The sequence below is a fragment of the Camellia sinensis genome, chromosome 6 (genome assembly GCF_055761805.1).
Source record: "Camellia sinensis isolate YWXY chromosome 6, ASM5576180v1, whole genome shotgun sequence".
Taxonomy (NCBI): Eukaryota; Viridiplantae; Streptophyta; class Magnoliopsida; order Ericales; family Theaceae; genus Camellia; species Camellia sinensis.
Window position 1 is genome coordinate 161,605,067 of NC_138966.1, and position 72,089 is coordinate 161,677,155.

The 72,089-nt window shown below is 40.5% G+C and overlaps 1 long non-coding RNA gene across 1 annotated transcript; it reads left to right on the forward strand.

Moving 5' to 3' along the window:
• Positions 1–25,634: 25,634 nt before the first annotated feature.
• Positions 25,635–28,221, forward strand: LOC145792448 (uncharacterized). The gene is made up of 3 exons (XR_014331848.1): positions 25,635–26,182; positions 26,273–26,417; positions 27,925–28,221. It is a non-coding gene; the product is annotated as an uncharacterized LOC145792448 (long non-coding RNA).
• Positions 28,222–72,089: the final 43,868 nt, after the last annotated feature.

Here is a 72,089-nt window from a genome sequence, read left to right on the forward strand (position 1 = left end):
ATTTTGGGACTGGCACCACTTCCAATGCCCTTCGATGTTCGATTTTTATAGAGTCGCGCCCATTTACTTATCGAGTTATATGTCACATTTCTTTAAGTTTTTGCTTTGTTTATCAAGTCGTACTCGCACTTGGTTAGCTTATCGAGTTTTTGTTTTGCTTATCGAGTTGTACCCGTGCTTGGTTAGATTATCGAGTTTCTTTGTTTTGCTTATCGAGTTGTTAGTCGGTTCACTACCTGATTATTACGAGGCAAACGCTTGATTTTCAAACAAAGTTCAATTTCATTCACATTGTTATGTGATACCATGCGATGCGATGCGTAGAAAGTACAAATGTAACTCTTTTTTGAACGAAATAGCTGTTTCATTTCCATCATGTCTTTTGCAAAAATATACAGTTTTGAAAACCTGCCTGAGGCAGCGCAATGTGCTTAAAACTAACAGTAAAAAAAAGAAAAGGAAAGTAAAGCAAAAGGAGAGCAGGGCAGCAGAGTATCGGGATTGATACCGGTAACCTCCCCTTGCGGACGATGCACATCTCGCGCCCTGGTTCGGGTCAATTATGTGGTTTGGCACCTTCATTACTCAAGACAGTGCAAGGAAGTGCACTTTTTTTTGGAACATTAGCAGACCTTCGAGTTGACCTCAAGCCGTGTTTTCTATGAGCAATGCTCGGTGCATGCGAGGATCATCCCTTCCCGTATCCTTTTTCTATCTTGCGAATTCCACAAATTGCTTCAATTATGTTGTATTGCATTGCTTTGTTCTGACTGTAATTGTCGCGCATGTTACGCGTCCTTTCATACACATTGCATGCGTTGTCGCATTATGCTTTACTTACATGTGTTCAAGTTCCTTTTATACACATTGCATGCATTGTCGCGTTATGCTTTACTTACATGTGTTCAAGTTCCCTTTTATACACATTGCATGTGTTGTCGCATTATGCTTTACTTACATGTGTTCAAGTTCCTTTTATACACATTGCATGCGTTGTCGCGTTATGCTTTACTTACATGTGTTCAAGTTCCTTTTATACACATTGCATGCATTGTCGCGTTATGCTTTACTTACATGTGTTCAAGTTCCCTTTTATGCACATTGCATGCGTTGTCGCATTATGCTTTACTTACATGTGTTCAAGTTCCTTTTATACACATTGCATGCGTTGTCGCGTTATGCTTTACTTACATGTGTTCAAGTTCCTTTTATACACATTGCATGCGTTTTCGCGTTATGCTTTACTTACATGTGTTCAAGTTCCCTTTTATACACATTGCATGCGTTGTCGCGTTATGCTTTATTACATGTGTCCAAGTTCCTTTTTATACACATTGCATGCGTTGTCGCGTTATGCTTTACTTACATGTGTCTACATCTTCACGCATTGTGCACGTTGTCACGTGCTCGTTACTTACATGTGTTTGTGACTTCATAGCATTGTTATGCTTGCCCCGAGTCGCATTTTTATGCTTCTCACTCGATTTGCGTTGTCACGCACTTTCAATTGCATTGTTATGCATACTACTAACGATATTGTACCTGTTAAGTTTTCTTTCTCTTACAGGCACGATATTGTATGTATGGTTCATTTGAAGCTGGAGCGACCAAACAAACCGCACAGGTATTGTATTCTCCGCGTGAAACGTAGTGAGAATTACATAATTCTCTTACATCCTTTCTGCATTATAATGTAGTTGGATTTATGTCAGATTGCTTAAACTGTTGCATTTATTGTATTTATATGCTTCATTACAGCTTTCTTTACATGATCATAAGTTATGCTCGGCTTTGTGCATTGTCTTGCATTTTGCCCTTGCCTCCGGGCGCATATCTTTGTCTGTAGCTTGTATGCTTTGTCTAAGTCTTCGGCCTTGTCAAAAATGGGTCGTCTCTGGGCTTTGACATTCAATCCTGTCATTGTTATGACTTTCGAGTTCTTTCAAAGAGGGGCAACTGTAGACACCCCATTTTTGACCTTCCTCAAGACTTGGACATCACCGTTTGAACGCTCGGTGATCATCCCTGTTCGTGTTCGTTTTGAGTTTCCGGAGGCCTCGGTCGCGCGCCTTGCCTCAGGATCTCTTAACTTGCCTGTTCTGTGCTTGGTTTTGCACCAAGGACTTGTGTTTTGTGCCTCTGAGGGTGGGAAGAGGCTTGTTAGCCATCCCTAAAACCCACCGGCCGTGGCATGATGCCACCGGCCTTGATTTTTTTTCCACCGACCAAATGTTTGGTCGGTCGGTATTCTCTTAGGTGTATCGAATTTTTTGTGTGGTTAGCCGACCATTTATTTGGCTGGTTGTCTCTTTTTTTTTGGCCAGTACCTCCTTTTTGCCTTTTTCAGGCATTGTGCATGCCAGCTTTGCCAGCTGGAATGCACAGACTTGTCCTCCATACACGTGTATGGAGGAGTTGCACCCTTTGCACCTTTTTTTGCTCAAGCTTCTTGGAGAAGCTTGCACCCTTTGCTCAAGCTTCTTGGGGAAGCTTGACCCTTTGCCTTAGCTTCCTCAAGAAGCATAGACCCTTTGCCTTAGCTTCCCTTAGAAGCTTGACCTCCTTGACCCTTTTGCCTTAGCTTCTTTAAGAAGCTCAGGCCTTTGTCTTCCTCTATAAAAGGAGACCTCTCTTCTCCTTTGAAGATGTTCAACAAATCAGAATTATATAGCATATATACACCACACTCTCTCTCTCTCTTCATTTGTGTGTGTTAGAGGGCCTAAAAGGGAGTTTTGTTCTTAGTTTTGCACTAAGACACCTAGTATTACACCATACTTCGGTTTTGGAGGCGTTGAGAGTTTGTTATTGGAGTTTTGAGTTGGTTTTGATCAGAAAAAGGGGACTGGACTTCCTGTTCTTAAAGTGTTCTTCAAGGGTAAACACTATTGTTTTATATTCCCTAATCTTGCACTAGCTTTTAACCCACTTTGCATGCTATTTTTAGCTTTGTGTATAACTGATAAAAACTCTGATTTTTCATGCTTAAGATGTTTCATTAGGGCCTCTTTTGTGTTTGGGGTCGACCTCATCCTCTTAGGCCTTGTTTGGCCCCTTTTGTGCCTTCTTTGGTTGAGCTTCGAATACTTTTGTGCATTAGCCTTCTCACCACTAAAATCCAGAGGATTTTCAGTGGTGAAGAAGAGGTTTTGAAGTCTTTCATAGGGGAGGGACACCCCTCTCCCTTTGTGTCTCATTTGTTCATGTTTTTGGCTCATAAAGGTAGCATGTATGCTTAGTTTTGGTTGGTCTTGTTTCAAAGGTTATTTGGAGTTTATTTAGCATGTTTTACCTCTGTTCTATGTTGGTTTATTGACCCTTTGCATGCATAATATACTTGCCATGTATTCCTCCATTTTGCCTAGAAATGCATCTTGCCTTTAGACCTCCATGCTTGCATGTTCTAGCTTGACTTCATGAAGCTTTTGGCCATATTTCATCGTGCTTAAGGTCTGTTGGGTGTTGATTTGATCATGTTTGCCATGTTTGGTATAGCCTCTTTGCATTTTGGCTTGTGAGCCTTGAGTGTATGAGTCCTTAGCTTGCATTACCTAGCCTATTTTAGTGATTTGGAATCACTTATTATGCCATTTCAGTCCATGTTTTGTGCTTACACGCTTGCATTTGCTACCCTTTCAATACCTTGAAGAGTTGTGGACTTATGCTCCATGTTAGGGCCTTGGTGTATGCCTATGTGTTTGAGGCTTTGGGCTGCCATATCAGTGGGTTTTGGGGGTTATTTTGGCATATTATAACTCTGTTTTTCATCACATAATCCATGCCATGTTTGGTTGGGGTGGGTGTAGAGCAATGCTCCCTTTCATGGCTTTGAATGCCCTTTGTTTTGGACTCATTTCTTGGCATGTGTTGATCATGTTCTATGCATGCTTTAGTCTTGTTTTGGAGTGCCTTAGGACTATTTTAAGCCATCTTGGTCCTTTGGGGTTTGGTTGACATAGCTATGGTTTGGACCCCTTTGTTGGCTTCAAGTTTTGGTCATTATTGCATGCCTTACTTGCATAACATGGTTGATTTGGCATCATCCTCTATGCATTTTCAGAGTTTAACATGTTGGTCTAATGTCCATGTTTATCATCTTTCGAGTGTTCATGAAAGTTACCTTTTGTGCCTTAGCTTTAGGCCCATTGGTGTGCATGTTTGCATGAGCATTTGTCCATCATTTGCATCATTTTTGGCCACTGTTTATGGCAAGGCTGAGGTCTGCCCTTTGCGGTCTAAGTCCACCATTGCATGTTTTGACATGTTGCATTACTTTGGTTTCATGCTTGCATTGTGTCATCTTTGCACGTTTGCATGTTGTTTAGCTAGTTACATTCCATATCCTAGCTTGCATGATAGGTTACATTGCATTGTATCTTGCATGCTTGGCACATAGCACTTGGCATGTTTGTTACCTTGGCCTCATATTGCATACTTGAGACATGTTGCATACTTGAGTCACATTGCATACATGCATTACATTTTGCTTGGTTTGGGTTGTCAAACCAAGCACGAGGAATGAGGGGCGTTCGTACTCAAAGTGACGTAACGCGCCTCAATCTTCGGTCGCCGATGTCCTTGATCTCAACATGATAGGGAGGGTAGCACTCATGTGTTTTGTTGCATTCATTCACATTGAAATGCATACTTGACTTCTTGGACCATCACGCATTGAAATGCGCAATTGGTGGTCCGAGGGTCGAGTACCAAACTCCCTTGTGCCCATAGCATGATAGGAAGAGCGCCCATGCACACATTGCTTTGAAAATTTCATACCATGCACTGTCTGTCCTCTGCTGCTGTCATAACAGGGCTCTGCAGGAACAAATGGCCGACCGGCCACTTTTGGTGCCGACCGACCATCAGTGTCCAACCGGTGGTTCAATATTTGGTCGATAAGCCTATTCCCATGGCCGGTGGATTTGAATTGTGGCCGGTGATATTCCACAACACTTAGGGAGTGATTCAGAAGGATTCTGGAAACTTTCATAAATGTCAGAGGAGCAAGGCAGTGTAAACAGAGGCAACAGTGGCAAGGTACTGGGTTTCCAAGCGAGGCGAACCGAGCATGCATCATCCCATCATTCCGAGGCGGGGCTGTGACAACTTTCCTTCTGTATTTAATTTGTTAATTAATTAGAAGCTTTGTAATATTTAATTAGCTAGAGTGGTTAATTATTTGTTTAATTTGTATTATTCTTTTGGTCCCTCCGGGCGAGGGCAATTCTGTAATAAGTGTGCGTGAGTGTGTGTATGTCTTCCACCTCCACGTCTTTCTCCCTTTTATTTACTAGCTTATGATGGTTAGATTAGGGCACGTTTTATTTAGTATACTTATGCTTCGCATGTTTGCATCATTCATCTGTATTGCATGTGCCGGGCTCGGCGCATCATACTAACTGCATTTGTATTTCAATTCTAAGTTGAATACGTGTTAGCTGTAGCATCATCATATGCCATCTAAGTATAGCCGAGCCTATTGTAGTTGCATCTTACATGTGTTGCATTAGCCATCTTAACATGAACTAGGATCATGCATTTGATTATTAACTGGTTTCTGTTTTGGCTTGGAGTACTAGGTAAGCATTTACATTTTAGCATCCTTGCATGTGTGTGAGTGTTGCCATGATAGTATGCTTACCATGAGGCTACGTGCTTATGTGATATATCTGCCTAAATGCCTGTGGGTGAAGGTCAGATTATCTAAATTGGAATAATACATTGACCATGAGTTTTAAGCCTACTAGATAGTGGCAAAATCATGTTTTCTAAGCCCACCCGAGGGTGGCAAAATTTGTATTTTTAGCCTACTTGCGAGTTGCAAACCGCTTTAAAAAACAAACATGAAATGTTTTGTTCCAATTCAGGCGATCGAGTCCATACTTGTATGCTGTGCGCATCACATAGTAATTCTAGGCTAATAACCGGAATAAGAGCTCATATTGTTTTCAAAACTCGATATCATGGTTAGTAGAGGCCGATCTTTGATCGGGCGAGCGAGAGTGCTCACGAAGTGACCTTCCCCAATCGTACCCAAGTTCCCGAGCCGAGACAACTTTGGTGATGACGGACACGTGGCCTTAGGCAACGTGTCAGGGTTTCCTAAATTCCCCAAAATAAAACATTTTGATGGCGACTCTGTATCTGGCAAAGCAGTCCATGTTTGGCACTTCTTTACAAAAAATCTGTTTTCAAAAACGATTTACCGGATTTGGACTCTTTGGTTCAGATTTAGAACCGTGACAATTTGAGTCCTGAACTGTAGTGAGCCCAAAACGAATGAAACGGGATTCCCTCCCGGGGCGTTCGGGGGACGTCTACAATGATATACTGTTTAATTGACTGTTTTCAATACTGAAAGGACATTCATTCTTAACCTCTTTACGCATATGCTATTCACTGGGCTTTAGTTCACTGCTCATATATATATGTAGGTGTTCAAGCACCGGACCGTTGCTAGGGGCATCAGACATGCTCTTGTCTTGTCAGCCAAACCATTATGCCTCACTGCGAGGTTCCAAGTGTGATCAAGCTTAGGCTGCTTTTGGGGTGTCTTAGTTTCACCCAACTGTCACTATTCTGTAATACTGTATAGACTGAATGTTTTTGAACTATACTATTTACATAGGGATTAAGTCCCTGTCCTGAAAGATTGTAAATATTGTGCATACTGTTTGGTATTGGCTGTATACTTGTATGAAAAGTCTTTTGCATACAGACTGTCACAGCTCATTGGACAACTTTAATTACTGTATTGGTTTCCACCAGCCCCTGTACTCTGTATTACTGTTCTACTGTTAAGCAGGCCTTCGGTAATCTCGGATTACTGGCCGATTACGGTGCTAAACCCATAGGGGCGGGTTTGGGTCGTGACACATACTCATTAACTTCTTGATCTTATTCTTTACACATCCTTGAGATAAACTGTTGCAGGGGTTTCCACACAAGTGATCAAAGTTCTCTATGGACCACTAACAGTGTTTCTTGTACTTTTTTAGAGGAATTGACCTATACTAGTATATCATGGGTGATGCTGAGTCTCTTAACCATCTACCATCATTTTTCACTTCCACGGTTTCTCCCTCAGTTCATTGAAGTCCAGGCATTAGGAAAAGGCTACCTCGGAGGCACCAACCAGGCTATCTTTTTTGATTTCATTCAGCACTGGTTTGGTCTCCATACTCCTGAGCGTGCATGCCACCAGTGAGTGCCCACAAGAAAGAGAAGTTGAAAAAAAAAAAAAAAACTCATTGATTGAGGGGGAGCCTCCGTATTTACTCAACAAATACCCCGTGATTCCTAGTGGTTTGACTTTTCTCTGTGATGTTTAATTACTCTTGTCGGAGGTCTAGCCATCCGATCACTACCGGGATTAACTCTAGCTCTGTGGCCTCTCAAGGATCACACACACACATTTTATATGTGAGCTCTCATGTTTGTTTGTGAGTTATGCATTCTCATGATGTTTATGATCATTGATTAAATATTATCTGACTTGCTCATGATTTTGTGGTTCATAGTTCTTTAAATAAACAAGTGTACAGGCTTCATGGTGTGTGGATCATTTCATCCAAGTGTTACAGTCTTCCAATTATACTCTCCTTTGTTTTACAATTCACCATTCTCTGATTGAGTTGCTTTTGTTTTTATTTTCATTTTAAAAAAAAAATTATTTTGGAGCTTAATGGTGTTTTGTCCCCGCTCTAGCGGAATATATCACGCTCGAGCGTACATTTCTGTCTTTCAGCATTTCGTGCAGGGTTTTGCAGTTCTGCGAGGGTGTTTTTGGCACTCAAGCATCCTTTTTCGAGCTCGAGTGTATCCGCGCGTGCTTTGGCTCCCGCTCGAGCGTTCAACCTCACGCTCGAGCGGACTGGTTTGGTTTAAAACTCACTCCCTCGACTCTTCAGTTCATTTTTCCCCCAAATTTCATTCTCTCTCCTAGGGCTCCTTGGTGATTCCGTGCATTGTCTTCCTTGGTCTTTTCTTTGGTAATTCCTGTTCTTTTTGCACACCTAAGGTATGTTTCCCTTCGATTTCTCCTCTTTTACTCTGTTCTTTTTATTCTTTTTAGTTGTAGTTTTTTTTTTCTTCTCGTATTTCATCCTTCACTCTTGTTCGTCTTATTTGGGTCTTGTTTTTTTTTAAAAAAAAAAATCTAGTTATGCAATGTTGGGCTTTGTCATATTAGATTGTGACTCTACTTTTGGCGTACTGAGATGGATTAAGATCTATTACTGTCGTTTGTTTCACTAATTTCCATTGAGTCTATTTTTATTTTATTTTTTTGATATGGTTGCCTTGTTCACCATGACTCATCTCTGATGCATTTTGTTCTTGTGGGATTACTATGCATTGACCATATTGCTTTATAACATTATATGCCTGACTCATGTTGATATATTTGATTGTGCTACTAATGTTTTGCTTTTCCTCTTTTGGTTTAATTTTTGTCTTGGGGTGGGGGTGTTGTAATTTTTTTTCTTTTGTTTATTACTTGGTTTAGTCATGTCTTCTTTCAAGAGAAGGAAGTCCACTGCCTCTCTACCCTCCTTTAATTCCAAACGGTTTCCCTCGGCTGAGAAAGCCAAATTGTTTCGAGAGTCCTATCCGTCCCGAGCTGTTCATCTCGAACGAAATGTTCAACCTAACACCTTTGAGACTATCCATATCCGTCCTCTTTTTGATCCCTTGGGTGGGGATTATGTCCTCTCTTTCTCAGGTCCTTAAAACCTCAGTTGGGTTTGAGAATTTTACTGTAACATGGAGAGTCTTGATGACATTGGTCTGTCATTCAAGACTTGGGTCCGGTCCAAGTCAATCACAGTCACCACTGATCTCATTAGAGAGCTCTTAGGGACTAGTAAAGTCATCCCTATCTTCTATCATTTTCCTATGCGACCCACTTGCGATTTCAATGCGGTGGCCACTGCTCTGTGTGGTACCTCTCGTCCTTGGCTCTCTGGGGCACTGATCACACAAAATGAGCTTCTACCTCATTTTCGGTTACTCAATTTAATCGTGTGTGCCAACATTATAGTGACTACTCATAGCTCAGAATTCAATCAAAAACAAGGGTTTGTTCTACAGTGTATAGCTCTCAATCGCTCAATTGACCTTGTTACTTTGATTATTCAGAAGATGGTTGCTGCGTTTGAACGTAACAACCTTGATCTGCCTAATGGACGCCTCATTAACAGGCTTCTCGCCAAATTTGAGGTTTCCTCGCATAATGAGGATGAATTTGCTTCACCATCCCGGTCTTTCACCAAGAAAACTGCCTCCCAGAGTCAGTCACATGTTCGAGGGGTTTCTACTAGGGTGGGTCGTTCCAGTACAAGCGCAGGTGATGCTGTTATGGCAGAGGAGGCTGAGTTCGATGCGGCTGCTGCCGGTGATGCTGTTGGTGAGGAGGAGCAGCCACCTCCAATCCATACTATCCGTGGCCAGCTCCATCATTTTGAGCAGTCTGTTGGTTCCCGTTTTGATCGACTCGAGGGGCGGATGGATATTTGCCCGGTTCACGGATCTGGACACTACTGCCGATACTCGGCTCATTGCGTTGGAGGCCTCCAGGTGCATTGAGGAGTCCGTTGCACAATCTTCTACGCTTTTGTCTCAGATCCTGTCTTCTCTCCAGATGTAGTCCTCACCCCAGTCTCAGCCGCCCGCCCAGTGATCATTACTGTTCAAACATGCTATTGGCTAGTTCTTTTCTTGCACAGATCTCTTTTCTTGGACTATTGATTACCTTGTTTTTTGTTCTCTCCCAGACAAAAAGGGGGAGTGGGTATATTGTTAGACAGTATATTGTATATTGTTTTTTTTTTTTGGCTTTTATACTTGGTGCATGCATATTGGATATTGCTTGTGGATTTAGGAAGATATTTTATATTTGGTTATTTATATAGTTCCACAGTTTTGGTTGGTTTGTGTGGTTGTTTTTTTCAGGTGGATTGTTCAAAGAAATTGTTCAAGAATTGCATGGTCTTTGGTGGTTGTTTTTGTTTTTGTTTTTTTTTTTTTTTTTGTGGTGGTTTCTTAGGAAAATTGTTTAGAATGGTTTTGTCCGATATTTGACAAAGGGGGAGATTGTTAGGACCCTTGTTGTCAAAATCCATGGAAAAACTTAGTTTGTAATCAAATTGTAATTTTCCAGTTTTGTTCTTCCCGCTCGAGCGGGGAAAGGGCCGTTCAAGCAGAGCTTACACTCTCACAGTATTTTGCGTGCCTGCAAAAATACTGAGTGATGTGATTTTACGCTCGAGCGTGGAATCTTCCGCTCGAGCGTGAACCCTGGTTTGGATCACGTGATATAGAGTCCCCGCTCGAGCGTCCATTCCCACGCTCGAGCGGACCGCACGATCTCTGCTTCTATAAATTCGCTTGTTGGTCCAACTTTAGGGTTACTTTTCCTAGATCTTCTTTAAGGGTCTTAGGGTTTCTTCTGAGGTTTTCTTCTGAAGGTTTTTGTGGGTTTTTCCTTGATGATTTGAGTGAGTATTAAACTCATGTATTGATAAGCACATATCAAGGAGGTTGATTGGTTATATTCAAGAGTATTCTTCTTCGATAGATTCCGGAGATTCAAACGTGGAGTTTCAAAGGAGTTTGACACTGTGCGTAGTTGTTGATTCGACAAATGAAGTTGTGGATTCAACTTCCGGTTAATCAATTCCGGGACGAAGGCTTGGTGAAAGATTTATAGAAGGTTTGAAGACAAATTGGATGCTTTTGGTAATTTGTTTGTTATCTTTGTAATCTTTCTTTCTTCAGTAGTGGATTGATTAGTGGCATTTCGCCCGTGATTTTTTTTATCACAATTGAAGGTGTTTCAATTGTGGTTTTTCCACGTAAAAATCGTTTGTGTCGATTTATTGTTTATTTCGAAAACAACAATCTAAATCACTTTCGTAAGTACTTGATGATTTAGATTGTGTGTTTTGAATAATGGAGAGTTGGAATATTTAAATCTTGATCAAATCACGAATCACTTAGGATTTTCAATTTTCATTCAAAAGATTTGAGTTGTATAGTTTTGGTGAGAAAACCTAGAAATTGGGGATTTTTAAAAGAGATTGAAAATCCATGAATGATATTGTTATATTTATATTGTGTGTCAAAATAAATGGATGTTTGGAAATTTTTTTTATTTTTATTTATATAAATGATGAATTTCAGGGAATATGAGAATTGTTGTTCATTTTGAAAATTATTGTTCAAAACGTTGAAATAGTCTTGAAATGACTAATTGTTGAGGATACTTGAGAAGATGGAATTGTGTTATTCCTTGGATGATGAATTGGGATAAAAGTATTTATATTCATATTGTGAAATTGGCATATCAATTCATTTGATTACATTAAACTTTGAAAGTTGATTTGAAAACTTGCATTGAGAAAAGAATGTTGAGAAACAAGTTTTTATGGAATGGTTTTGGGGTAAATACGTTGGTAATCTTGATAGGTGGTGTAGATAATATTGAATAAGTTGGTCTAAGAGTCCAGCATGAAAGACCGAAAACTCACGCGGATAGGTGTCGAGCCTTTCAGTTAATACCGGTAAAAATGACAATTTGGTAGTACTCGTATAGTCTACTTGTAGACACCAACCTAGGGATTACCAGAGTTGTATTTACCGCCCCTTGAATTAAATTGTTAAGTTTTGAACAATGGACATTTCATGGCATCATTGAGCATGATGGTTTTCAAAAGATGAAGATATGATTTATTTGCAAAAAGACATAGCATGGCATGTGCATTCATCTCTTGAGACTTGTATAAAATGTATATACTTTGTTAAGGATTTCCTACTGGGCTTTATGCTCACCCTACAGGATTTTTGTGCAGGAAAAGATGTGGTGGTTCCGCCTAACTAAAGGCGAGGAAATATGTGTTGAGAGTACAAGGCTCTCATTTTGTTGTAACTCTGTTTATAAGCCAAGGGCTGTATTTGTGTGGATTTCAATAACCATTTTGTGTAACCAGGCTTAAGCCTTGGAAACTTGTAAACCCTTGGGGTTATCTATTTGTTTATGTTATTTTGATTTGAAGTGAATGTATTATCACCTGAAGACTATTTGTATCATGCAATGCAAGTGTGGGGATTTATTTTTAGTTTTACTTTAAAGAACCATGGTTATCGTATTATTATTTGGGTATAAAAATTAGGGCGTTACAACTTGGTCTCAGAGCTGCCGGGTTTGAATACTTGGAGCTCGTGGGAAGTGGTTGTTTAACCACAATGGGTTCATTTAGCATGCTTAGGAAGTGTTATGCATTTTGTGACTATGTGATAACATGCTTATGTGACTAAATGGGTATAAGATTGGACTTTGGGGATGTTGTTTACGCCTGTTAAATTCCTTGAGGTCTTATAAGAATGGTGCTTGATCAATACTCATTCTACTAAGAATTCTTGGTTTTTCGTGGGACGAATCTCATCATAAGAGTATAATCCGTATGTGTTTACATGACTAAGTGCTTATGTGGGGTGAAATTTAATTGTTATATGGTAGAGGAATATATAGAATTATTGTGATCAAATGTGTAAGGCAAGTTGCGGGCACGTGTGGGTTAGTGTGCTAAATTAATTATATTGTCATTTATAGGATGTCAGGAAGAGGTCAAACCCATGGTGGTAGAGGTGGGAGGCGTGGTAGGGCTCGCCAAGGTCTACATAAGGTACCGGTCCATGAGGTTCCAGTGCAAGAGGAAGAGTCTGGCCAAGCTAATGTGGCCGAACAAGTGGGGCAAGCCGCAATCCTGGGACAAGCAGGTCAAACTGCAATGGGGGCCCTAGCTCGAGAAATGGTAGGGGCTTTAAGAGAGTCTATGAACTTGTTGAGGGTGGAGAATCAAGCTCGAGAGAACACCGCAGAGCCATGGGCGAGTTTCCTTACTAGAGAGTTCTTGCGGGCCAAACCGGATGAGTTCCATTGTGGCCCCAAGCCCAAGAAAGCGAATGAGTGTCTCAAACAAACTGTGAAGACATTTGAGATGCTTCACATCGAAGATAGTGAACTAAGAGTGACTCTAGCGAGTTACTACCTTAAGGAAGACGCGGGTCAATGGTGGAAATATGCCAAGGGTAGAGTGGAGCCGACATGGGAAGCCTTTGTAATTACTTTCCAAGATAAGTACATACCTCCCACTTCGAGGGAGAGATTGAGGCAAGAGTTTAAAGACCTCAAACAACTTGACATGCCCGTGGCCGAGTTTATGGCGGTCTTCTTTAGTTTGTCCAGACTTGCACCAGAGTTAGTGGCAATGGAAGAGCGCCATTGGATTGAATTTGAAAAGAAATTGAAAACAAAAATTATGTTCAAGCTCGTCGAAAATATGATTCGGGAATATGACCATCTTGTGGAGACGGTGACACACGTCGAAATTTCCATACAAGCCGAGGAGGAGAGGCTTCAGAGTTTGAGGTCTAGGGGCCAAGAGTCTCAAGGAGACTATAGGCAGAACAAGAAGAGCAGGAACACCTATCCATCCCAGTCCCAACCACAACAGTCTAGATCCACTTTTCCTTTGCCTAGTACGGGTCCGGGAAAAAGTGCATAGAGTAGCTTCTTGTGTTTTAAGTGTGGCCAACCGGGTCACAAAGTCTTCTCATGCCCACAGAAGGGAGAAGGGTAGTTCATGTTACCACCACCTAACTGATCTCAAAGTCAGTCTCAGTCTCAGAATAAAGGTCAAGGGTTTAATTGTTATCAGTGTGGTCAGCCGGGGCATATGAAGAAAACTTGCCCACAGTTGGGAGGCACATCTGGCGCAACAGGGTTAGGCAGACTCAGAGCCACCAGCAGGCTCAATCAGTCCAAGCTTCGCTAGTTAATCTAGGAGCTGCATCGGCTTAGTCAGTACAACAGGCCTATGCTCTGAGAGGGGAGCAAGATAATCAGGGGCCACATGAACTCGTGTATGCTGTTACCGTGCCAAAGCAGTTGCCAGAATCCTCAGTTGTGAGAGGTATTTTTGTTGTGTGTAATTCTTTGGCTAATGTATTGATAGACACGGGTGCGTCTCGTTCATTTATATCTACTGCATTTGCTTCTGTATGGGGTTGAAGGTAGCACTGTTAGTGCGTCCACTCAAAGTAGAGTCACCTGTTGGGGGTACAGTTGATTTAGACCAGGGTTGTCGTGATTGTGAAATAGAAGTTGCCAGGCGTCGACTTCCGTTTGTCTTTGTGTTGCTAGATATGTCAAGTTTTGATGTCATTTTAGGCATGGACTGGTTGTGTTCTTATCAAGCTGTGATTGATTGTTATCATCAGAGAGTTACGGTGTGCTCTTCGGGTGGTGATTGTTTCTATTTTCTGGGGAATCGAGTTGATAGAGCCTTGTCGCCAGTTGTTGACCCTCGTAGTAGGAGCAAGATTAGTGGCCTTCTTGCAACTCTCTTGGAGAGTGAAAGTGACGGGGCTCGTGTTGAGTTACCAAGGGTAGTTTGTGAATACTCGGATGTCTTTCTAGAAGATCTTACTAGTTCACCACTTCACCAGGAGATCGAGTTCTCCATTGAATTAGTGCCTGGCACGACACTAATTTTCATGTCACCGTATAGATTTACACCCGCCGAATTGCATGAGTTGAAGATTCAACTCCAAGAACTTTTAGACAAGGGCTTCATTCGCCCTAGTACATCACCTTAGGAGCACTGGCTCTCTTTGCGAAGAAGAAGGATGGGTTATTGCGGTTGTGTATTGATTACCGCAAGTTGAATAGAGTTACAGTTAAGAACAAGTATCCTCTACCCAGAATAGATGATTTGTTTGAACAACTTAGAGGGTCTCGTTGCTTCTCAAAAATAGATTTGAGTTCGGGGTACGATCAGTTGAGAGTCTGAGAGGAGGACATTAAGAAGACGACCTTTCGTGCTCATTATGGCCACTATGAATTCCTTGTAATGCCTTTTGGGTTGACCAATGCACTGGCTTCCTTTATGGATTTGATGAACAGAATTTTTTGGGAATACTTGGACCGTTTGTGGTTGTCTTTGTGGATGACATCTTGATTTATTCAACCTCTAAAGAGGATCATGAGACTCACTTGCGAGTTAGTGTTGGGTTTACTTACTGAGCACCAATTGTATGCCAAATTTGAAAAATGCGAGTTTTGGTTAACAGAGGTGAAGTTTTTGGGGCATGTAGTGTCTAGAGAGGGAGTGATTGTGGACTTCTCAAAGATAGATGTCGAACAGGATTGGGAACAACCTAAGAATATTTTTGAAATCCGAAGTTTCTTGGGATTAGCGGGGTATTATCGACGTTTTGTAAGGGACTTCTCTAGACTAGCTGCACCTTTGACTAGGTTGACTAGAAAGGGTATCAAATTTGTGTGGAGTGAGGCTTGTGAAAAGTCATTCCAAGAGCTTAAGACTAGATTGACTACCGCACTAGTTTTGATAGTTCCGAAAAGGGGTTTGAATTACACTGTCTATTGTGATGCGTCCAGCGATGGACTTGGTTGTGTCTTGATGCAAAAGGGAAATGTTGTGGCCTACGGTTCACGACAATTGAAAACTCATGAGAAAAATTACCCCGCCCATGATCTAGAATTAGTAGTGGTGATTTTTGCTTTGAAAAATTGAAGGCATTACTTGTACAGTGAGAAGTTTGAAGTCTTCTCCGATCATAAGAGTTTAAAGTATTTGTTTTCTCAAAAAGACTTGAATTTACGACAACGGAGGTGGATGGAATTTATGAAGGATTATGACTTTGAGTTACACTATCATCCAGGGAAGGCCAATTTGGTGGCCGATGCTTTGAATCAAAAATCTGTGAGTACTTTGGCAAGTGTGGCCATTCGGGAATGGGATATGCTAGATGTTATTGGCAAGTTTAATTTGCACTTGGGTGAGTCCGGAGAGAGTGCTACCTTGTTTACTTTGAATGCTTAACCTACTTTGGTTAGTAAGGTCATAGAGGCACAATGAGGAGACCGTGATGTGGAATCAATTCGTGTTAAGATTTCAAATGGGAAGGAAGAGAAAGGTTTGAACGTTCACTCAGATCTGTGCATACGTTACCTAGATCATTTGTGTGTACCAGAATCTTGTAAAGAGGAAGTACTTTGGGAGTTCCATCATTCACGCCATGCGGTACACCCGGGTGGCACTAAAATGTATCATGATCTTAGTCGTCAGTTTTGGTGGAGGGGTATGAAACAGGATATCACTTTATTTGTATCGAAGTGCTTTACTTATTAACAAGTGAAGGCTGAACACCAAAGACCAGCGGGTTTGTTACAACCATTACCGATAGCTGAGTGGAAATGGAAGCGTGTTACCATGGATTTTGTAGTTGGGCTCCCTAGAACACAACAAGGCAATGACGTCGCTTGGGTGATTATTGATAGGTTGACTAAGTCTACCCATTTCATTTCGATGTGCACCAGCGACTCAGTTGAACGTTTGGCAGAGTTGTACATTAGAGAGATAGTTCAACTTCATGGAGTCCTTGTGACTATTTGTGTCGGATAGGGATCCTCATTTTATTGTCCGGTTATGGCAAAGCCTTTAAGAGGCGTTAGGAACTAAGTAGAATCTTAGCATCGCTTATCATCCTCAAACCGATGGACAGTCGGAACGTACCATTCAGATTTTGGAGGACATGCTTAGAGCTTGTGTCCTTGATTTTAAGGGGCCTTGGGAAAGGCACTTACCATTGATTGAGTTTTCTTACAACAATAGTTACCAAGCCAGTATTGGGATAGCACCATTTGAGGCATTGTATGGCCAACCTTGTAGATCACCGATTTGTTGGGCTAAAGTGGGTGATGCATCGTTACTCGGCCCAAAAATTGTTAAAGAGACAACCGAGAAAGTTGTTCTCATTCGGAAGGGGTTAGCTACGGCCCAAAGTCGACAAAAGAGTTATGCCAATAAGAGGAGACGACCTTTATCTTTTGAAGTTGGTGACCATGTGTTTCTAAAAATCTCACTAAGGCGGGGTTTCATGAGATTTGGTAAGAGTGGCAAATTATCTCTAAGGTTCATTGGCCCTTTTGAGATCTTAGAGCGAATTGGAGAAGCGGCATACTGGTTAGCTTTACCGCCACAACTTGCGAAAGTTCACAATGTATTTCATGTTGCTATGCTTAGGAAGTATGAACCCGACCCCTCTCATGTGCTTGATTGGGTTGACTTGGAGGTAGATGAGGATGTCTCTTATGAAGAATGACCGGTTCAAATATTAGATACTCGGGAGTAAGTGCTACGGGGCATAACTATACCGTTGGTAAAGCTGTTGTGGAGACACCATGGGGTTGAAGAAGCGATGTGGGAACGAGAGGCGGAAGTCCACTCCAAATATCCGGATTTGTTTGAAAATGCTTAAGTTGCTTTTCTTTGTAATATTCCCTAGTGTTGAGGGAAACGTATTTAAAGTTGTTAACCACATGTTGATATGTGCGTTGTTGTTTTAAGCATAAGGTTGTTGAGAGTTGCCATTACTTTTTGGGAAATTTCATGTTTATGCGTATTTGGGAGGTTGTTGTTAATGAGATAACCATGTTGGAAATGGTGGAATTTGGTTGAGAGTTACTATTGTGATTTGAAAATGAAATAGCGTGGTTTTGATCGCTAGAAACCCCTTTGTTTGGGTAGTTTGATTTGAAATTTCGGGGACGAAATTCTTTAAGGGGGGAAGGTTGTAGCGATCCCAGCTTTGACCCATCTCTTTGTGGTGTTCCGAGCTCGGGTTGGTATGGTTTTGAACGGTGTTATGTATCTTAGTTCCCTGTATTCCCCTTATTTTGGTTATCAGGTTGTAGCAGTGTGTTTGGAGCAGGTAATGTCTCATGTTTGTATCGGGTTGTAGCGTATCTTTCATGTTTTGCCACTTCACTAACTATGTCAGGGATCGAGCTGCCCGATCAGCTCGCAGGGGTCCAGGAGGCAGCGCCCCTTGGCAGCTCTGAGAGCAGCGCTGTAGACCACCCCGAACTCGCTCCGCGCGCCCCCCTTTCGGAGAGGGTGCGAATTGTAGTTTTTAGCTACTACAGTTCAGACTCCTATCACGGTTCTGAATCTAATCTCACAAAGTGCAATGTAAGACTGATAAATCACGAAAGAGTCCAAATTCGGCAAATCGTTTTGGAAAATCGATTTTAATCAAAAAGCGCAAAACATGGACTACTTTGCCAGATTTCTGAGTCGCCACCTAAATATTTTATTTTGTGAAATTTAGGAAACCCTGACTCGTGCCTAAGGCCACGTGTCCGTCATCACCAAAGTTGCCTCGGATCGAGAACTTGGGTACGAGAGGGGAAGGTCCTAAAATGAGCACCCCCGCTCGCCCGATCAAAGATCGGCCTCTACTAACATGATATGTTGTTTTATGAACACATGTGCTCTTGTTCAGATTATTAGCTAACTTACTATGTGATGCGCACAACACACAAGTATAGCCTAGATTGCCTAACTTGGAACAAAATATCTCATGTTTGTTTTTGAAAATGGCTTGGAATTGCTACCCTCAAGTAGGCTAAAGCGCGGATTTTCCACCCTCAAGTGGGCTTAAAACAAGATGATTTGCCACAACCAAGTGGGCTTAAAACTCGCATTTGATGAATTGTTCCAATTCAAGTAATAAAGCCTTCATCCACAGGCATTCGGGCAGTTTATCAACTAAGCAAATACCCTCATGGCAAGCATGCTAACATGGCAACATACACATCTCATGCAGTATGCTAAAGCGTAAACACTCACAGTGTACTCCAAGCCAAAACAGAAAAGTAGTTAGAAATCAATGCATGATCCTAGCTATGTTAAGATGCCTAATGCAACACATGCAAAATGCAACTAAGTAGGCTCGGCTATCTAAGATGGCATATGAATGCAACTTGACAACATGCTTTGAAACACTTATTCAAGTAAGTGTATTGAAATACAATGCAGTTTGTATGATGCGCCGAGCCCGGTGCATGCAAGACAAATGAATGATGCACGCATGCAAGCATAAGGATGCTAATTGAAATATGCCCTAAACTAACCATCAAAAGCTGATAAGTAAAAGGGAGAAAGAAATGGGGGTTGGAAGACAAGCACACACACACACGCACCCTTACTACAACGTTTGTCCTCTTGCGGGAGGGTCCGAAAAAAATGAAAGCTAACTAGCTACGCTAATTAAGCTAACTATTACAAACCAACTAATTAACTAACTATTCTAGCTAATTAATTATTACAAACCGAATTGAATAACTAGCTAATTTAAGCTAATTAGAATATTACAAAGCACTAAGCTAAATTAATTACAACACTGGTAATTAACTACAACTAGCTAACAAAAGCGATAAATGGTCTCACGGGCGAGGGAGATATGCATGCTCAGTTGCGTCCTCCCGGAAATCCACCGTCTTGCCTTAAGACGCCTCTGTTTGCACTCTTTTGAATCATTGAAAATTACACTGATTTCCATATTGCTTCTTTCTGATCTCAAGCACACCTTGAGGGCTGAAATTCCTCCTGTTGCTGCAACAGAGCACAGACAGAGGCAAGACAGTGTATTTGCAAGAAAATGTATGCACTTCCACACTCCTTATCATATCTCAAGCTCAAAGGAGTATGGCACTTGACTCTCGGGTCAACAACCAAGCATTTTCAATGCATGGTGGCCAAAGGATCAAGCTTGCGCAAAACTCAATGAATGCACACATAAGACTCGAAAGGCCTCCACCCTATCACGCACAATCAAGAGGGACGGCGACCAAGAAATGAGGCACGTTTCATCACTTTGAGTATGAACCACCCCTCGTTTCTCATGTTTGGATTAACGTCCGATCCAAACACAATGCAATGCAACACACATGCAAACAACATGCTTATCTATCAATGCTAGAGTGCCATGCACAAGGCTCTATCATGTAAGAAATGCGTGCATGGCATGTTTAGAAGCTAAGGCATCGAGACAAGCAAAGAGCATAGCACTATAGGCATACAATACTATGCGTAAATGACCAAACCAACCTCGGACAGAGGTTAAACACGGCAAAACAGTGGATGAAATATACTAAGATCAAGGCATATAACACAAGGAAAGTATGCACGTTTTATGGCTCGCCAACAAGGCATGAAGACACGACTCTCAAACACATTAAAGGAGTGGAAAATGTGAGAGTATGGCAATGACATATGCTCTAAAATTACATGCCAAGTGATGTCATATCATGCAAATAGCTTAATATATAGCATGCCAAGAGATTTGAAATACAAAGCTAGTCAAGGGATTTACACTACAACCATACTAAGCAATGCTCAAATGGCCTAAAGCACTCAAAACATACCTAAGGCAGGTCAAGATGCTGGCAAAAACATGCTAGACTTGCAACATAGATGGCAAGACAGATAGGCTTCCAAATTAGCTCACAAACAAGGCATAAGGGCACAACTCTTAAACACAATGAAAGAGTGATAAACATGAGAGTATGGAAGAAGTTTATGCTCTGAAATTGCATACCAAATGATGCCATGCCATGTAAAAGGCTCAAATCTGACATGCTAGGGATCCCAAAGTGCAAGGCAAGCAAAGCCAAATACACTATAGCTATGCAAAGCCAAACATGCATGACCAAAACCACTTAAATTAGACCTCAAACATGTTAAATAAAAGTAAAAAATGTGCTAGAGTATAGCATACGCATTCTAGATCAATAGGCTAAAACAACAAATATGCTAGACTAGTGAACCAAAATTGCACAACAAGTGCAAGGGGCATGCAAGAGGCAACCAAACCAACACAAATCAGAGTTATGACATGCCAAAAATGGCGAAAAACATGCTTGAACTAGGCAAATTCAATGCACAAAGACATGCTACTTTGCAAGGCTACAAGTAGGATTACACTACAAGTACAAGAAGCATGCAAGAGGTGACCAAGACAACCCAAAACAGAGTTATGGCAGGTCTGAAAAGTCACAAAAAAGAGCTAAACAAAGCCTCTGAGAAGTAGAAACACATGCTCTTTTGGAGGGCCATCAACACATGCAAACAAGAGAAGAGGAGGGGGGAACACCCCCACCCATTTGGGACCTCAAAACCACTTTTCCACCACTAAAATTCCTCTGAGTTTCAGTGGTGAGAAGGCCAAAAAGAGATGGTCTCAAAGGCCTTAAAAGATGGCACAAAACAAGGCAAAACAAGCTACCAAAGGGGGTAATCCACCCCTAACTCAAACAAAGCCCTAAACAACCATTTTAAACACTTTAAAACAAGACTTTTTTCAGTTGAAAACTAAGCCTAAAATAGCATGCAAATGTGGCTAAATAAGCAATGAAAACAAAGCTTTAAAGAGGGAATAGGACTCACCCTTGAAGAACAACAAGAACAGCAACTTCTTAAGCCAAAAACCAGCTTTTTGAAGCTCCCTTAAGACCCTCCAGCACCTCAGCAACAAAGTAGGAGTGTTTGGCTAAGAGGTTGTGTGCAAAAGTGTGAAGAAAATGCAATTCTAAGCACTATAAGGCACAACAATATAGAAAGAGAGAAATCTAGAGAGAGAGTAGATATTTTTGGCCTCTCAAAATTCTGAACCCTCTCTAAGGAGGAAGCACTTCCCCTTATATAGAGATGCAAGCAAAAGCTTGCTCAAATCCCTCCCTACACGTGTAGGGAGGATGCATCCTATGCCTAACAGCTGGCACCAAAAATATCTGCAGAAAGTGTAGAAAGGCCGCCGACCAATTAAAGTGGTCGACCGACCACCCCACCTAGTCGACCGACCACCCAAAGTGGTCGACAGGGTCAAAAGCTGGTCGACAGAGGGGGAAATGTGGTCTACACAAAGAGAAGAGGGTGGTGGCAAGTTGCCGACCACTTAAGGTGGTCGACCGACCACCCACCCTAGTTGACCGACCACCACAAGTGGTCTACAGGGGAGAAAACTGGCTAACAGAGGAGAAAAGTGGTCTACACCTCTACTTCTCACTCCAGGCAAAAGGAGGCACCAAGGTTTGGCTTAAAACAAGCACAAAATCAAGAGAGTTCAGAGACTCAGGGGCAAGGTGCGCAGCCGAAAACCTCAGGGACTCCAAACAAGTGCGAACATGCGCAATCATCGAGCACTCAAACGATGACGTCTGAGTCTTAAGGTCAGTCAAAAATGGGGTGTCTACAAACGCCCTGGCAGGGTCGAGAGGCAGCGCCCCCGAAGCAAAAATGCAAAATGCATTTGAAGTTGCTTGTCCACTCGAGCGGCCGTTTATGCGCTCGAGCAAAGAATGTTTGGTTCTAGAAGTTTGACCTGCTGCAAAAGTACTAGGAAGGTGTATTTGACACTCGAGCAGGGCTTTCCATGCTCAAGCAGACCATGTTATTTCAGTTTGCGAACCTGATATTTCAAATCATTTTTTAGTCCTCTCTCTCTCTAAAACTCTCCAGAATTCCAGATATGGAGCTTCTCTCTTTAGAAGTCATTTTCTCTCTTTAATTTCTCTAAATCCATTGGGATTTAGACCTAAGTTCTTCATCAAAGTTGGTTATCATCTCGAGGGCTTTCTTGTGTGTGGTGGAGATCGAGTTTAGGCATCGTTGATTTTGAGGTTTCATCGCAATTCTTCTTCAATACTTGAGGTAGGGATTTTCTTAGAGTTATATATATATTTGCAAGATCTAGATGATTTTCGAAATCATCCTTCGATAGCTTTGAAAGTTGATTGTTGATTCAAGAAGTTGAATGATTTTGAAAGTGGGTTTGTCTCTTGTTCTTTTAAAATGATCTTAAGGGTTTTGATCTTCGTTGATTGAAGTAAAGATGATTTTGGAAAGTTTTCTCTCAAAAGATTTGAGTTATATAGTTTTGGTGAGAAAACCTAGAAATTGGGAATTTTTAAAAGAGATTGAAAATCCATGAATGTTATTGTTATATTTATTTTGTGTGTCAAAATAAATGGATGTTTGGAAAATTTCTTATTTATATTTATATAAATGATGAATTCAGGGAATATAAGAATTGTTATTCATTTTGGAAATTATTGTTCAAAATGTTAAAATAGTCTTGAAATGACTAATTGTTGAGGATACTTGAGAAGAGAGAATTGTGTTATTCCTTGGATGATGAATTGGAATAAAAGTATTTATATTCATCTTGTGAAATTGACATATCAATTCATTTGATTACATTAAACTTTGAAAGTTGATTTGAAAACTTGCATTGAGAAAAGAATGTTGAGAAACAAGTTTTCATGGAATGGTTTTGGGGTAAATACGTTGGTAAGTCTTGATAGGTGGTGTAGATGATACTGAATAAGTTGGCCTGAGAGTCCGGGGTGAAAGACCAAAAACCTGCGCGGATAGGTGTCGAGCCTTCCGGTTAATACCGGTAAAAATGACAATTTGGTAGTATTCGTATAGTCTACTTGCAGACACCGACCTATGGATTACCAGAGTTGTATTTACCGCCCCTTGAATTAAATTGTTAAGTTTTGAACAATGGACATTTCATGGCATCATTGAGCGTGATGGTTTTTAAAAGATGAAGATATGATTTATTTGCAAAAAGACATAGCATGGCATGTGCATTCATCTCTTGAGACTTGTATAAAATGTATATACTTTGTTAAGGATTTCCTACTGGGCTTTATGCTGACCCTACGGGATTTTTGTGCCGGAAAAGATGTGATGATTCCGTCTAACTAAAGGTGAGGAAATATGTGTTGAGAGTACAAGGCTCTCATTTTGTTGTAACTCTGTTTATAAGCCAAGGGCTGTATTTGTGTGGATTTCAATAACCATTTTGTGTAACCAGGCCTAAGCCTTGGAAACTTGTAAACCCTTGGGGATATCTATTTGTTCATGTTATTTTGATTTGAAGTGGATGTATTATCCCCTGAAGACTATTTGTATCATGTATTGCAAGTGTGGGGATTTATTTTCAATTTTACTTTAAAGAACCATGGTTATCGTATTATCATATGGGTATAAAAATTGGGGCGTTACATTTTCACTCATCTCTTTTCTCTCTCTCTTTTTATGTCTCTCTCTATTTATCTCTATCGTTCGTCTCTTTTCGCTCTCTCTCTCTCTCTCTCTCTCTCTCTCTCTCGCTCTCTCTCTCTCTCTTCTTCTCTCGCTGATCATGTCTTATTTTTCTCTCTTTTTTATTTCTCTCTCTTTTTCTATTTCAGTTTATATTTAAAAAAAAATTAAAAGCTGTTATAAAAACTTGTTTGATAATTTTTTTTTTTTGATTTATAAATGGTTGTATCAGTTTGTAAATTTGAGGAAAAAACGTAAACTCAAAAAATGAGTTTACGTTGGTTTTTAAACAGAAATTTAGGAATTTGATTAACAATTTTTTTCCAATTAATTTTTTTTCAAATACTTTTTTTCAATTAATTTTTTTAATTATAATGTGCATGATCACATTATCATAAATAATAAAAAAATAAATATAAATATTTTAGACCTGAACAAACATATTTTTTAGTTTATGTTTTTAAAATTTTTCAAACATTTTGTTCAAACTAAATGCATTTATAGTTTATATTTTTTAAAAAATAAACAAAAACTAGTTTATAAAATTTTTATAAATATAAACAAAAAACGTAAATGTTACCAAATGCTGTCTTAAAATTTTATTTGTGACAGTAAAATTTGACGTCACAAAAAAAAAAACCCAAATCTAATTCGAGCTCGTTTTTCACCCCTCAACCAAAAATACCCAATCTCAAATCCCTAATCTTTTGAACCAACCCATCTCTTCTTTCGAATCTCTCTCTCTCTATCTCTCTCTCTCTCTCTCTCTCTCTCTCGCGAGCGCGCGCAATTGTGAGCAGCGACAAACGACGACGTCGAGCGACGGCAACAACAATGTGAGACAGCATCAATTAGTGTCAGATAACGGCGTAGAGCGATGGCAGTGATAGCGTGAGACGGCATCGAGCAGCGTGCGACAGCGGCGAGCGAGCGACGATGGTGCGGCGTGTCTCTCTTCAACTCTCTCAGTCATCATCATGATGATTATCTTATCACTATTAAGTTGATTGTTTTTCACTATTCAATAACCAATGGAGATTTATTATAGAAAATTACAAAATTCACATCATCATCATGATTATCTTATCACTATTAGGTTGATTATTTTTATTTTACACTAAACAGTTCACCTACAAGGAACTGCCCAGCCTAATAAAGTGAAGATCTAATTTGCAAATTTAGTGACGACTTCTAACTTGTACAGATTGGAATGGTAAGAAAGAGTGTTAATAAGTATAGACCAGTTTTACTGATGGCCTGTTGATGTGCATAACCCATTTGTATTTGGGTAAACATTAAAATTCTCTGTTAACCGAGGATGTTCATTCAGAAGCCAGTGCACCATCTTTTATTTCTATTTTTTGGGGGTGGATTAGTTACCTTAGTCGGTTGGCTGAAACAATGGATGAAATTAGTACTTCTGTTATTATTGTCACTACTATAATGTCTATCGTGTTTGTGTCGCTCAATTTGTCATTTTGCTACATATGTTAAGCAATATTGGCCATAACAGCAAAAGAAATATCGACATCCACACACCACACAAGTTGTAGCCTAGGAACAAGAACAAGGTCCTCTGCATTGGAAACAAAGACAAACAACTTTTTTGGCGTTGTCTTTTTGTTGGTAAAGTACAAGAATTGACATGGTCTATAGAATATAAAAAAAGTAATCAAAAATTTCAAGCATTCTTGAATAGCAAGTAGCTCTCTCTCTTCTTTCTTTTAATTTTAAATTTTTTTTAATGCTTATCAAAAAAAAATTGTAAAATTTGAGAATTCTTCTCTAATTGTTTTTTTTTTTTTTTGTTGGGTGTTTATAAGGGGTTGACGCACTGCCTATTTGTAAATACCTGAACCACCCTGAAACTAAGATGTTAAATAGACTTGTTGAGAGCCACAAAAAAAGCATCAGAAGAGTTGGGCGGTTTGGACCAGGTCTATCTGGCCTTGAACTGTTGCACACCTGTGCTTGTAATGAATAACGATCTTTTTATATAACCAATGAAGCAATTATGGTGGTAATATCTAATATGTGTTGCTTAAGTTGTGACTCAATTTTCTAAAATATCGACACCGGCATTATTTTCATGATGATCATGTTAGAAGTGGGTATAACTATCATTTAAATGCCTTTTTCCTTAACTGGACAACTATTTTAACTAGTTTGATGCAACTATGTTCACATGTATATCTCTTATTGTAAGTAATTTCCTAATTCTGACATTCTGTTACCCCAAAGCATTTTTTCAGATATGGTTTGGTTAGTAGTGCTGATGATTCTTCTGTTAGGTTGAGCAGTCGTGAGATGTTCAATAAATGGCAAGCTCAAAGATGGTGGGCTGAGAACTATGACAAGGTTATGGAATTATACAATGTTCAGAGGTTCGATCACCAGGCAGTACCGTTGCAAACTCCATCAAGGTCCGTGGATGAGGTGAGTTCTCATCCACTAAGATCTAGTAATATTTTGGAAATAATGATATCGTGTATAGATGGTGTGGATTCATCCTGTTGAAGAAGTGATTTCAACGATGGTTGAGGAATGAATTGCACATTCATATTTTTGGTGAATGGCTTGTTATAATTTCTAAAATCCTATGAAATAAGATTGCTCCTCCCCATTGTTATATATGAAATACATCCAATTGTTTGTTCAGAAGATATAACCGAAAAAAATTTCATTACATGTGAACGATCATTGATAATTTATTGTAAATTTATATCATGTTCTACTATCAATTTTCTTTTCTTCCTTTCAATGGCTTCATTCACAGATGCATTTGTGTTCTGCAATATTCTTGAAAGCATAATGCAATCATTTCATTTAAGATGATTGTAACGATATATTTGTATTTTACTATTTGGTGTTGACACACTCGAATCGGGTTCCCGGTTTGGGAGTTAGGGTCGGATTTTGATCTAGGCAAACTAGTTCCTTAAGAAACTTAGAATTCGAGGTGTTGACGTCCTAAAATCACCATATGGCGTTGGATTAGCACGAAACTTGGCACACACGACCACCTTGGCACGACAGACTTGTGGGAGAAGATGGGGACTCGAATCAGGTTCCCGATTTGGGAGTTAGAGCAGGATTTCGGTCTAGGCAAACTAGTTCCTTAAGAAACTTAGAATTCGAGGGGTTGGTATCCCAAAATCACCAAATGACATTGGATTAGCATGAAACTTGGCACACATGACCGCCTAGACATGAGAGACTTGTGGGAGAAGATAGCACTCGAATCGGGTTCCCGCTTTGGGAGTTAGAGCCGGATTTCGGTCCAGGTAAACTAGTTCTTTAAGAAACTTAGAATTCGAGGTGTTGACGCCCTAAAATCACCAAACGACATCGGATTAGCACGGAAATTGGCACACGACCGCCTAGGCATGAGAGACTTGTGGAAGAAGACGAGACTCGAATTTGGTTTCCGGTTCGGTAGTAAGAGCCGGATTTCGGTCTAGGCAAACTAATTCCTTAAGAAACTTAGAATTCGAGGTGTTGACGCCCCAAAATCACCAAACGATGTCAGATTAGCACGAAACTTGGCACACACGACCACCTTGGCACGACAGACTTGTGGGAGAAGACGGGACTCGAATCGGGTTCCCGGTTTGGGAGTTTGAGCCGAATTTCGGTCTAGACAAACTAGTTCCTTAAGAAACTTAGAATTCGAGATGTTGATGCCCCAAAATCACCAAACGGCATTGAATTAGCACGGAACTTGACACACATGACCGCCTTGGCACGAGAGACTTGTGGGAGAAAACGGGACTCGAATCGAGTTCCGGTTTGGGAGTTAGAGCCGGATTTCGGTCTAGGCAAAATTATTTACTTAATTATCCCTGTAATTGTATAGTTGTTAAATTTTTATGTTTTTTTTTTGTAATTAACATATTAACACATAATTATATTGTCATTAATTATTTTTGTTTTTTGTTTTTAGATATTTCCTGAGTAGGAGTTTGCTTCTTGTGGAATGCATGCCTGTGAAGAATACGACTAACTTTTATTTTTGTTACCCACGGAGAATGATGAGGAAGGCTTTTGTTTTTGGTTTATGTTATTTTGAATTGTGAACAACATTATGTATTTAAACATTATATATGTATTATGAAACATTATGTAGTGGGGTAATTTTGTTGATGTGTAGTTATGAATGCAAAAATATTTTTATTATGGAGAAATTATTATTTCTATACAAAAATTTTTATATTATTATGAAATTATTGGTTTTTTTTTTCAATTTTTTTCTTTTAATACAATTAATTTAAATATTTTTGATTTTTTTTCCTCAATGACACCACACTGTCGCAAAAAACATTAGAACTAAAATGTATTTTTTTGGCGACATAAGCAATGTCGTCACAAAAGAAATTGGGGACAGAGGTTATGCTGTCGCAACAAAAAAACATTTCGTGATAGTATTTTTTGCCGTCTCAAATAAAACTTTTAGTGACGGTACAATATTGCCGTCGCAAAATGTCTCAATTTTTTACATATTATAGGCAATAGTAAAATGCCGTCGCAAAAGGTAACATTTTCCGTCACTAAAACATTTTAGCAACGCCCTCTGTTGTGACCCCCCCCCCCCTTTGCCATCGCTAAAAGTCATTTGCCGTTGCTAAAAGTTTGTTGAGACGACATTAAATGCCGTCGCAAAAAAAATTGAAATTTTTGTAGTGTGTCAATTTAGTCAAGATTCGAATAGTAATTGATCGGTTGATCGGTCGCCATTTTTATGTAATTTTGTTGTTGTATTGTCATTATCTCACACATTATCACTAACAAAAATGCATGACACTCCAATTACGTTTCTCGTCTCTCTCTCTCTCTCTCTCTCTCTCTCTCGTCAATGTTAATGTTACCTGAAATGTTGTTGCTATGACAATCTCATCTACTCTCACTCACTACAACATTATTTTAGTTTAGTGACATTTGAAAGTGCCACAAAACTATTCTTCTAATGACATTTTTTTTAGTCTTGTGGCATGTTAAACAAGTGCCATTTATACCCGTACCACGATAAATACTAGTGGCACCTCAGTGACACTTGCAAGTGTCATTACACCATCATTGCTAAAACCTTTCAATGACACTTTGGTGTCATGATAGACACTATTTGTGACACTATCGAGCGCCATTAAAAACAAATTTAGTGGCACTTCAGTGACACTTGTAAGTGCCATTACACCATCAGGGCTAAAGACTTTCAGTGACATTTTAACATCATGGTAGATACTATTCATGACGCTATCAAGTGCCATTAAAGAAGACTTACAATTTAAAAAATGCCACTATATGGATTTTTAATGATGCTTGTTATGCCACAATTGATATTTTTAACTTCATAAATGCCACTAAATCCAATTCATTTGTGCCATTAAATGGATATAAGTGCCATTGGAGTTTATTCTAGTGACACTTTGCAAAGCTACTACCACTACTACAAAATGCCACCTATATGTTCTTTTCATTGACACTTTTAAAAGCCGCAACTAAGCATGCGTGAATACCTGTAAAAAATGAATCAATTTTATAAACAATTGAATATTAATTGTTATATCCTATATTAATTTGACATCCATTCATCTTGTAATATTTTCGTAATAATAAACAAATATTACCACCATAAGATCATCACATTAAAAAAAAAAAAAAATTCAAACCATAATCATTTTTTTATCCAAAAATATAAATTTATTTATATTGCAATAAAAATCAAAAAATATTCTACCACACTAACAAAGTTAAAGCAAAAAAGATTTTAAAGAAAATTATTCCAACCATAAGTTCTGAAAAGCCATAGTGATATCCATCTTCCAGAGAGACATTATCAAAACAAATTCAGTTCTCAAATTCTCAACCTCACTTGTATAAATATTCCCGGCTAGCATTTATAACTTGCAAAATCTGCGTCCAAAAAATAAACATATATAGGTAATTGAAACTATATTAAGTTAATATAAATTTGTTAATGAAATTAGTATTTACGAAACAAATATACCACAAATGGAGCAGGCCATGCAACATGAGTTCCAATAGCTTGTCCAATTGTTTTGACAAGTCCATATGATCAGATCAAGCTCTCATTAGGTTTGACTGACACTTGAACATGTACCTCCTAATAGTCAGGTCCAAGTTCTTTCCCTTCTACTTCTTTAGATGGGTCTGTGCTTTTAAGTACTCCGATTGCAACTGTTTCTGTTAGCCTAATGATACTTTTAAGAACAACTATATCTCCAACCTGTAAATCAAAATTTAACTACTTAAGTAATTATATATTTACAATTAATAAGTATACTTAAAAAATAAACTAGTACAAAGTGTCAGACTGAAGATGATCATAACGGAAAGTGACATGCATTTCTCTAGTAGATAAGCAAGCCACATGATTTAATCACTTAATTGGTTCACCACACTACAATAAATTATATTAAAGTAACAATCGTAAGTCTTTAGACCATATCAAACAATAGCTTAAAAAATCAATAACAACCAAAGGTACCAATCAACAACAATTAAAACCATGCCCATTATCAATATTAGGATCCCTTAAACTCAACAATGTAAATCAAATGTAATTGTGAAAAATGACAATCAACTAATTACTTTCAAGCAAGATTTTGAGGGAATCAGAAAGAGCCCATGCAGTAATAAATGATTGAGAGATGTCTTGTTGAAGCTTCACAAGAAAATTAAAAAATAAAATAAAATAAAGCACAAGCTTCGTCATGTCATGGTTTTTACTATGTAGCACATTTTGTCCAGATTTAAAAAATGGAATTTAGGTCCACAATATTCATTCCTTGGTTAATTGTAAGACAAGTTTTGCATGACATTCTAAAATAAAGCTAGAAGTAATGTGATATATATGATTAGCTCTTAGTGGGTACTTGAGTAAGAGAGGCATCTTGTATCAATGACAAGGACCATACTTGATGTCGAGTTGCCATGTCGAGAGGACTAAAAGTTATTGTGACCTAACCAAATTGAACTAATTAATTTTACAAACACACACGCATAGATATATGTATGTATATATATATGCGTGTGTAGGAAAATATTAATAAAAGCACATTTAATTCTTGTTAGTATACAAGTATACTGGTATGAGTATAAGATGTGACACTCATGTGTCCACCAAATACAAACGAAAGCACATTTAATTCTTGTTACGGGACAAGACAAGTAGTTCCACCCGCACCGAGACGAAAGAGTAGTTTCCCGAGATACAGTGGCATTTAGTTTCTTTCCCGTACACAACTAAATATAAACTGAGTATATAAAAAAATAATGAAAATAAAAAATAAATATGGTGGGTCAGTCCTGCATAAAAAAATTAGTAAAACCCACCATTCTGCGATAAATAAAGTTAATATAATTTAATTTAATCATAAGTAAATTACTGAAGAAGTACAAAAATGCACAGAATCAAATTTCCTAAAAGGCATCGAGAACGAATTATTAGAAACTGAACAGGTTGAGAGAAAAATTTGATAGAAGAACCTAGACGAAATTTGACCGAAAAATCTGAAGCTAAAAACAAAAAGAAACTACCCTAAGATAATTTTTTTCGAAAAAGTTCAAAACACGAAAAGTGTTCAAAATAATGTTTTACTTCAATTTTTGCGTAATCAATAAAATGAGCTCGTTTTGTGGGTTAAAACAACATCTAAAATTTGCATTGCTAACATGAATAAAAACTATTGTAACCAAGATCATCCGATTATAAGTTCTAATCGATCTTTTTAGTAAAAAGTTAAAATACAAAAGTTGTCTAGAATTATGTATACATGTCTCTGCCCAAATTTCATAATTTATTGAGGTTGTTTACTATTTTTTGAGATGTACAAAACAGAGCAATTCAAACTATACCAATAAGTTCATATGCAATTCTTTGTACCTTAACTCCACCACTTCGACCCTTCACTACTGGCCTACACCGCTTCGAAGCCAAACTTGCACGGGGATATCATCCCGAGTTTGACTCACACTCCCCGGACAGTTAGCATATACATATTCGCGTAAATCAAAAACTCGACTACTCTTGAGAACGAGGCAATAATATATATATATATATATATACACACAAGCCCTCATCTACTCATGAGAACAAACATAACAATGCCGAGCCTAAGGCATTCAAATAAATCTCATAATCCTTACTTTTTTTTATACACTTTTTCTCACCAGCACTCCAATAAAACAACAATTCATAGAGTCATGATGAAGTTTTCAGAATTTATCTATGGGTTCCTAATCTATTTTAATTTCATATATCTATGAATGTGATTACAACCATAAAATAAATACATATAAATATCCTAAACCTTGCATACACAACTAACCAAAATAGTTGAAATCAATCCATCATCTACATGCAAGTTCAATATCAAACCAACATCAAATAAATAAAAACAAGAAAATAAACATAAATCAAGGAAAGTAGGTTTTGCACTTACAATTATTTTTTTGAAGATTAAAAAATATTTAAAGAATTAATGAAGCCACCAAAATAAAACCCTAACCCTCTCTTGTTTCCTCTCCTCTTTCTCGGAACTCCCACATCTCTCTTTCTCTCTCGGCTCTGTCTCTCTGCTTTCTCTCCCGCCACACACAGGCACAACCCTCTTTTTTTTGTTTTCTTTTTCTTTTTTTTTTCTTTCTTTTCTTTGCCTCACCTAATAACAATTATATTATATTTTATTCTATAAATACAACATATATAAATATGTTATATAAGATCGATATATATGTAACACCTTTTTATATATATTAAAAAACATATAAATATATATATATATATATAAATATTCAGATTAATTATATATAATTAAATATCACATTAAATTAATTAAATACTACCTTAAATTCTCATGTACCCATGCAATTAATAAAGCCAAAAAAAAAGTAATAATAATAATAATAATAATAATAACAATAATAATAAATAATGACTTAATAAAAATTAGGGTCGCTACAAGTAGTATACCAAAAATTTATTTATTTATTTATAAATAAATTTGTTCACATTTTAAATAAATAATTAAATATTATTTTTGATCTTTATATTTTTAATTAAATCAATTTTAATTTTTAATTTTATCAATTTTAATTTTTAATTTTGTGTCAATTTGGTCCAATTAATAATACCGTTAGTATTTTTGACGAAAAATGATCACTGAATTTGTTCAGATTAACTCACCAAGTTGATCAAATTTATTATTTTGCCTCTAAAAGAATGACATATGTCACTTATATGCATATTTGTCATTAGAAAATGCTAACAATTAGGGCAAATTACACTATTAGTCTCTCTATTTTGGCAATATTGTGTTATTTAAGTTTTTTTAATTTCAATTGAATTGATTTTAACATTGAATTTTTGATTGTCTCAAATTGGTCCAATTGATAGCATGTTATATTGAGTTCATTTTATTTTTATATTTATTTTGGGCATTTTAAAAAAATTTGGAAGTATATTGACATTTTTTGTTTTTTTTTTTCAAAAAATGACATTAGATAGCTTGAAATTTTTTTGGTTTATTGACACTTCTCAAAATACTATAAAATGTTTGTTTATGACACTTTTCACTTAATGCCATAAAAAGTAACTTTCATCTATCTAGTTTAGTGACATTTTAAAAAAATGCCATTGCTACTAAAGTTTAGTGGCATCTTTTGATAAATGTCATTAAAATAATTTCTTGTGTCATTCTTTTATAAGATGCCATAAAGTTGATGCTATTTGTTAGGTTTTTATTCTTGACAATCCCGTTTGACAAAACTCCTTTAAGTTGTATTTGTTTTCGTACTTTTTATTTCAGTGAGGCTATGAGTTTTTTGATGCGAATCCAACCCGAATTGTGCCTTGCAGAGAAGTTTGTGATGTTAATACTTTCAAGATTGCCACTTCGCTGATTATGACGGGAATCGAGCTGCCCGGTCAGCTCGTGGCGGTCCAGGGGGCAGCGCCCCTTGGCGGGTCCGGGGCAGGGCCACGGCGGGGTCTAGGGGCAGCGCCCCCGAAGCAAAATGCAAAAATGTATTCCAAGTTGCCTATCCACTCGAGCGGACATTTCCCCCACTTGAGCAGAGAATGCTGACTTCCAGAAGTTTAGTTTGTGCTCGAGCGTAGGTTCGCTCGAGCATCCAATCCGACACTCGAGCGGAAATCGCGGGACAGTTTTCTATAAATATGTGTTTCAGTCCAAATCTAGGATAACTTCTCCAGATCTTCTTCTTGGGTTCTAGGGTTTATATCTGGGGATATTTTGCTAGTTTTCTTTGATGTTTTTTTTTTTTGAGTATTCAACTTATGGTTTAAAGAGTATACATCAAAGGATTATTTGTTTGTTCTACACAAAAGAAAGAGTTGTTCTTCGGTGGATTGTGAAGAATTCGAGCCTGAAACTTTGGTGGATTCCGGAGAGGCTCATTGTCAAGACAATTCCGATGTGAAGACGGGGTTAGAAGAGACACGTAGAGGTTGGTTCAATTTGGGCGTGGATTCGCTAGGTAATTGAGAGTATACATGTATAATTCCTTTATATCTTCTTAGTGGATTGTTTTGTGGCTGTTGCCCGTGATTTTTTTATTACAATTGGAGGTGTCCAATTGTGGTTTTTTCACGTAAAATCGTTGTGTCGATTTGTCTTGATTGTTTGATTGGGATTGTTGTTTACTGCTTAAAATTGATACATAATCACAAATCAACATCTAGGGGATTTCTAGATTTTTCACTATTAAATCACATTTTTGTTGTAGTGAAGTGGCACTTTTTTTTTTTACTGAAATGCCACTAGAGCCTTGTATGTTTGTGGCTCTGTGACATTTTTCTAAAATATGCCACCAAATATTCTTTTTGTGACATTTTTTAAAAACATGCCACTAGTATATTGTCACTAAAATGTGTCTTTCTTTCCTTGTTATTATTAGTGAATTAGACAACAATGTTATTGTTACCAACTTCAATTAATTATGCCTTTTGATCCACTGAAATACAACCATCATCATCGACTTAGACCACTATAATTGCATTATTGCTGCTACTAATGTCATGTTGTCTTTATGTCCAAATGATGACGTCGGCTATAAATCACTTTGACACATTTATAACTCTAGCACATACCAGTATTAGTCCTTGCCTATTATTTCATAGGTGGTCACTACCTTTTTACCGTCACTCATTTTTAAAAATAATAAATTATATTTTCATTCTTAGATATATATTGTTTGCCATTGTACCCACCTTAGTCATTATATTGTTTGTCTTTTCTTATTTTTTGTCCAATTTGCAAACTGTAACGCCCTAAAAATAAACCCATAATTCATACATTCATGATACAAGAAACGGACAATATATTCCATAAATCAGAGTGTTTACTACAAAGTATAATGTAAGTTTAATCAGATGGTGAGAACAAGAAGTGATGAGATAGAACAGTCCTCTACTGCCAGAATAGATAAAATGGAAAGGTTGATTCAGGAAATGACAGAAGCTTTGAGACAGCAACAGGGGTGAAACCAACAGTGGCAGCAACCACACCCGCCACCTCCACCTCGGGCACCACTCGTGCCAGATAATCAGAATGATGATCGGATAATAGCTCTCACCAAAGAATTCAAGAAGATGAAACCACCACAGTTCCATGGTGGATTAGATCCGTTAAAAGCCGAGGCATGGGTTCTCGGCATTGAGAAATTGTTTGAAGTGTTCCCTTGCTCGGAGACCCAGAAAGTGCTTCTAGCCACTTTTATGCTAGAAGACGAGGCAAGAAGATGGTGGATGTTAATGCGAGAAAATCACAAGGATGTTGATTGGGTGAAATTTTTGGAAATTTTCTATGACAAGTATTTTCCGCAGTGTGTTCGGGACAAGAAAGTAGCAGAGTTCATGGAACTTGGCAAGACAATATGACGGTAGCTGAGTATGAGGCCAAATTCACTGAATTGGCCAGGTTTGCACCTCATGTGATTGATACCAATTACAAGAAAGCGAGGCATTTTGAAGGTGGGCTTCGAAGTGACATTTTAGAGAGAGTGAATGTCTTTGAAGCTGGAATCCTACATTGGGGTGCTAGACAGGGCTATCATATCAGAAGCTAACATAGCTAGACAGACTAAGTTTGCAACAGAATGGAAAGGCAACAAAAGGCAAGGCTTCTTTTCAAAGAAGAAATTTCTGAAAAAGCAAAACACGGGCTCCTCAAATACGTCGAATTCTTTCCGAGACACAGCTCCTATGTGCAACATTTGTAGCAAAAGGCACCGTGGAGTTTGTTACCGTGCATCAGGAGCTTGTTTCAAATGTGGGAAACAAGGGCATATGGCCCGAGATTGTAATCAGAATGGTGGAAAGATAGCTGCTAGTTCCACTGCATCGATCCCAAAGCCGGGAAATACTTTGAGATCTGCTACCACTGGGGATACCGTGAGACAGAGGAGAGTTTTTGCGCTTGTTCCGGGCGATACACGGAATGCCAATGCAGTTGTCTCATGTATTATTTCTATATGTAATCAGGATGCTTTTGTATTAATTGACTCCGGATCCACACACTCTTTTACGACATATGCATTTGCATCTAGACTGAATAGACCCTTAGAATTACTGCCATATCTGCTATGTGTGTCTGCTCCATCTGGGGAATCTGTATTATGTGAATCTATATACTGGTTTTGTGATATGCATGTTGAGGATGCTATCCTATATGTAGATTTGTTACCCTTGAACTTTAGGCATTTCGATGTAATTTTGGGCATGGATTGGTTGACCAAATATTGTGCCACTATTGATTGTGTAACAAAACGGGTTGTGTTTAAACCACCAGAGCAGAAAGAGATTGTGTTTGTGGGTAATGGGGTAGTGCCTCCACCTTATTTGATATCTGCAATGAAAGCATGTAAGCTGATCAGGAAAGGGTGCCAGTGTTATTTGTGCTATGTGTTGTCTGAACAACCTGTGAATATTGAACTGAATGATATACCTATTGTTAGAGAATTTCCAGATGAGTTCCCAAATAAATTACCAGGGGAATTTGTAGATAGGGAAATAGAGTTCACTATTGAAACTGTGCCAGGCACCCAGCCCATTTCTAAAACTCCCTACAGAATGGCTACTGCCGAAATGAAAGAATTGAAAGAACAGTTGCAAGACCTGCTTGACAAGGGGTTTATTCGACCCAGCACTTCGCCTTGGGGTACACCAATGTTGTTTGTGAAAAAGAAGGATGGAACTTTGCGTTTGTGCATCGATTATCGGGAATTGAACAGGGTAACAATAAAGAACAAATATCCCCTACCCCGTATTGATGACTTATTTGACTAGTTGCAAGCATCACAGGTGTTTTCTAAGATTGATTTGAGATCCGGGTATCACTAGCTGAAAGTTAAGGCAGAGGATGTTGAGAAAATCGCATTCAAAACGAGGTATGGACATTTTGAGTTTCTTGTTATGCCATTTGGAGTGACTAATGCTCCGACAGCATTTATGGATTTAATGAACCAAATTTTTAAAACCTACCTTGACGAATTCATTGTGGTTTTTATTGATGATATTTTGATATATTCTAAAGACAGACTTGAACATGAACATCATTTGAGAACTGTCCTACAAATACTTCGGGAAAGGAAATTATTTGCTAAACTAAATAAATGTGAGTTTTGGTTGGATGAAGTTGTTTTCTTAGGGCACGTGATCAACAAGGAAGGAATTTCAGTGGACCCATAGAAAATAGAGGCAATTGTGAATTGGCCTACACCGACAAATGTGACAGAAGTTCACAGTTTCATGGGCTTAGCTGGTTATTACAGAAGGTTTGTGAAAGACTTTTCAAAATTAGCTGTGCCTCTTACCCAATTGACACAAAAAGGGCAACCGTTTGAATGGAACGACGAAAGAGAAGTTGCCTTTCATGAACTAATAACAAGATTGACCACTGCACCAATTTTGACACTACCTTCAGGTACGGAGAATTTTGTAATTTTCAGTGATGCGTCTTATAAAGGTTTGGGTTGTGTGTTAATGCAAAACGTAAATGTTATTGCTTGCGCCTCCCGACAGTTGAGGCCTCATGAGAAGAATTATCCAACACATGACCTAGAATTGACCGCGGTTGTTTTTGCTTTGAAAATCTGGCGGCATTATCTGTATGGGGCAAAGTGTGAAGTCTACACGGATCACAAAAGTTTGAAATACTTTTTCACACAGAAAGAGTTGAATATGCGGCAGAGGAGATGGCTAGAATTGATAAAGGATTATGATTTAGAGATTCAGTATCACCCCGGGAAAGCTAACACAGTTATTGATGCCTTGAGCAGAAAATTGACGGGGAGTATGGCTTGTTTGCTTATTGAACAGAAAGAAATCTTGCAAGATTTTGAAAATTTTGAAATTGAAGTGGTAATGTGTGAACAAGGCGGACTGATAGCCGCTATTACAGCCGAGCCGGCGATCATTGATGAAATCAAGCGGAAACAGAAAGAGGATGAATTCCTTAAGAAAGTGATTGATGGATTTGAGACAAGTCCAAAGGCAGAGTTCAGTATTGAAAATGAAGTGTTGAAATTTTGAAACCGAATGTGTATCCCAGATATTCCAGAACTAAAGAAGAGGGTTTTAGATGAAGCCCACAGATCCGTATTTGCTATGCATCCGGGTAATAATAAAATGTATCGGGATTTGAAACAAACCTATTGGTGGCCTAAAATGAAGAAAGAGATTGTAGAATATGTGTCCAGGTGTCTTCAATGTCAGCAAGTCAAAGCTGAACATCAGAAACCAGGCGGTCTACTTCAACCTCTCCATATTCCTGAATGGAAGTGGAAGCATGTGACTATGGATTTTGTTGTTGGTCTACCTCGGACTTCTCGAGGTATGGATTCTATTTGTGTTGTAGTTGATAGACTGACTAAATCTACACATTTTTTGCCTGTCAAAACTACATTTAATTCTTATAGATTGGCTACCATTTATGTTGATGAGATTGTCCGTCTACACGGAGTTTCGGTATCCATTGTGTCGGACAGAGATCCGAAGTTTGTATCCAGATTGTGGATGAGTTTGCAGGAAGCTATGGGGACAGAACTAAGATTCAGTACTACATTCCACCAACACACTGATGCGCAATCAGAACGAACAATACAAACTTTGGAAGATATGCTTTGGATGTGTGCTTTAGACTTTTAGGGGAGTTGGGAAGACTATTCGCCACTTACAGAGTTTGCAAACAATAACAGCTTCCACTCCAGCATCGGTATGGCACCATACGAGGCTTTGTATGGTAGAAGGTGTAGATCACCTATTTGTTGGACAGAAGTCGGGGATAGAGCTTTACTTGGGCCTGAAATTGTGCAAGACACTTCTGAGAAATTCAAGATTATTCGGCAAAGGCTCAAAATAGCTCAGGACCGACAAAAGAATTATGCAGATGTTCGGAGAAGACCTCTTGAGTATGAGGTTGGTGACCATGTGTTCATCCATGTATCTCCGACGAAGGGCCAAGTCAGGTTTGGAAAAAAGGGCAAGTTGTCGCCCTGTTACATTGGGCCGTTTCAGATTCTGGAAAGGCTTGGCCCAGTTGCCTATAGAGTTGCTTTGCCACCGGGATTCGAACAAATCCATAACGTGTTTCATGTGTCGATGTTGAGGGGTTACCTCCGAGACCCGTTTCATGTGATTGATTATCACCGGGTAGCTATTGATGAAAATATAGAATACGCCAAATGGCCGGAACGAATTGTTGATCGGCAAGTGAAATAATTGAGAAGCAAGTCCATCCCAATGGTGAAAGTGGAGTGGAAAGAACACTATGGGACGGATGCCACGTGGAAAAAAGAGGAGGAAATGCGACTACGCTATCCACATTTGTTTCCCGACGAAGGTAAAATAAGTTTGGAGGACCAAACTTCCTAAAAGGGGGAAGACTGTGATATTCCTGTTCCGTAATACGTTAATTGGTCCTTAACATGAGTATGATTATGTGTTTAATATGATTTTGTGTGCCATTATGTGAAAATATGTGATTTTGAATTTCTATATGTTCACCGTAAGAATATCTGTTTGATTATCTGCTTTGGAAATTAAATTGAAGGCCTTATCGGCCACAGAACCCGAAATTGATTGCGCCATTGTGATTAGCATAATTTTTAGAGCCTACGGTGAAATTTAATTGGAAATTGATTCGGATCAGATTAAATTGATTAAATTAGTAAATTGGTGCTCAATTATTTTTAATATTGAGAATTTTGATCAAAAGAGCTTTTAGTGGGCCACTTTCACTCAAACTCCCTCTTTAGTTTATTTTGGCTGATTTTTGACTCTAAGAGTGGAGAGAGGGTCTGCTAGAGAGGGTGAGAGAAGAAGACTTGTGTTTGGCTCAAGTTTGTGAAGAATTGGAGGATTAAACTCAAAATTTTGCTATAGATTGGGAGAATTAAACTCCTAGGGTCGAGCTCCAGGGCAAACCAACGAACCGATCATTGTGAGCAATATCTTAACAGAGATATTTGAAATATGTTGTTGTCCAATTGCTTACTTCTGTGTAAGTTTTATAAGTTCATTGATTCGATTGGTAGACAATGTTTGTTATATCAAATGAGTGGGCCAGAGGCCAGTCTGTTCTGAATAATAGAATGAATGGACCAGAGGCCGTTTTGACATGAACGAATGAGCTGGAGGCCATTTTGACATGAAAGAATGGGTCGAAGGCCGTTTTGACATGAATAAATGGGCCAGAGGCCGTTTCAACATAAACGAATGAATGGGCCAAAGGCCAGTTTGTCATCTAAATGGGCCAAGGGCCGTTTTGAAACAAATGAAAGTTTGAATGAGCCAAAGGCCAGTTTGTCATCTGAATGGGCCAAAGGTCGTTTTGATACAAATGAAAGTTTAAATGGGCCAAAGGCCAGTTTGTTCGGAACTGCAGTCACTTGACCTAAATTGTGTAAATATATGTTAAATAGGAATATGAATTGGGCCCAAGGTCGTTTGAAGCATGTTGTTCTACATATCGTTTGTATAACTTCTGCATTTGATATTATTCACCGGGCTTTCGCTCATGCTCATTCATGTGTTTGTAGGTGAGCCAAGAGAAGTCCAAACCCGGCCCCAGTGAAGTCTATGTGGAACAACAAACGTTTTTGGAGAGTTAGCCCTTGTGTCTCACGCATGAGACCCGTCTTCACTCTTTTGTTATGTATTTATATTCCGTCACGTTGGCGAAGACTTTGCATCCATTGTATATAGTTTTGATGGGTTGACTTAGACTATTATGATCCTGTATGTACAGAACCTGGTGTGGTACATATTTTGTTGTGAGTTATTAATATGCATATGTATGGTTTGTTATGATGTGCCATGTAAGCACAGCTCTATAGACAAAGTTTAAAATTGCTTCCGTTTGGCTCCCATTAACTCTGTTAAAATACGTTTGGTTTGGTTTGAGGCCGTAGGTAATCCCATGATTGCTGGCCGGTTATGCCCTTAACCCACAAGGGCGGATTTGGGTCATGACAGAGTGGTATCAGAGCACGAGTTAATAACTCACACTTGTCCAAATGAGCAATAAGCGTCTAGAAAAGATCTAGGATGCATTCATGTGATAAGTCTGAATTTAAAAGCATTAAGAATATGCTTAAATGTTTTGATATGAACAACTATGTGTTATAAGTTTGTGATTTGCTTGCTTTGCAAATTATTTGAATATGTATGCTCTTTAATATATGCATAGCTGCGAATCTTTTGTACAAAGTATAATGTAAGTTTAATCAGATGGTGAGAACAAGAAGTGATGAGATAGAAGAGTCCTCTGCTGCCATAATAGATAGAATGAAAAGGTTGATTCAGGCAATGGCAGAAGCTTTGAGACAGCAATAGGAGTGGCAACAACAGTGGCAGCAACCACACCCGCCACCTCCACCTCCGCCACCTCCACCTCCGGCACCACCCGTGCCAGATAATCAGAATGATGATCGGATAATAGCTCTCACCAAAGAATTCAAGAAGATGAAACCACCATAGTTCCATGGTGGATTAGATCTGTTGAAAGCCGAGGCATGGGTTCTCGGCATTGAGAAATTGTTTGAAGTGTTCCCTTGCTCGGAGACCCAGAAAGTGCTTCTAGTCACTTTTATGCTAGAAGACGAGGCAAGAAGATGGTGGATGTTAATGCGAGAAAATCACAAGGATGTTGATTGGGTGAAATTTTTGGAAATTTTCTATGACAAGTACTTTCGCAGTGTGTTCGGGACAGGAAAGTAGCAGAGTTCATGGAACTTAGGCAAGACAGTATGACTGTAGCCGAGTATGAGGCCAAATTCACTGAATTAGCCAGGTTTGCACCTCATGTGATTGATACCGATTACAAGAAAGCGAGGCATTTTGAAGGTGGGCTTCGAAGTGACATTTTTGAGAGAGTGATTGTCTTTGAAGCTGGAATCCTACATTGGGGTGCTAGACAGGGCTATCATATCAGAAGCTAACATAGCTAGACAGACTAAGTCTACAATAGAATGGAAAGGCAACAAAAGGCAAGGCTTCTTTTCAAAGAAGAAATTTCTGAAAAAGCAAAACACGGGCTCCTCAAATACTTGCATTCTCAAGGCATAATTCATAATACCTCCATAATATTTCCATAAACCAAGCCTATACAATGTTTTACAACTTGAGACATATACAATGCTCTTAAGGTTTATCCATACAACAACATAATTATCATATGCTCAAGCATTCCCAAATAGATCCGAATATTTCTCTCGGACCTCCAATTCACGTTTCCAAGTGCCTTCCTCAACCCCGTGTTATTTCCACAGAACTTTTACCAAGGGAATGGTCTTGCCTCGCAAGACTTGATCCCTCCTATCCAAGACCCGCATCGGTCTCTCCTCATACGAGGCATCCTCATCAACCTCTAAGTCGGTCCAATCCAATACATGAGACGGATCCAGCTCGTACTTCCGAAGCATACTAACATGAAACACATCATGCACTCCGGACAACTGCAGTGGCAAAGCTAAACGGTAGGCAACCTCCTCAATCCTCGCAAGGATCTCAAAGGGACCAATAAACCGAGGGGACAACTTCCCACTCTTACCAAACCTCATCAAACCCCGCCTAGGTGATATTTTTAAGAAGACATGATCACCCACCTCAAATACTAAAGGCCTCCTCCTACGGTCAGCATAACACTTTTGGCGACTCTGGGCTGTAACAAGCCTCCTACGGATAAGCTCAACTTTCTCCATCGTTTCCCTCACCAACTCCGGGCCCAACAAAGGTGCATCACCCACCTCGGCCTAACAAACCGAAGACCTAAAAGGTCGGCCATACAAGGCCTCAAACGGTGCCATACCGATACTTGACTGAAAACTATTGTTGTAGGCAAACTCCACGAAGGGCAAGTGCCTCTCCCACGACCCACTAAAGTCAAGGACACAACCTCAAAGCATATCCTCAAGGATCTGAATAGTATGCTTGGACTGCACGTCAGTCTGAGGATGATAAGCCATGCTAAAGGTCAACCTAGTGCCCAAGGTACTCTGTAAACTCTGCCACAACCTCGCAGTAAAACGTGGATCTCTATCTGAGATGATCGACACTAGGACCCCGTGCAACCTCACTATGTCCCGAATATACAAGTCGGCAAGATAATCTACCGAATCTCTCACGCACATAGGAATGAAGTGCGCCGACTTAGTCAACCGGTCTACAACCACCCAAATGGCATCACTACCCCGCTGAGTCCTCGGAAGACCTACAACGAAGTCCATAGTGACATGCTCCCACTTCCACTCGGCAATAGGCAAGGGTTATAACGAACTCGCTAGCCTCTGATGCTCGGCCTTCACTTGCTGACAAGTAAAGCACTTCGACACAAAAACTATCACATCTCTCTTCATACTTCACCACCAAAACTGGCGACCCAAATCACGATACATCTTAGTGCCTCCTGGATGCACCGCAAGGCGTGAATGGTGAAACTCTCGGAGTACCTCCTCTCGGCAGGACTCTGGCACAAACAAATGGTCTCGGTATCTCACACTCAGGTCGGGATACACAGTCAAACCCTTCTCAACCTTCCCACTGGAGATCTTCTCCCGGAGGGATTCTACCTCAAGGTCACCTCTCTGTGCATCTAATACTCAACTCACAAGTGTAGGTTGCGCAACAATAGAAAACAAGGCCGCAGCCTCAACGGATTCGTCCAGAAGCAAATCAAACTCGCCAAGTGTACCCAACATCTCTCACTCCCAGATGGCTATACAAGCTACATCACTAATGGATTTCTTGCTAAGGGCATCGGCCACAACATTGGCCTTCCCCGGATGATAATACAGCTCGAAGTCGTAATCCTCAATAAATTTCATCCACCTCATCTACCTCAAATTCAAGTCCTTCTATGTAAACAGATACTTCAGACTCTTATGATCTGAGAACACCTTGAATCTCTCACCATAAAGGTAGTGCCTCCAAATCTTCAAGGCAAAAATCATAGCTGCTAACTCTAGGTCATGTGTAGGGTAATTCCTCTCGTGTATTTTCAACTGCCGCGAGCCATAGGCTACCACTTTCCCCTCTTACATCAACACACAACCCAAACCCTCTCGTGAAGCATCACAATAAACCGCATAACCCAAGCCTCTCTCCGGAATAATCAAAACTGGAGCGGTGGTAAGTCTAACTTTCAGCTCTTGGAACGACTTTTCACAAGTCTCATCCATACATATTTGACCCCTTTCCGCCTGAATCTAGTCAAAGGCGAAGCTAGCCTGGAAAAATCTTTCACAAACTGGCGGTAATACCCAGCTAATCCCAGAAAACTGCAGATCTCAAAAACACTCTTAGGCTGTGCCCAATCTTGCACTGCCTCTATCTTGGATGTATCAACAGACACCCCTTCCCCGAAGACTACATGGCCTAAGAATTTCACCTCTCTTAGCCAGAACTCACACTTTCCAAACTTAGCATATAGCTGATGGGCTCTAAGCAACTCAAACACCACTCTCAAGTGTTTCTCGTGCTCCTCCTCAAAAGGTGAATAAATCAAAATGTCGTCTACGAAAATAACTACAAAACGATCTAAGAATTCCCGGAATATCTGGTTCATCAAGTCCATAAACACTGTCGGTGCATTGGTGAGCCCAAAAGGCATCACCAGAAACTCATAGTGGCCATACCGCGTACGGAATGCCGTCTTCGGGATATCCTCCTCCCTGATCCTCAACTGACGGTAAACCGATCTCAAGTCTATCTTAGAGAAACAACGGGACCCTTTTCACTAGTCAAACAAATCATCAATACGAGGCATAGGGTACTTATTCTTAACCGTAGCCCGATTCAATTTCTGGTAGTCGATACAAAGTCTCAAAGCCCCATCTTTCTTCTTAGCAAAGAGGGCTGGTGCTGATAACAGAGGCTCGCTCGAGCGAAAAAGTGGTCGCTCGAGCGACCAGACACAAAGAACCCTCGCTCGAGCATAGAAAGCCTCGCTCGAGCCAACAATACGAAGCTCTAGGTCTGCAACCCAGAAGCACGCTCGAGCGACAGAATGCTCGCTCGAGCGAAGGAACCCAAAACATAGACCTTGCTCGCTCGACGCAGACGTAAGCTCGAGCAAAGAAACCCTGGCTCGAGCCACCAGACAAAACACCCAACTCTCACTCGAGCGAAGGAATCCTGGCTCGAGCAAAGGATCTAAAACAAGGAGCTCGCTCGAGCGACAAAAGCCTCGCTCGAGCGACAAAAGCCTCGCTCGAGCGACAAAAGCCTCGCTCGAGCGAAGAACCAAAATTCTGGGCAGCAACCATTTGCTCCCAGTCACACCCAACCTGTAACAATCCTACCCAAAACATCCTATAACTCAAATACAAAGTATTGAAGGATGGAAATAAGATATATACAACAACCCACACCACGGAACCTATGCCCGGGATGCAATAATAAATGGAGGGAAAATCGGGGTCACTATAAAACTTCCGAGGGTAACTTTAGAATTTTAAAAATTAACTTTCCTACTTTAATCACTTAGAAAACTTTGTTTTCCCACTTCAAAATAGATAGGTCGTGGCAAGCGGTAAATGGAAGTGTTCTACAATGAAGGATTGCATGTTGAAGTGGTCTATAGCGGAGGATTTCGTACAAATAAAGGTCAACTTGACCCATGCAGCATTTTCCGTCACAAAAGTATAACATTTGTTACAATTTGAACCAAAGTAAAAAGAATATAATAGTTTTGAGACTAAAGTGAGAGCATTCAAAGGTAAGCAAGGTGAAGGTGTAATTTACCATTTTACAAAATGTAAGCCATGCCCTAATCTGTAAAGAAATTGTTGATGTAATTAATATCATAATAATTAATATTTATTATTAGAAAATATGCTAACATAATTTAATTAGAAGATTTAATAATTTTAATAAAGGCAAAACAGGAAATATTATTTTGCCTCTCATACTATCACTGAAAATTAATTTAACCTCTGTTATTTTAATAATATTAATTTTACACTTAGTTTATTTGATTTTGGATTAATTTTATCCCCGCAGATAGCTTCTGTTTATAATCCAACAAAAGGTCACTACAACAAATTGCACTTTTGGTGACCACTTTTAGCGACTAAACGATTTTTAGTCACCAAAAGTACAATTTTTGGCGACTAAAAATTAATTTTGTCGGCGTTGATTCAAGATATACCTACTATAATATTTTAGTTGATAAATATTACTTATTGGCGACTAAATTTAAATTTAGTTAGCAAAAATTCCACTTTTAGCGACTAAAAAGGATATTAGTCGTCGTTAGTCCACATTTTAGGCTACAAAAAAAATTTAATCAGCAATATTGTTTTTTCCCGACTAAAATTAAAATTAGTCATGAAATAGGACTTTTGGCGACTAAGATTTTCATCGTTGTTGACTTACATTTGGCTACAAAAGGATTTAGTCGGCATATATATTCCTTTGCCAACAAATAGAGAAATTAGTTGCTAAAGCTTGAATTTTCAACGAGCGCCAATTCCTTTATTTCCGCATGCGCCCTTCTCTTTGTTAGACAACACAACTTCACACTTTTGTATCACACACACACACACACACCGTCCTTTACCAAACCTCACAAAACTCATCCCCTTCACTGTAGCCTACCGTACAGAGGACATTGCGACAACCATTGCCACCGATGCAAATCACCACCGTCATAGTTACACATCACAGGTTCTCTGTCTGTCTGTCTCTCTCTCTCTCTCTCCCTCTCTCTCTCTCTCTCTCTCTCTCTCTCTGTGTGTGTGTGTGTCTCGCTCTCGTTCTCGTTCTCGGTCTGTTTGTGCATCTCTCTCTCTCTCTCTCACTCGAGCTCTCTCACACAGTCTCTCTGTCTCTCTCCCTTTCTTTGTTTCCCCCTCTTCTGACATTGTTGCTTTAGGGTTTATTCAAATTTTAATGTATGTGGCTGTAATTTATTAAAAATTTCAAAGATGATGTTTACCATATGTGTGTTTATATGATGCTTTGTACATGTATTGTAGGCGTCTCTGTCTCTCTCTCTGTTTGTCTGTCTCTCGCTCGAGCTCTCTCACTCATACTCTCTCTCTCTCTCTCTCTCTCTCTCATATTTTCTTTGTTTCTCCTTTTCTGACATTGTTGCTTTAGGGTTTATTCAAAATTTAATGTATGTGGCTGTAATTTATTAAAAATTTCAAAGATGATGTTTAATATATGTGTGTGTGTGTATGTAATGCTCTATCTACATATGCAGGTGAATCAATCGCTAGAATTATTGTCACTCAACAACAACTAGATCATTCAAGCTACACTACATAAGGTACCAAGTTTGTATCCTGAAATTTTTTATAAGTAGGTATATTTTGTTTTAATATTATTTATTATCTCTTTATAAAATGCTTGTTGTTGCCCCGAGTGTGATCATTGGATATAAAATGCTTGTTGTTGCTCTGTTGCGTAACATTGTATAGTATGATTGGTGTTTACCCAGTTGCTAAAATATGAACTCGGCTCGATCTTATAATAATTACAAACTTTTTAACATTTCCTAGAATTATAACATTAGTGGATTCTGCAGACATCAGAACTATACAACCAAAAGATTTGATGTAGCTCGGTTTCTATGGATACTATTCAAATTATAGAAATTCTTAGTCTTGAATTGTAGATTTTCTTCTCAATGTCATGTTCCTAATTTTGCCTTGCGTTAATTTGATTGTTGCATAGTAGATTATTTTTTTATTTATTTTGTATTATGGGCTAGTCTTAATCTTCTTCCTAGAGTAATTTTATTAAGCATTCTAAATTCCTTTTCTCATTGTTCATTTTTTTAACTAACTATTAGTTTTTGTCTTGGTTTTTGTGTTCTTTTATCATGAAGACCATATTGCGTCTATTATGGGCAACTTAATTGCATTTACTGTTGGTTTTAATTCTATTGACTTTTGTTTTTCTTAACTTGCATTTTTAGGGGTGGTTTTAATTATTTGTAGTATTTAGTAAAACATAAAGAAGAGAATAATTGTGTCAACCATTCTCAGTTTTGGGTTTTCTTTGGTAAACCTGCAACAGATTCGTAGTCCATCACCTCCACAACGGAACTTCATATTACAGTCTTAACAATCACACTCTTATTTTTGCTTGGTTGACTAGTGACATGGGTAGGCCCATAAAGGCTACAGCCCACTATGAACAACCCAGGCCCACCACTTAAGGCCCAATACATAATCCAATAAAAGAAGCCCAGCACTGCTGAAGCCCCACATAGCAATAAGAACCAATGGCATCAAGACACATGGCAAGAGAAGGGCAAGCCACAACAGCAGACAAAGATCTACAAAGTTATTGCTACGCCACATCGCCATTAATGAGGCCCCTTACAGCATTTATTGCGATAACCCCTCTCCGTCGGGACAACACGCCCTCACCCTAAACAAGGTAAGCTACAGCATAGACTTTCGACCAATGTGACAGGTCAGAAAGGATAACAAAATGATTACCAGAGGATATAAGCAGACGTTAAAGACAAGAAGAAGGTTAAGCTTTCTATCTCTAATCTCGCTCTATACTCCACTCCTCTTTCTAACTTGCTCATCGGAGGGTTCGTTGGGGGACTCCCCGTTCCCCGTTGAACTCGTGCGCAGGTCTTCCGGTGGGCTTGGTCATTCGGACATAGGTGTGAGGAGCGTGGATCAGTCCGACCCGTTCTACCATCACAAACTGTATCATCAGTTGGCGCCGTCTGTGGGAACATTTCTTACTCTGTGCGCCAGTTGTGCTCATTGTCGCTGGAGGCCCTTTCCCAATAACCCCTTCCTGTTACCTACGAAGGTGAATGGTCACGACTAGATCCATGGCTTCCCACCCCAATGTTCCCGACCACCAAGCTGACCCTCCTAATCCAAACAACCCGCCACAATACTTTACCGAGCTCACCAACAGCATTAACCGCCTTGCCGAGCAGAACCAAGCTCTAATTAATGCCCTGCTCCAAAGAGACCTTCCCATGCCCCCTCCACTACCTCCAGATATTCCACCCAACTGAGAACGAGCCCCGAGCCATACTATCCAGTTGCCTTATCCACCTAACTTGGAAGGCTTGCAACCTCCTCTCCCAAATATAAATCCACCACCCCGACCCCCACATCCATCGGTCCAGGCACCAACCCCTGAAGGAGAGGCCAGTAGCGTCCAGCCCCCGCTCCCCTCTGGTGGTGACAACATTCCTCTCTGGGACGCAGAACTCCGAGCCATGAAGATCTAACTCCAAGGGGTCATGCAGAACATCTAGTATAAACCCTCTCACACAGCCAACTCGCCATTCGTTGCCTCCATCCGGGACAAACCTCTACCCCCCAAGTTCAAAATGCCCACCATCGACTCTTTTGACTGTACGACAGACCCAGTCGACCACTTGGAGACCTACAGGACCCTCATGATCCTCCATGCTTCCCCTGATGAAATCATGTGCCGGGCTTTCCCCGTGACACTCAAGGGGTCAGCTCGACTTTGGTTTAGTCAACTGCTAGCAGACTCTGTCTCCACTTTCTAGGACCTCAGTGACTCTTTCCTCAGCCATTTCATTGGAGCCCCGCGCCAGCGGCGTCCGGCAACCCAACTCCTCAACATCCGTCAGACCGAGGGGGAGTCGTTATGCAGTTTCGTTACCCACTTCAACACCGAAGCCCTGCAAGTAGCAGAAAACGATGACAAGGTCATCCTTACGGCTTTCATGGCCGGTCTGCGGTCGTCTGACGTCCTTTTCCCCCTCTCTAAAAACCCTCCGACCTCTATGGCAACCCTACTCTCCAAAGCCCAAAAATACATGAATGTTGAAGATTCCCTAGCCGCCCGGCAAGATCTTATAACCAAAAACCCGACCCCCAAAGAAAAAAAAAAGATTCAGAAGCCAGAAATATCCAGTACAATAACCAAACATCTCAGCACACTGACCGACCCCCTAGAACCGAACGGTCGGCCCTAGCTCGACCGCCTGGCCGGTTCGAGCGGTGCACCCCCCTAAATTCCCCCATGGAACAAGTCCTCCATCAGATCCAGCGGGACTACCCCCTTAAATGGCCCCAACCATCACGGGCTCCTTCCAATCGAAAAGACCAGTCCAAATATTGCCGTTTTTACCAAGATCACGACCATAATACCGAGGAGTGTGTTAACCTCAAAGATCAGGTCAAGGGCCTGATTCGTCAAGGATGCCTCAGTCGATTCACGGATACTCGCCCTCAGCAGAGGCAGCAGACTGAAACCATCAGAAACAACCACTGGGCAACCCTCCCCGACAGCCAGCATGGCCTAACGACGGTCATGATTGCCCTTCACAGCAACCCCGGGCACAAGGTAACCCCACCCCACCTGTTGGAGAAATCAGAGTTATCTCCGGCGGGGTTGCTTGTGGAGGACCATCCTGGTCGACTCAGCAGGCAGAACTCAGAAAAATAAGGCAGGGCTCAGACAAAGAAGTTGCCACGTTGGACCAACCCTTCAAACACCCTAGGCAGTCGACCGAGCCTATCACCTTTACGGATGCCGACTGCACAGGCATCCGTTATCCTCATGACGACCCTCTCGTCATTTTTGCCCTCCTCTCCAATTACAAGGTCAAACGCGTTCTCGTCGACAATGGCAGTTCTTCAGACATCATCTTCCTCAATTGCTTCCGCCAGCTCAAGATTGGGAAAGAAAGTCTGTATCCTCTCCAAACCCCTTTGGTCGGTTTCACTAGCAACCGAGTGACCTCCATCGGCTCTATCGTTCTCCCTATCACAATTGGCGAGTACCCGCAGCAGACCACAAAGTTGCTCACCTTCCTTGTTGTTGACTACCTCTCTGCCTACAACATCATCCTTGGCCGCACTGCCCTAAATGCTTTCCAAGCTATCACATCCACTTACCACCTTGCCATCAAGTTCCCCACCGATCTTGGGGTCGGAACAGCGAGGGGAAAGTAGACCGTGGCTAGAGAATGTTATGTCACCTCACTTAAAGAAGTCAAGCTGAAGGAGGCTATGATCATTGAAGGACTCGATGTCAGAGATGAAGACGAGCTGGTCAAAGGGGAACCAGTGGAGGAGCTCATCGAAGTCCTCGTCGACCCCACCAACTCAGCCAAAACTGCCAAGATCGGCAGCCAACTATCCCCCCAAGCCAAGGTTGACGTCACTGCCCTCCTGGTTGAACACAATGACGTGTTTGCCTGGACTCACTCCGATATGCCGGGTATTGATCCCTCCTTCATCAGCCACCGTCTCAGTGTGAGCCCCATTTCTGACTTATCCGCCAGAAGCAGCGCCTTTTTCACCCGGAACGCAATAACCTTATTGCTTCTGAAGTAGACAAACTTCTTAAGGCACAGTTTATCACTAATGTGGACTACCCCAGATGGCTGTCAAATGTGGTTCTGGTTCGTAAAACAATGGTAAATGGCGACTCTGTGTCGACTACTCCGACCTCAACCGAGCTTGCCCCAAGGACAGCTACCCTCTCCCTCGCATAGATCTGCTGGTCGACACCACGGCCGGTCATTAAATGCTCAGTTTCATGGATGCCTTCTCTAGATACAACCAAATCTTGATGCACCCATCTGACCAGGAGCACACCTCCTTCATCACCGACCGAGGCACCTACCATTACCGTGTGATGCCATTTGGGTTGAAGAATGTCGGGGCCACTTACCAACGGTTGGTCAATGCCGTCTTCCATCATCAGATAGGCCGGAACATGGAAGTATGTGTCGATGACATGCTGGTCAAGAGCAAGCTCTCCACCGATCATCTGGCCGACCTGTGAGAAACCTTCGCCACCCTACGAAAGTACCAGATGAAGCTCAATCCGAAACAATGTGCCTTCGACATAGGATTTGTGAAGTTTTTGGGATTCATGGTCAGTCAGCGGGGCATTGAGGGTAACCCCGAAAAGATCAAGACCTTAATCGAAATGCAGTCACCCAGAACGGTCAAGGAGGTTCAAAGGCTTACTGGCCGAGTGGCCGCCCTCAACCGTTTCATTTCTGAAGTAACAGATAAGTGCCTCCCCTTCTTCAAAGTCCTTCGACAAACTTTTGAATGGACTGCAGAATCTGAAGAGGCCTTTCAACAGTTGAAACAGTGCATGGCTAACCCCCTCTACTTTCTTAAGCCATCACAGGCAAACCCCCCTTCCTCTATCTAGCCGTGTCACACACTGCAGTCAGTGCAGCACTCATCAGAGAAGATGGCTCTGTCCAGCAACCGGTCTACTACATCAGTCGGGCTCTTCGGGGGGCAGAACAAAACTAACCATTGTTAGAAAAAATGTCCTTGGCCTTGGTCACCGCCTCCAGAAGACTTCGCCCTTATTTCCAAGCCCATTCCATAGTGGTCCTCACTGACCAACTGTTGAAAAAGATAATGCAACAACCATAGCTTTCCGGCAGGCTTATGCAATGGTCGGTCGAACTCAGTTAGTTTGATATCTCTTACTAGCCTCGGACAACAATTAAGGGACAGGCTGTTGACGACTTCATCCTGGAATTCACTAACCTCACCCCAACAACAACTCCTCCACCCCCATCAACCCCTACCGAGCCAGAAGACCCCCACTCTTGGATCCTCAACGTCGACGGATCATCCCGCAAAGAAGGCAGTATGGCTAGTCTCATCCTCACCGCCCCTAACGGTGGTTATTTCAAATGTGCTCTCTGCTTCCTGTTCGATGCAAGCAATAATGAGGCCGAATATGAGGCATTGATAGCAGGTCTCCACCTAGCCAGAGACATCGGTGTCAGCCACATCCGGGTGTTCAGCGATTCCCAGCTTATCGTCGGGTAAATCACGAGGGAATTCGACGCCAAGGAGGACACCATGCGGGCATATAGGGATATTGCTCGCCCCCTTGCTCGCCTCTTCAATACCTTCCACATCAAGCACATCCCTTGGGCTGAAAACTCCAAGGCAAATGAGATGGCCCAATTGGCTACTACAGACCAGTCAGACCTCAACCACGGGGTCCGCCTCGAATACCAGACCAATCCGGCCATCTCCCCCAACCTGCAGGAAGTCCACTTCCTACAAGATGAACCGATCCCATGAGTGGCAGACATCTTTCTGTATCTGACAACGGGGAAACTTCCAGACGACAAACAGGAGGCCGTCAAAGTCAGGGCCCGGTCGTCTAATTACACCCTTGTTAGCGGCCTCTTGTACAAGCGTGGCTTTTCACGCCCGTATCTGCGATGCCTCAATCCCGCTCAAGCAACCTATGTGATGAGGGAAGTTCATGAGGGTATCTGTGGTAATCATTCGGGCGCCCGGTCCCTCGCCCATAAAATACTTCGCACTGGTTATTTCTGGCCTACTCTCAATCAAGATGCGACTGACTTCGTAATCAAATGTGATAAGTGTCAACGTTTTGCCAACATCCCCTATGCTCCTCCTACAAAATTGATCACGCTTTGCAGCCCCTACCCATTCGCCAAATGGGGGATCGACCTGGTTGGCCCATTGCCCACTGGCTGAGGCCAAACCAAATTCGCAATTGTCGCCATCGACTACTTCACTAAATGGGTGGAAGCAGAACCCCTTGCTACCATTACTAAGCGGAACACAACCCGATTCATCTGGCAGTCAATCGTATGCAGGTTTGGCATCTCTCAAGCCATCGTCTCTGACAACGGCAAACAATTCGACAACGCCAAGTTCAGGAAATTCTGTGCAGAACTCCAAATCCAGCCATGTTTCTCTTCCCCAGGTCATCCCCAAGCCAATGGCCAAGTTGAGGTCATCAATCGTTCTCTCCTGAAGATCATCAAAACCAAGCTGGAAGCTGCTAAGGGACTTTGGGCTGAGGAATTACCCAATGTACTCTGGGCTTACCGTACCACCGCTCAGACTCCCACTGGGGAGACCCCCTTTCGCCTAACATAGAGCGCTGAGGCGGTCACCCTAGTGGAAGTCAGTCTGCCAACCCCAAGGGTTTTACACCCGAATCCAGAACTAATCGAAGAGCTGCGTCGGGCAGACCTAGATCTGATCGAAGAACTCCGAGAAACCATCGCTGTCAGACGGGCCTCATACTAATAGAAAATGAGAACACACTACAACCGCAAAGTCAGACCGAGGGAATTCGCCGTGGGGGACCTTGTTTTGCGAGAAATAACTCTTGCCACCAAAAATCCGACTGAGGGCAAACTGGTAACCAAGTGGGAGGGACCTTATGTTGTGAAAGCCAGACCACGTCCGGGCACTTACTGACTTCAGGACATAGAAGGTCGAGACCTCCCCCATCCTTGGAACGCTGAGCATTTGAAGCGTTATTTTCAATAAAAGTTGTATTTTTGTATTGTCCAATTACTGTATGTTCTTTTTGACAATCTGCGCACTTGAATGTTCTCATTTTCTCCTCATATGGTGTAAATTTATGATCCAATAGGCTACACTTTGTATGACAGCAAGCTTGCATCTCAGTTATCTGTGGTATTCCAATAACGCTTTGATTGCAGCCTCAGCCAGACTGAGCACAACAAGCCTCAGCTAATTTGAGCATGAAGAGCTTGGTCAGACCGAGTCACTTAAAGCCTGAGCCAGACTGAGCACAAAAAGCCTCAGCCAGACTGAGCATGAAGAGCTCGGCCAGACCGAGTCACTAAAAGCCTCAGCCAGACTGAGCACAAAAAGCATCGGCCAGACTGAGCATGAAGAGCTCAGCCAGACCGAGTCACTTAAAGCCTCAGCCAAATTGAGCACAAAAAGCCTCAGCCAGACTGAGCATGAAGAGCTCTGCCAGACCGAGTCACTAAAAGCCTCAGCCAGACTGAGCACAAAAAGCCTCAGCCAGACTGAGCATGAAGAGCTCTGCCAGACCGAGTCACTAAAAGCCTCAGCCAGACTGAGCACAAAAAGCCTCAGCCAGACTGAGGATGAAGAGCTCGGCCAGACCGAGTCACTTAAAGCCTCAGCCAGACTGAACATGAAAAACACGTCCAAATCGAGTTACTTCAAGCCTAAGCCAGACTGAGCCACCATTGCAACTTCATGATCATAAACATAGTGGCCATACGCGCTCCACTAGACTGAGTTACTCCAAGCCCCAACCAGGCCGAGCCACCATTGCAACTTCATGATCGTAAGCATAATGGCCATACTTAGTCAAATTCCAGTCCAACGTTTTCCAAATCAAACTGGTTCCTTGCTGGGTTGGGATTCACAAACTTCGCATCTTTAACACTCTTACAAGTTAAACTTCACTCTACATTGAGTTTTTCTCACATTCACTTTGCATTGAATTTTTCTTACAAGTTAAACTCCACTTTACATTGAGTTTTCCTTACATTTTGCACTTCATAATGATTTATACACAAACCTTATACAAGTCACCATTCTCATTCATTTCAGATGCACAAACAAAAGCAATAGCATGAAACACGACTCAAAATTTTCTTTATTCACAAACTTGCACATAAGTTTATTACAGCCATTCAAAAAAAAAAAAAAAAAAAAAACCAAAACTCTAAGTACATATTTTCTCCACTCCACTCACTCATCTTCTTCACTTGAGGCTAGATCTTCCTCTTCAATGCCCTCATCTAGGGGAGTCTAGGCTACGTCGTCATCGTCAATTCTAACACTACTAAAGTCTATGTCTGGGAACAGCTCTTCTGCTTTACGCTTGAACATCTTCCAGCCACTATCCCAGAATTCAACCATTTCGTGTTTGTAGAAGTCCGACCACTGGAAGCTCTGGATCACTTCGTCTTCACTCCTACTCCCAGCGGTCGTCCCCGACGGACCAACCCCCCCAGCCCCCTCTCTCGCCAAGTTGCTGGCAATAGTAGCATCGATGGCCATCTGAAAGTCAGCAGACACCTTAAATTGCTCTACGGCTACGACGCACAAAGCGGGGTATGCTGCCCTTTCAAAGGTTGCCTTAGTTTTTTCTTCCTCTAACTCCTTCTCCAACCTCGCCTTCTCCTCCATTGCCCTAGCACGCTCATCTTCCAGCTCCTTCTGCAGCCCAGCAATCTTCAGGTCTGCTTCATCCTTTTCTTTGATTTGCTAGGCACGCAGTTCTTCATTGCTGGTCATAGCCTCTTCAAATTTCTCGGTGGCGGCCGTGCAGGCATTTTGAGCATCCCCCAACTTCTTCTGCTCGCCAGCCAACTGGAACTCGAGCGACACTACCTTGCGGCGTTTGTCCTCTAGCTCCAACTTGACCACGAACAGCTCAGCATGGGCTCGAGTGGCAACATTGCGCTGAACGATCGCCAACACCTCCATCTTCTTCGCCTTCTGAGCCTCCCCCAACTCCTTGGCACACGTACTCCGCGCAACCCTCCTCTAACCCATGCTCTCCCTCTTGAAATTTTCAAGTTGGGACTTCACCTGCCCCAACCTCTCCATCTCCCTCCTCAATTCGCCCTTCGCCACCGCCGCCTTATTCAACAGGGCTCCTGCTAAGGCAGCCGCTTCCATCTGGGCTGAGCACAACCCCTTCATCAGCTCAGCCTCAGTATAACCAGCCATCGAGCGAACGGTTGCGTCTTCTACCACCCCCAAGAGGCAGTCTGCAGCCATCCTGGCCTCTCTCTCTTCCCCTTCCACTCGCCCAGACACCGCAGGGATGTGGTAGAAGGCGGTCTTCAACCCAGGCCTCTCTCCCTCTCCTTGGGGTGCCAGGCCCTCCTGTTATTGTGGCTCTTTCCTTGGCTCTACCCTTGGCTCAGCGCCGACCCACCACTTTGCATTTGCTCCCCATGGCCAGTCGCCCCACTCTCTGCCTCTTTGGCCACCCCTCCAACCCCATTTTAGGGGTCCTCTCTGCCTCTCCCGCCAGGGGGGTCAGCTCCGCCGTCGCCTCCTTCCTCCTCTTCAAGGCAGGCTCCTCTTCACTCCTCCTTACTCTCCTCTTCTTTTTCACCACACCCTCCATCTCCTCGTAGGCTCTCTCCTTCAAAGGATCAACTGGGGGCGGTCGTTGCTCAAATCCACCTAAGTCCTTTTCCCCTAGGGGTTTGGGGCACGGTCGGATCCTCTCCCTCGCGATCGACTTCGGCGGTCGGTCTGCCTAGGACTCTTTGAACTTACTAGCTTTGGCGAGGGTGGTCATATCCTCAACCTCTTCCGCTTTCCTTCTCACCTCTAACTCCGCCGGTCCCAGTCCACCGATCGGTTGAGGACCCAACCCTGTCGCAAACAAGGTTGACGGCTGAACAAGCTCATCCCATTTGGCGCCCTCATTCTCCCTCCATTCCTTCACCTTCTTCACTCTCGCCTCTGCTTCTGCTCCCAGTTTTGGCTCCACAGACTTGATGGGCACTTTCCAAACTGTGCGCACCCCAACCCCGCCGTTGGCAGACACAAAGAACCACCGCAGCCTCCACCCCTTTATCGATGACGGCAACGCCGCCACCAGCCCCTTCCCTGCCGCCGCCTGCAAAGTGACCCAAGCCTCTTGCTGCCCCGACACCTTATAGCACGCAAAAAACTCATCCACCGTCATTTCAGCCCCCCCGTTCGCCTTTGGTCACGCGCTCGCATAGGCCAGCAAGATTTTCCACGCATTGGGCATCAGTTGGCCTGGAGCTACCTCCAACCGGTTCAACACGTCCACCACTATCCGGGGTAGTGGCAACCTCAAACCCCCCTTTAACGCCTCCTCGTATAGGGCGAATTCCCCCGGTCGAACATCAGATGCCCTCTCCTTTGATTCCGGCAGTTTCAACTCTATCTCTGCAGGAATCTGGTACTTCTTCTGCATACCCTCCAGCTCCTTCGTGGTAATGATCGACTTATCGGCCTTTGTATGCCAGTGATCTGGCTCCACCTAGCTAATTGGCGTCAGCGCCGCCATCATTGTGGAGGAACGAGGTTGCTACGACGGCTCCCCCCACTCCCCACTCGACTCTCCATCCTGTATTGCTCCGCCAAATCCACCGCATCGTCGTCCCCCAATGGATCAACCCTGGCGTTTGCAGCTTCTTCTTGGGTCATTTCTGTGGTGTGTCTACGAATAGCTTCGCATGTAGGCGCAGGGAAATTCAAAAAATGTCGCAAGGCTGTATCACTTGCAACGAAGGAGTCTACACTTTGAGTGTTTTGATTTTTCGAAAAAAGGTAGGTAAAACGTATAATATCAAAAGTCCAAGGCTTGCCTGTATTCCAGGGGTCACAATTAATTTTCGCCAGTTTGAAAAATTTTCAACCATCCGCCAAAACTATCTTTTCAACACCTATAATGACCTATCGTTTCACTTCTGGCCCAACGCCTAACCTTCCCCACCACGTGATTCTTCCACGTGTACGGTATAGCGACCTCGGTCTTTTCCCATTTGATTATTGTATCCGAACTTAGGTTCCGTGTATTCTGTCATTGTATAATTGTTGTTGTCGTCCTTTATTTTCTCATTTGGAGTTATAGGATGTGTTGGGCAGGGTTGTTTCAGGTTGGTTGGGTTTGGAAACCAAGTGTTGCTGTCCAGTTTTTGGGTTGGTCGCTCGAGCGAGGGTTGTATTTTGTGTCATCAGGCTCGATCCAGATTTTTTTTGCTCGAGTGAGGTTTTCGTGTGTCTGGTCGCTCGAGCGACCAAGTCTTCGCTCGAGCGAGTCTGTCAGGTTTAAATAGGCAGCAGCGTGTTTCAGATCAGTTTTTGATCCACTTTCAGATTCCAAAACCCTAGGTACGAGTTCTCTCTCCCTCTACACACCATCTCTCTTAGGATTGATCTACTTAAAGTGAGTTTCTACCTTAGATCCTTTATTAAAAAGATAGAGTGAGTCGAGGGCTTTCATTTAATCTGAACGTTTGGTGATTTGGAGCACATTGGAATTTGGGTCTTCATCTCTGTCTTCTCCATTCGGGTTATTTCCTTCGAGGTAGGGATTTCCTACTCCAATGTATACGTTTTGTTCTAAGTTCTGGCATTTTAATTGGTTGGGGGTATTTTGGTAATTTTGGGAAAAACCCTAGTTGTTTAAATAAATTGAATTGTATATTTAATTTAAGGAACATTGGGGAAACTAGTTAAATCCATGAGGTTGAGCAATTTATTGATTAAATGGGGTAGTTGGTTAATTTAAATCACCCGTCCATTTAATTGTTGAGTTATTTATTTCCAAGTCTAGAAATAACTGTTTGGGCTATCGGTGGAGGATAGTCGTGATTGTTGTAGACACTGCATGTGGATTAGGGATAACTGAAACTAATCATTGATTAAGTCATCAATTTTGGCTGTTGAATTAATATAGACATCATGTGTATTGATTGTGTGTTGTATATGTTATGTGTTTACATACATTGTTTTGTGTGGGAGGAGATAGGGGATGTACTCCGCGGTTTAGGGGAAGATAGGGGATGGACCTCTAAACCGGATTTTGTTTGGGAGGAGATAGGGGATGGACTCCGTTAGCATCACTTTTATGTGTGCTTATTTATATTGAAGTGTTTTTATTGATACAGCACTAAAATGTGTATCAAACTGGAAGTATGAAGTGTTTTGATTTGAGCTTGAGTCTCATTTGTTTGTTGACATTGGAAGAATGTGAATATGATATATATAGTTCACTGTTGTAAGTTTGGCCAGGTTCTGAGCCATATTGATAATGTTGGAAAGTAAAACGTGTCTTCGACATTAGTGTCATGAGACAGTTTAATGATATAATTTATTATCTAGGTTAATCATCTATTGAATGCTATAGCTTTATTCATTGGTTATTTTTGGTTTAGTATATTTCTACTGGGTTGTGGCTCACCCTATATGGGAACATCATTTTCAGGTTCAGGTGATAAGCTACCTCCAAGAACTTAGCTTGGAAGGACTTGGATTTTGAAGACTATTTCCAGTTATTTGTTTTATTTGTTAGCACATGTAAACACTCAAGCCTAGGGCTTTATTTGTATGAGTTAGAACTCATACATTTGTGTCCAAGTGTTAGCTTGGAAAGATGTAAGCCTGTAGGGCATTTCATTTGATGTTACATGTAATGCTTTTATTTAGTAAGACTCTAATGAATGTTATAATGATTCGTTCCTTTTTAAACATTGCATGTTGATAGTATATATATTTAATGGGTTAAATTTTGAGGGCGTTACATACGGGCACGATTCACTGCCCCCTTCCCCTACCCTGTCTTTTTCACTTCAAGTCACCACGTGACCCGCTACCTCTCGAGCCCCGCACCCCGCCACCTCCCCCTTCGTGGTCGGCCCTCCTCGTGGTCGGTCCTTCCACTCGATGACCCTCCGCGATCGGCCCTCCTCATGGTCGGCCACTCCACTTGGCCACCCTTCGTGGTCGGCCCTCCTCATGGTCGGTCCCTCCACTCGGCCACCCTTAACGGCCAGCCTTCCTCATGGTCGGTCCCTCCACTCGACGACTATCCGCGGTCGGCCCTCCTCATGGTTAGTCCCTCCACTCGGCGACCCTCCGCGGCTTCATGGTTAGTCCCTCCACCCGGCGACCCTCCACGGTCGGCCCTTCCCATGGTCGGTCACTCCATTTGGCCACCCGTCGTGGTCGGCCCTCCTCATGGTCGCTCCCTCCACTCGGCCACCCTTCGCGGCCGACCCTCCTCATGGTCGGTCCATCCACTCGGTCACTCCTATCATTCGGCCTCCATCCTGCCAGTCTCTAACAACCCTCATTTTCTTCATTATTCCCTTCGTTGGACTAAAGCTGCACTTGGGAATGGGGGACTACTGACATGGGTAGGGCCATAAAGGCTATAACCCACTATAAACAACCCAGGCCCACCATTTAGGGCCCAATACATAATCCAATTAATGAAGCCCAGCACTGCTGAAGCCCCACATATCAATAAGAACCAATGGCATCAAGACACATGGCAAGAGAAGAGCAAGCCACAGCAGCAGACAATGATCTACAAAGTTATTGCTACGCCACATCGCCATTAATGAGGCCCCTTACAGAATTTATTGCGATAACCCCTCTCCGTCGGGACAGTACGCCCTCACCCTGAACAAGGTAAGCTACAGCATAGACTTTCAGCCAAGGTGACAGGTCAGAAGGGACAACGAAATGATTACTAGAGGATAGAAGCAGACGTTGAAGACAAGAAGAAGGTTAAGCTTTCTATCTCTAATCTCGCTCTATACTCCACTCCTCTTTCTAACTTGCTCGTCGGAGGGTTCGCTGGGGGACTCCCCGTTCCCCATTGAACTCGTGTGCAGGTCTTCCAGTGGGCTTGGTCATTCGGACATAGGCATGAGGAGCGTGGATCAGTCCGACCCGTTCTACCATCACAAACTGTATCATCAACTAGAAAAAAAATTGGGAATGATAACGCATTGGGAATGTTATTTCGTTAGTTTCTTTTCCAGATTTGGCTTTGGTGATGTAGAATGGACTTTGACATATGAGTGTAATTTGGAGAACAATTTATTTACTATGGGTTTCGGTTAAATTTTTTTAATACTTTATTTGGCACTTTTTTTTGGTGAAGAAATAAAAATCTCTCACAACTTCAGAGGTTAGTTGATAAAAGAAGGATTCAAACAAGTTTTCCTTTAGCTTTTTTAAGGTTTTGAAATGTCTCTTTTAGATTTATTCTATTTTCCTCCTCAGTAGCCCCCCTATTATTAGTGGTATCAAGCTTCTCCACCATCTCAATTGCAGACAGACTCCCTCTATTATTTTTTTGAGAATAATTTAGAACATTCTTTTAGCATGTTAACTCTTGATTAGAAGTGAATTTGTTATTACCAATATCTTCCATTTCACAAGATTTGAGGGTTTCAAAGACAATAGATATAGCAGAGGTGGGTGATCTTGTTCCCCTATCTTAGTTTATAGCAGTTACTGAAACTTGCACATTATCTCTCCTTCTTCTTTTTTTCCCTTCACCACTTTCCACTTTGTCAGATTTTGTCTCTTCACCTCTCCACGAAATGGCGGAGGGGCTTATGCCCTTTCTTCATTTATATTTGTTAAAGAAACTTGCATATCAGCTTTCCTCTTTTTATTCTTCACCACTTTCTACTCTGTTGGATTTTGTGTTTTAGTCTTCTTCACTCTCCACTATTGCTTGTATAAGAGGGAGGATTGAATGTCTTTTGCTTATGAGACCAAACCCTTGCAAACATCACACTTTTGTGGTTTCCGTGGAACCTCCACTCTAAACATCATATGTGTCCACTTAATCTAGATTTATTTTTGAAGACTCAAGATTTTACATTAACTCTAATCTCATACGAATCACTATAATCTGTAGATATATTTTGGAAGACTCAAGATTTTTTCTATTTGCTGGCATTTCAATACATACTATAACAAAAGTTAGTTTGCTTCTATTAAAAGTAGGCTGATTCAAGTAGAGAGGAGTTCCAATGATGCTAGCAGTATACCTAAACCATATTTGCTCCTAAGGAACATTGTACAACTTCAGCCACAGTGGAACAATCATTTAAGCCTTGGTTGTTTGCTATAATTCGTAAACTTTGATGATAGCTTGGTTGTTTATTCTATTTAAGATGGTTGTGTTTGGTGAATTTTCTCATTCTTTTTTAGCTCTCCTTGTTTATGTTGTACTTGTATGGTCCAAATAGTTAGTTGTTTCACCCTAACTTTTGAATACAATGCCTAAAGCATGTGTTTCAAACTGTAATCTATGTTGCAAATAAATGAAACCTAAAAGCTAGGTTGAAAAGATGGACAAGAGTTGGATGATGATAAAAGATACTCAATTCCATTGTTGAGTATTTTTGTTTATTTGTTGTCCATTCCTACATTAATCGATGGACAAGAGTTGGATGATGATAAAAGATAGGTTGAAAAGTAAAGAGTATTAACAAGGTGTTAAGTCATTTATTGACTTTGCTATGCAGAATTCAGGCCCACATGATGACATTCGTTGCCTGTGTGTCGATATCTTGAATGGCACAAAACATAGTCGACAAGTTGTATGGATGTACTTGATTCGAAGAGGAATCGCGTGTTCTTATAGAACTTGGGTGTACCACGGGGAACACGTTCCAATGTGTCATGCTCAGCCGAGTGTGTCAAACGATGATGGTCAAAGAAATGGAGCTACCAATTTTGACAATGACGATAATTTGGGCGAGTTGACTATTATGTTGGAAAAGATTTACATGAGTCGCCTCATGGATGATCATATCGACGAAGAACCTAATAGCTCGGAGAGAGAGGATTTATTGAAGTTCATTGAGTTGTTTAATGATGCTCGATGCAAAGTTTACCCGGAGTGATAAAAGTTATATGTGTTGGCTTTCGTTATTAAGATGCTTCATGTTAAGGTGTACAATAAATGGCGCAACAAATCTTTAGATATGGTTATGCAAGTTTTCAAAGACATTCTACCAAAGTGTGATGAAACTGTTCCATGGACCCTTTATGAAGCGAAAAAGTTCTTATGTAAATTGGGTTTGGGATACAAGGCCATTCATGTATGCAAGAATGATTGTATTTTATTTTGGAAGGACAACGTATAACTAGAGAATTGTCCCACATATAAGGAGTCTAGATACAAGTTGAACAATGAGAGTGGTAAAAAGATTCCTCACAAAATATTGAGGTACTTTCCTTTGACACTGAGGTTGAAGAGATTGTATATGTCAAAAAAAATCACCGTAGATATGAGATGGCTCAAAGACAAGCGCGTGGATGATGGAATATTAAGGCATCCAGCCAATGGTCAGGCATGGAAGGACTTTGATATGCAGCATCTTACATTTTTTCTGGAACCCCAGAATGTAAGGTTAGGGTTTGCCGCGAATGGTTTCAATTCATTTGGCAATATGAGCACATCGTACAGCATATGGCCCGTAATCTTAATGCCTTACAATCTTCCCCTGTGGAAGTGTATGAAAGAGCCATTTATGATGATGTCATTACTTATTCCTGGTCCATCCGCACTTGGAAGAGACATCGATGTTTACTTGCAACCATTAGTGGAGGAGTTAATGAATTTGTGAGAGCATGGTGTGCAAACATAAGATGCCTCAAACGGTCAAATATTTAGAATGCAAGCCACAATCATGTGGACCATCAATGACTTCCCTGCATATAGTACCATGTCTGGTTGAACTACAAAAGGTTACTTGGCTTGCCCTAATTGTAACATGGATACATCATCTCAGAGTCTATGAAGTAAGATAGGGTATATAGGTGCCCGCCGCTACTTGCCCGAGAACCATATTTGGCGAAAGAGTAAGCTCTTCAATGGTCAAATTGAGAATCATTCCAAACTTGTGGAGTTATCGGGAAAACAAATACTACAGCAAATTGATTTTGAGACATACAAACCGTATGGAAAGCATCCGCACAACCGAAAAAGACAAAGGAATGAAAATCCAACTTCTAATTGGACAAAAAGAAGCATTATGTTCGACCTACCCTATTGGAAAACGTTGAAGCTTCGACACAACCTTGATGTCATGCACATAGAGAAGAATATATGTGACAATCTGGTTGGGACACTATTGAGCATAGATGGCAAGAACAAGGACACGGATAAAGCACGCGTGGATTTGGAGGACATGCAAATACGAAAGGAGTTACACTTGAAGAGGCATTTCAATGGCTCATTCAAGAAGCCTCTGACATCGTACACATTGTCCCCAGTAAAGAGACAATATTTTTGTGGTTTGTTGAAATCGATTAAGTACCCCAATGGCTATGCAACAAATATATAAAACTGTGTCACCGCTCATGGTGGAAAATTAACTGGCCTCAAAACTCATGACTGTCATGTCCTACAATGACTACTTCCAATTGGTATGCATGGATACCTTTCCAAAGAGATTGGGACATCACTTTTTGAGTTGGGAACTTTTTTCAAACAGTTATGCTCAAAGACATTGAGGGTGACTAATTTGGAGAAACTATGAAACAGTCCCCGAACCACCATATGGATGTCACGGCCAGCTTCGCCGTGACAAATAGCACCTATGACAATAGACGAAATGTAATTCACACGTGTAGGTTGGGAGTTAAAGCAAAAAATGCCTCAAACTTAGTTGAAAAGGGCGTTCTGGGGGCAAAAATTAAAAACATCCCCTGAACCACTGTGTGGATGTCACAGACAGCTTCCCCGTGACAAATAGGACTTGCCACAACAGACAGAATGTAATTCGGACCCATAGGTTGGGAGTTAGAGCCGAAAACGTTTTAAACTTAGTAGAAAAAAGGCGTTTCGAGGGTGAAATTTTGAAACAGCCCCCGAACCATCATGTGGTTATCACAGAAAGCTTCCCTATGACAAATAGGACGTGTGACAATAGACGGAATGTAATTTGCACATGTAAGTTGGGAGTTAGAGCCAAAAACACCTCAAACTTAACTGAAAAAGGGCGTTAAGGTGGCGAAACTGCGAAACAGCCCCTGAACCACCCAATGGATGTCACTGTCAGCTTCTCCATGACAAATATGACCTATGACAATAGATGGAATGTAATTTTCACTTGTAGGTTGGGAGTTAGAGCCAAAAACACCTCAAACTTAACCGAAAAAGGGCGTTAAGGGGGCGAAACTGTGAAACAGCCCCCGAACCACCATCTGGATGTCACAGAAGCTTTTATGTGACAAATAGGACTTGTGACAATAGACGGAATGTAATTTGCACGTGTAGGTTGGGAGTTAGAGCAAAAAACGCCTCAAACTTAGTTAAAAAAAGGCGTTCTAAGGGCGAAAATTGAAAACAGCCCCTGAACCACAGTGTGGATGTCACAAATAGCTTCCCTATCTCAAATAAAATCTTCCACAATCGATGGAATATAATTTAGACCCATAGGGTCAGAGATAGAGCCGAAAACGCCTTAAACTTAGTCAAAAAAAGGCGTTCCGAGGGTGAAAATTTGAAATAGCCTCCAAACCACTGTGTGTCTATCACAAACAGCTTCCCTATGACAAATAGAACCTATGAAAATAGATAGAATGTAATTCGCACGTCTAGGTTGGGAGTTAGAGCCAAAAACACCTCAAACTTAACTGAAAAAAGAGCGTTAACGGGGCGAAACTGCAAAACAACCCCTGAACCACCATATGGATGTCACAACCAGCTTTGTCGTGACAAATTGGACCTATGACAATGGACATAATGTAATTCTCACATGTAGGTTGGGAGTTAGAACAAAAAATGCCTTAAACTTAGTCGAAAAATGGCGTTCTGGGGGCAAAAATTCAAAACAGCCCCGAACCACCATGTGGTTGTCATGGACAGCTTTCCTGTGACAAATAGGACCTGTCACAACAGATGGAATGTAATTTGGACTTGTAGGTTGGGCGTTAGAGCCGAAAACACGTTAAACTTAGTCAAAAATGGCGTTCCGATGGCAAGAATTCAAAACAGCCCCGGAACCACCGTATGACTATCATGGACAGCTTCCCTATGACAAATAGGACCTGTGACAATAGACAGAATGTAATTCAGACCTGTAGGTTAGGAGTTAGAGCCGAAAACGCCTTAAACTTAGTCGAAAAATGGCGTTCGAGAAGGGGGGCAAAATTTCAAAATAGCCCTTGAACCACCATGTGGCTGTCACAAACAGCTTCCCCATGACAAATAGGACTTGTGACAACAGATGGAATGTAAATAGCACGCATAGGTTGGGTGCTCGCCACTACATCTTGTAAAGGTATAAGTAGTGCCACATGACAAACTAATCAAAACTGTGTTGCTTCGTGTTTAACTTTTCTATGGTTTCATTATAGGAGTTCACCTCATGAAATGATGATTGGCCTCTCAAAGCCAGACATAACAAATTACATATTGTATGGCTCTAAGGCACAGACTTTTGTAACGTAGATAATCTTCCTATTGGAGCAAGATTATTTCTTTTGTTTTCTGGCAAATAAAATAACCAAACTAAATACAAATTGCAATGAACCAGATTTAGTATGAAACTTCCTAAACTTGAGGTATCTGCATAAAGAAGTACTGCACAAAACATATTATGTTTAGTCGTTTCACCCCAAAATAATAAAAATGAGTACCTCAACCATGCTCAAGGAAACTTCACAGATCTGCGAGACAATAGTCTCAGGATCCTTTGCAAATTCCTCAAGAAGGGTGAGACATTGGTCATCTATGAAAATAAAAATATGAAGCTTAGAAGGAAAACCTCAAAATAGTATGACAATGGAAAGCTGCAGGTCTGATGTAGTATAAGTTTTCAGCCACTACAATTTACAACCACAACTACGACATGTAGATAAAAGGGAAACCACACCAACTCTAGTTTAAAGACTGACAACTTTATGAAAATAACATCCACAAATTCTAATAATTGCCTTTATATATTTATAGGACGAAGAAATTATAGAAAAGATTTTTTGTGCAGTTGGTTGGAATAAATATTGCATGATACATATATATGCTTTTATTTCCAAGAAGGCATTTATAGATTGTTCTACCTTAAATTCATGTTACAGCCTTTTCCCTATGTCAGGATCAATTGATATTTTGTAACCAATTGGAATCTTCTTTTTGTAGATGGCTTTTTGCGTGGACTTGTGGATAATCCATTTTGGTGTATGGATAAGAAATTACACTTTTGTATACAACTAATACTTTTGTCATCCTCGGCTTGTGTAGTTCACTATTACTGATACATAAAACTTTTGGAAACCAACTGGTAATACCTGTCGTGGTACATACATCACCTTCTGTCGTGGTACATATATCACCTTTTGTCATGGTACATAGATCACCTTTTGTCATGGTACAGATTACGATGATAATTTGTACCATGCCAAATGGCCATTTCGCATGCTAGTACATGTATTTTTTGTATACGGAGGGCTTGATTTTTGTATGATTCTATATTTTTTATGGAATTATTATTTTAGTTTAGACAATAGTTGGTTTGTATGGACTTTGACATTTAAAGTCATTCATTTTTTGTATACGGATGCAGATTTGGAATGATTGATAGTATACGTATTGTTTTGTTTATATACGTATTACAGGTTGCATGGAGTATAGATAGGTTGTGAAGAAATTATAATTTTGTGATGAAACATAAGATCATGTTTTTGGCAACTAAATTGTTAGTAGCTAAAAAAAAAATTGGGAAAATAGTTTTGGCGACTAAAAGTTTAGTAGCCAAAAAAACAATCAAACATTTGGCAACTAAAATATTTCGTAGCTAAAAAAAATAAGCTGAAGAATAAAAAAACTTTTGGCGACTAAAAATTTAGTAGCAAAAAATGTGAGACTTTAGGCGACCAAATGTTTAGTAGCCAAAACACAATATTTGCCGACTAAAATCTTAGTAGCCAAAAACATAAGACTTTAGGCGACTAAACCTTTAGTAGGCAAAAAAAATTTTGACTTTAGCGACTAAAATCTTAGTAGCCAAAACATTGTTATTTACTTTAGGCGACTAATACATTTAGTAGCTAAAAATATTTTCCGCAACTAAATGCTTAGTTGTTAAAAATAAGTGAAGTTTTTAGTGAGAAAAAAAATTAGTCGCCGAAAATATAATATTTAATTTTATTTCAAACCTTTTGGTGACTAAAAACATAGTCGGCAATTTTAGTACATTTGGCGACTAAAATTTTAGTCGCCAATGATCTTTCCTGACAATTCTTCCACGACTAATTCTGCAACCAAATATTTTTGTCGCTAAAAGCCTTCGGCAGCTAAAGATTGACTTTTGGCGACTAAAAATTTAGTCGCCAAAAGTGAAAATTCTTGTAGTGGTTGTTGACATGGCAATGAAATTTGAAATTTCATTTTACCATCTAAATTATCTATAAAATATTAATTAAACCTCCAAACTTCATTTTATTATGAGAACTAATTGATATTTTGGGTGCCACATGAGCAACTTCTATTTCATTATAGACCGTAATTGATGGTGTAGTAAAATTGATGCAAAATCGAATAGTTTAGGTATAAACTAGATATTATTAAGAGAACAATGGTTGGATTGTTTTTTGAGTTATAGTTTGAGGGGAAAATGATATTTTCTCAAAGTGAAATTTCAATAAAAAAAAATTTTAAAAAAATATAGTTTACAGATATGAGACCAAACCTTCCAGATAAAAGGAAAAAAGAGCATCACATGGTTTAAGTCTTCCACCTCTTCATTACAGAAAATGCAGTTTACATTAGCTTCACCATTTAGAATGCCAATTCTTTGAAGATAGCTAGAGATCTTTATCCTCCCCTCTCCAAGCCAACCAGCCAAAAAATTGGACTTCAGTTCTAGTTATGATTAAATAAACTTTCCCAGGTCTCTATTAATATAATTAAAAGTTTAAGTTGGCCCAGTCCTTACAGTAAACTAGTATCATATCTAAGAAGATCAATGACATAAAAATCTATTTGAAGAAAAATTTAAGTAAACTTGGAGAAGTATAGACATTACTAAATATCATACCAACTGATTATTAGTAAATGCTTCATGTGATAGTATTACTCATGCATATATCTAAGGTGTCTTGTATAATAACCCATGTAAAAAAAGTTAAAAGTCAAATAAAGATAGTAAAAAATGGTGATGAAGAAGGAAAGCCTACAATGCAAAGCAGGGACTGAATTTGTCATAGTTGGCATTAATGTGTATCACTTCTTGAAAATCAACAATATTTTGTCATAGATATATTATCAAAGTTGATTCATTGCTGGATAGGTCAGTTGCAGTTGATTAGGTTTTAATTGTGGCCTTTTGTTTTGTTAGTGCCTTTTGCTAAATCCAATTTATTTATTTATTTTTCTGTTAGATGAGGAAAAAAGAAAACTCTGTTTACTAGTACTAAATGCATGTGTTACACACAAACCATAATGAAATATATCTTTTACCTTTCAACTATCCCTCCATTAATGTAATCACCAAAGCTTAAGGTAGAACTTAATCAACATGGATAAAAGAAAGAACCAAGGTAACCTCATTTAGAAATTTTCTCCAAACAAGCTTAAGTGGTTTATCAGATTGTACAAATTAACCTCCCCCCCGCCCTCCCCAAAAAAAAAAGCAAAAGAATCAATACCAAACGTTTCAATTAAAATACTTGAAAATAGATTTGAAACAAAGAGACCCATTTACTCAATAATCAGTTCAAAAAACCCTAAATCTAGAACAAAAATCAAAACCCATTTTCTCGAAACACAAAAATCAAAATCCTACAACATAAAAAAAACCCTAGAGCTAGAGTGAAATGGGGAAATAGAGGAAGGAAGAGAGAGAAACAAAGAAGGATAGAGAATAACCTAAATGTCGATGGGGAGGCGAGACAATGGTGAGTTGCGGTGTGGATATTCGACTTTGGAAAATTGACGAACACTGTGGTTGTGTGCAATGGTGAGATGAGGGTGCTGGTGATTGATTCTCTGAGAGAGAGAGAGAGAGAGAGAGAGAGAGAGAGAGAGAGAGAACCGTGTGAAGACTAAGAGATTTGGGCAAAAAATTAGGCGCCAATATGAATATTTTGCACTAAAATTTTATATAGATTCAATGACTAAATTTTAGTCGGAAAATATTAACATATGATAACTAAAATTATTTTAGTAGCGAAAACAAGAACTATTACCGACCAAAAAAAAAATTTGGTCGCCAGTAGTGTAATACCATTGCTGACTAAATGTTTTTGGTCACTAAATACATATTTAGTGAGCAATTTTTTGGTCACCAGAGACTGAATTAAACTTGCACAAAATTATATTAATTATTTGGTGACTAAAAGATTATTTGGTCAGAAAAAATTAATGTATCTTGACTAAAAAAATATTTAGTAGCCTAAATCCTAAACTAATGCCGACCAATAGTTTTTTTTGTCGCCTATTGTTAAACTTTGGCTACTAAAGTTTTTTTAGTCGCCAAAAATTAATATACTACGACTAAAAAAATTTAGTAGCCTAAAACCTAAGTTAAGGACAAGCATTTTTTTAGTCGCCTATTGTTACACTTTTGGTGACTAAATTTGTTTTAGTCGCCAAATGTGTAAATTGTTGTAGTGCTAAATGGTGGAACAAGGAAGTGGATGATCTCATAAAAAAATGTTCATATGATTATGAAGTTGCTAAGCATGGGTGCTTTCTTGCCTGCCTTGCTAGCCATATCAACAAAAGGTGCATTACCTCCATGTTCACTATTAATACATAGTTTTGTATTTTCAAACAATGTCACAATCAATTTAAATGGTTGTTGAGGCTTATGGATTAAAACTCACTTCGAAGATCAAGAAAAGCAACTAACAACAAAACCTTGAGGCTCAAAAAACCAAAGGCTCAAGCCCAAGAAGCGAGGCTCTCATGAAAGACAAGTATCACAGTTAGAATGATCTTATGCCTGCAATGCATGCTTCTCAACCTAGCACAATGCAAGCAACCTATACCGATCATCACAAACAAACTTTTTACCTATCAGTCTTGCTAGTTTATTTCAACACATTAAGATACACAAGTTCTACAAATCGCATCACTAGTTACAGATATCACTATTTTTTACTTCTTTGCACGGTCAGTTAGAAGTTCAAATCATAACAACTTGGTAGCTAAAATAAATTTCTATGAATTTTGCACAAATAATTTGCTCCTCAAACATAGAATCCCAAAAATAGTTGTAACGCATTGGTGTCCTCATATAGTTTTAAAAATCTCATCATTTCATAACTTTTAATCTGTTGTTAATACCTTGTAGATTT